Source organism: Anser brachyrhynchus, assembly GCF_964034855.1.
Source record: "Anser brachyrhynchus genome assembly, chromosome: 3".
In the NCBI taxonomy this organism is placed as follows: Eukaryota; Metazoa; Chordata; class Aves; order Anseriformes; family Anatidae; genus Anser; species Anser brachyrhynchus.
This window is the reverse complement of record NC_137696.1, coordinates 54,477,626-54,546,373: the sequence shown is the minus strand read 5'-3', so window position 1 is coordinate 54,546,373 and position 68,748 is coordinate 54,477,626. Positions and strand designations below refer to the sequence as shown.

Below are 68,748 nucleotides of genomic sequence, written 5' to 3'. Positions count from 1 at the left end.
GCCCTAGATTTGAGCAGTTCTGTGCCGTACCCTGCACTCACCCTGACATCAGACGGCGTTCGTTACATAGCGCGATGTGTAACTGCAGCATTCCCACACACATTTATACATTCAATAAACTTTTATACTGTTTACATACAGTTCCCTCATTCCTAGTTTGATGGTTTATATAAAGGAAGCATTACGAAGTTTGACTGCTGCTTTGCTTTTTTTAAGCTTTGCGTCAGGACCAGATTAAAGAAAACAAAAAAATCTGCTTGTAGGTGCTTTTTTGTGTGCAGTGTTTTAAAACCACTGTCAGTGCTGACACACTCTACTCCCTGTTACAGAGTTGTGTGTCAGAAATCACTTCCTAATCACTAAGTAACTTCAGATCGGCACAGGAGAGAAAGAGGGGAAAAAAACCACACATATATATACACATAAAACCCTTTCTCTTCTTCCTCAATCCTTTCATTCCGTATGATTTTCATAAACATGGAAGAAAGGGATCCTCATGGGACAAAGGCTTTTATAGCTTAGATTGTAAGATGAGTACAGTATTTTAGGAGAAGTCTGGCTAAGTTTATGGTAACTCAGAACTTTGTACAGGTGTAATTCAACTTGTTGTTTTTGGTTTTTTATGTTAAGTAACATCAAAACAACTACCTACCTTTGGGTAAAAATTTGTGCTACTGAATGTACGCAAGGCCCTAGGTCACTGAAAAGCAGCTCTGGTGGAGATGCAGTCAAATGACTGCCAACAGTCACGAAGCCACATTACTCAATAGTTTTTAGAAAACTGCTTTTGGCTCTAAATCCTTTATATCCAGCTAACAACCCCCAACCCTGCTGTTTTCCATCCCCTATCTGTGTCCTCACTACCTCCATATACTCAACTACTCCTTCTGCAAATAAGAACCTCACTGCTGTTTAAAATAAGAAAAAAAAAAACAGCTCTCAGTACAAATCCCACCACAGGACAGTTCATTCACTCTTAACTCCCACTTGCTCATCAGGTGCTGTTACACTCACAGCCTTGTACCTCCCTCTCAGCTAACTTCATCGCCCTTGCCTTGTTCTACTAGTGAGCTATACAGCTCTTCACTGGCCTACGTTCGAGAGGGTCCAAAATCAGCGAGGCAGCCAGCTCACCGCATCCCAGCACAGTCCCAGCGAGGTGTGCAAAACCCCTGTCAGCACTGGAAGTAAATACTGCACATCCCCTGGCTTTGTCCCTTACAGAGAAGACGATGCAGGCGAAGCAGCAGAGCACAGGACATGCCCTGGGCAGCACCAGGTGGGACCACTGAACCCCCCATCAGCGAGCAAAGCCAGCAGGCACACATGAGGGTGGGACGTTGTCACGATAAACCTGCCTTGCACATGTCCCCTGTGATGCCGTGTCAGCAGCCAGACAGACCAGGAGCCATAGGCATCCCCAGCACAAGGTTTCAGCTAAGCACGGCTCTGCTGCAGAGAGTTTTGCCCAGCACCCACGTCTAGGCCCATCAAAGAAAATGAGGGCAGAGAAGTGCCCTGGGCCTGTCCCAGCCCTTGCTGCCTTCCCTGGGAACTGGGTGGAATTACTCCAACGCTTTGCAAACCCTGTTTTTTTAATATTTAGTAGGGAGGGAGGTGGACAGTACAAGCGTATGTGTCCAGCTGCAGATAGCGAGAGGCTTGCAAATACTACGGGAACACCCAGAGCTCCTCTCAGTTACTATAAAGGCCATTCCAGTCTCCACGCCCTCAGCAACCAGCTCCAGCCGAAACCACTGAGGGCACTCTACGGATGCAGTCGGCTTGCCATTTGTTCCACTGCTTCAGCAACCAATCTCAGCAGCAGCCCTGCTTCCAAAAAGGCTGCGCAAGTTTAAAACCACTTGCTCCAACCAGGAAGCCTGCCTCAAAAGTCCTGCCAGAGCAGCGGTGACAACAGGAGGGGAAGTCCTAGCGTGCCACTCGTAAGCCACAGCAGCTGGCTGATCCCATGGTCCACTCACCCCACAAACCCCACGGACGGATCATAGACGCTCTGTGAGCAGATAACAGGGTTTATGCGTGTGTTTCCCCTCACCTGAATTCCATCTTCTGTCATGAGAGAAGAGCCAAAGGATCTGTTAAGATCTGGGAGGGATACAGGGCCTGGTCAGATTCAGGCTGTTTCTGCTGCTGCTGGAGCCGTGAGGAGGTTCAAGGTGCAGCAATCTCAAAGCCACGCAGGTTTTGGGAGGTGGAAATTGAGCAGTAAGCACTTCTAATCCAGCCTGCAGCCTACAAAAATGGTTACAGGGGAAACTGGAAGCTCCACTCCAGGCTTTTTTTCTGAAGATAAAAAGGTCAAACGTGGTAGTTAAGCTTCATGACTAAAGCCACAAAAAGAACAAGGAAGTTTCCATTTCATTTGCTTCGGCTTCTCTACCCTGGAAGCTCCCACTGCAGCGCACTGGCAGTGGCCTGTAATCACTGTAATTCCCACCCAGTGCTCCCATCTACCCTCCCAGCCACTCAGCTGCAGCAGGCATTCTTCAGTATCTGTAACAAACTTGATGGATATTAAATCCCATGCCAAAAAGCGCTCAACTGTCAGGAAACCTACAAGTCAGGATAATGTTAGAAAAGCTTTGTGAACATGACACGCACAAAGTAGTGATCCCATCCAGGGCAACTTCACACAAATGCAGCAGAAGTGCTCCAAGCAGCCAGCTTGAACAGATGTTCTCCAGAACGGCTTGGGGATAACCCAAGCGTCTTTTTGCATTGCGCAAGCTAGAAAATGTGCACTGCAGAGATCACCTTCACCAAGAGACCTTCTGGACGGCTGTCACTAGCGTCCAAGTGCCCTCCAGCTACGCAGTGCAGAATGCAGCCCTCTGAAGTCAGCTCTCCTCCCTTCCTGGCACTCAGCACAGCAACCAGCAGCAACTGATAGACAAGGAAGGAGGGAAAGGGGCGGATCACTGCATATATAAATCCCCTGTGTCTATATACAAAATCCATTATGAAAGCGTGAGCTAGGCAAACTAGAGCAACTGTATGCCTCATGTTTGCATTAACAAGTCGCTGTGAGACCTTTGGCTAGGATTTATGAAGAACGCATGCAGGAAATGGAAGAAAAGAAGTCATAAAGCAATTCTCTTGTTTAAAAAAGCTGAGCACACAGTAGAGTTGGTCAGCTTACAACACCATACAAACAGGAACCACAAGGAAACTCCACACATGATGCTTCAAAGGCTGAGTCAAGTTTTGATTTCAATGAAGCCAAGCTCACAGGAGCGAGCCTAGCACAGCCACCACAAGACTGTACAGGGACCCCCAGCGGCACAGGTACCTCTCGCTTAGAGTGAAGCCAAGATTTTCCAGCAAGTCCATGAAATCACCCCTCATCTCTGCTCAGTTGAGCAACTCAATCATAGCTTCCACACTCACAAACAAGAAAGTACACAGGCGAGGAAGGAGAAAGCAACATACAGAAGGACGGGAAAATATAGCTAGGAGTGCCCAAATTCTGACCCTGACCACCAAAAGAGATGTAGCATATCTTGGACCAAGCAGAAAAACAATTATCAGCTTGTCTCCAAGAGGATCGGAAAACAGCAGTGAATCATCTACCCATGTCTCCAGAGACTGGATGGTGCACATATAAGAGAGAAACCAATGGATGTCAGCCAATAAAGACGTCCACAATTAACCTTAAGAGCTGCTCTTACCAAGCGTGCAGAGCAGCTGAATCCAACACCCGTACAGAGAGCTGGGAGAAGTGATTGAGATTGCTCTTCACTTTAGGTATCTGAAATGGCCAGGAAAGGGTGAGGGTTGGGGGTGGAAGGGAAGCAGGAAAAGAGTAGCAATAAATACTAATCCATGGAGGCTGGATATCTGAATTCCCTCAACTGTTTGGCCAGGACACTCTTTCTTGTCTGTACCTACTACACCAAGTCTCGTGCAACGTGAAGATCTGATGCTGCATTCAGGTCAGCATCCAGCAGCTAGAACAACCCGTCTGCCACTTTTCTAAATTTCTCTCTCTTTATGAGGTTCTTTCCTGATGACTCAGAAGATTTAACTTTAAACAGAATTAAGGCATTTCTTTTTAAAGTAAGTGAATAAGAGAGAATACATACTCTCCATCTGGCATACTTTTGTTCTTGAGGAAAGAATTCCAGTCACGACCCTAGAAAGCTACCACTCAGGACCAACAGCACGTCACACAAAATTGAAAGAAAAAACCACACACTCCAGAACTGTGTATACTAGTTTTTATACCAAATTTCAGGTGATTTAAAAAAAGATTACACGTCACCAAGTTTATATGAATTGTTATCGTTTAAGGTTTTCAGCCCCATCCCCTATTTCCCCAGGAGCCCCCTGCATAACCTGGACATGGCAAGGAGGTAAATCCATCCCCTCGGGCTGGTCCAGCTGTGCCAGCAAGGCAGCACACGTACTCCTGAGCATGTGTGCATACTCCCATTGCTGAATGCCTCCAAGCCACCCTGGCTAGATGGGAACAACTTGGGCAGGAGGTCAAAAAAGCTGTCTCTGCCACCAGCTGTTGTGTCTCTGTGGGCACAGACAGGTCACAAGAACTCACACCTCAGTGAGAGATAGAGAAAGCACTGACGACAAATGCATTAGTACAAACAGAAGAGTTTATCACCTGGCCAAGCAAACCACTGGAAACACTCTGTTACAGGCAGACTTCTGACAAAAATCTCAGATCCGCACAGTGCTGTATGGTTATTCTTAACTTGAAAGGACCAAATAACTCCTCAGGAATTTCACCATTTCCAAATGGAAATCCCAGAAGGGAAACATCTAGGTGCATGCGTGTGTATATACACCAATGCACACCTCTTATCTTCAAGCACATTACAAAGATGACAGAAAAACCACCATTGCATCTTGCTCCATTACTTAAGAAATACCGTCTGATTCTGTGGTTGTGTTTTACACATCAGGAAGAAACCTCCAAACCAAAGGTATGTAAACACATTTTTGGTTACTTTACCATTCATTTTGATGCAAGGGAGGGGCAGGAACAGGAGCTTTTTTTAATGTGTCGCTCCCCTGAGGGCTAAAAATTCGTGAAACATGTTTTTCAGAAACAGCCTTTTCTTCCCTGAAGCTCTCATCTCCATTCCCCTATCCTTATGATAACCTCAGTGGGTACAACACAGCACATTACTTTGCTTATCCTGGCCTAACATACGTCATATTTTGAATTTTATTTGGGGGCCAGTTCCGCCACTTAAATTTTGTTGCCTTTCCCTGTAAGTTACCATCCTGGTGGACTCTTTTACACCCATGTACTGCTTATTTTAAAAAATAAGTTAGAGGATCATAATAATCTTTGAAACCTCTACCTTCTTTCCATTATGGAAGGCTTAATCCACATTTGCAGTGATGAAACAGACTGGAGCAGGAAGTCACGCTAAGCTTTTTCTGTTTGTTTTCTTTTATGATTTGTTTGTTTTCTTAAGGAAAAACTAGGCTGCAGTGCTAAAGATCAAGGCTGATCTTCCTGGATGTCCTTGATATCTCCCTCAACAAAGGCACAGATCTGAGTTACGAATAACCTGAACATCACATGCATCTGCCAAGCCCAAGGTCTGTGGACAACCAGAAGAGGCAAAGAGGAAACTGATTTTATAGTCTTCCCTTCTGATTAAGAGAGAAGAAAACGCTATTCTGCAGTGCAGGCAGGCCTCATCTGCACAGAAGCCAGTTCCTTGACAGTCAACAGCTGCCACTGTGAGACAGTGCCCCAAAATTATAATTTTATCATAAAAAGAGGTCTTTAGGACTTCAAATTTCAGCTGCACAGACATCCTCAAGAACACCCTTTCTTATCAGGACAAAAAGATCAGTTAGATAAGATGGCTCTGACGTTAGGAGCTGCATAGGTTGAAGAACACAGTCAAGAAAAGATTCAGCCTTTAAAGTATACTGGGTCACTCACCCAAGGAACCAAAGACCTGCGCTCAGACTGAAAAAAGATGAATTATTGATATATTAGGTGTAGAAAGTGCATTGTATTCAGCATTGTTCTTCTTGTATTAAGTTGGAAGAGTTTTCCAAAGCTTTCCAAGCATAAAAATGGGGAGCAGGTGGAAATGTATCAGCACTGACCGTTGCAGACTAGAAAGCCTGCAGAGAATCATCACTTGGGGTTAAATTTTAAACAGGCCAGGTTTCATTTGCATAGGCCTGGTTAATGAAGAAGTGACTGGCAGCGGGTACAACATCCCAGCCTTCTGTCACGCATTTACTTGCCGGCAGATGGCCGAGCTCAGCCCTCCCTTCCCACCTGAGAAGGCCCACATGGGTCACTCCTCCCTCAACCTCGCATGGCGCCGGGCCCTCACGTTCGCACCTCGCTGGGTGAAGCGGGGCCATATGCCCGGTGTGATTCGTGCGCTGAAATGGAGGCATTCCCCCACCTCTGAACCCAGGAATTCTACCCAGCAACACCACACTGTAAATCATGCCTTTTTTATTCTTATTTTATTTACAGCCAGCCCTCTTCTCCTGACTTTTACGATTTCCACCACGCTGCTATGTTTGCCAAGCTTTACTCTTGGAAGTGAGATCTCCCCCAGCCCTCGCGCAGGCCCCCCTCGGTCTGGGCAGGGTGCCACAGAAGAACAAGGCCATTCGAAGAAGAAAGTCAGCTTGAAAAAATTAGGGGAAGGAAGCGAGCGCTCCTCAAACCTCTCCACAAAATGAAGAATTTCACTTTAACTGGAAAGAGCGAGCCTCTCCTTCTCCAGCACATTAATATCACCAGCAAGTCAGAACAGAACAAAGGACATTTATCACAGCTGAGACCAACTTGCAATTTATGAAAAGCCTTTAATAAATGCTTTTATTTTAAACAGTCTAATATGACTACTTGAATTTCAGTGAAACGTAGATATCCACTGGAGGAGGTACAAGGCTTTTCCCCTGCGTAAGCAGTTTAGAAACTGAAGATCTGACAGAATAAATGACAATCCATAACACAAGATGCCTTTGCAGGATCAAACATTGCCAGATTCGACTCTAGACATCCTTATTCAGCATATTTAAAAAAAAAGTGCACATATAAAATATGTACTTTTGCAAAGAAACCACTAACTTTGCATGGAGCAGCCTGCCTGCAAGATCCTAAAAAGATTTCTGCCAAACCTCCTCTACGCCATGGTGTTAATTCTCCACATAAATATTCAAAGATATTCTTGAATGACTGCCGTAAGGCAATACTCTATTCTGTAGCCACAAGACCACAGCCACGCTTAGCTCACTGCACTAACTCTGCTCCCTGCAAGATCAGGTTGTACACGTTTGTCTGAGAATTCAGCAACGTCCCACTGTGATGGGGGGGGGGGGGGGGGGGGGGGGGGGGGGGGGGCAGGGAATAAAATAAAGAGCAAGTGACACTGGCCAGCCCAGGGCACTTTTATGCCAAGTTTTTTAGCTACCTAGAGTGAAGTAGGAATGTGACATTTTTCCTTGGAGATGGAGCATACATAAAAGTCCACTTGGCACAGTGTAGTAGCTACTGCTTCCACACTTTTACCATCAATGAATCAAAAGGAGACCTGAAACATGTGTCAGAATGAGCTTCCATATGAATATCTGCAAAGGGACAGAGGGAAAAGTGACCACCCTGTACATCAAGAATCCCTCAAGTACTAACAAAACCACCAGAAGACCATCATGAGAGCTTAGAGTATAACATCACAACTAAACATGGAAGCTCAACAGCTAAAGATAGCCATCTACATCCTCCACAGCTGATCACCAGGTCAAGAACTACACATGCTTCAAAGCTAAAATAAGTTTGGGAACGGACGGGTTTGTTTTATACCAAGACAGACTCTGGGAAAGTGGAGTAATCATAAAGGAAAAATGTAAGATCAGATGCCATTTTCTTCACATTTTTTGTCCATGGTCAAGAGGAAAATATCATTTTAGAGATAAAAAAGCAAAAGAACTCAATGCCAGATTGGTGTTTTCCACTATTATTTCACCTAGATTTACATTAGATAAGTATATTTTTTCTTGAGGTTGTCATTTTAAAAGTAGTCACTCTTGCATACATACATTTTCTTACTTACACAGGAATTTAAAATAAATTATCTTTTTCAAAATTAAATGCGGTTGTTCATATTGAATTTTGTTGTTTATTCTACAGAAGGAAATTTGAAATAGGGTTTTAAGAAGCTATTTAAAGCTGAGAGGACTTGTTTAACTACTTCTGCTTATTATGAAAATGACAAATTATAATCACTAGATGAGCTCTTGTTAAGTTTTTAGCAAAGAAAAAATCACTCACCTTGTATGAATGCATAACCCTTTATTACAGAGATGCAATTAAAGCTGCTTCCTCTTACTTTGCAAAAAGTACAGAGGACTTTTTTGCACAGAAATTGTATAGCAGTAGGTTGCCTATTTAAATAAACAGTGGATGATTATTGTAATGAGCTGGATGACTTTGGAAGACGTGACCTGGCTGACCCACCCAGGTTCTCAGCTCTACTCCTGTCCTGCAAGAGCGGGTGAAAAAGATGTCTGAAGACTAGTAGGGAAGGAAGTTTGCACGTAAGAAAAACCTATCCCTTGCTTAAGATAGCCAAAGGCTGCATTATTTAAAATAGTAGTTTCACTGAAAAATCCTTATTGTTCCTGTTTTGTGCATTAATTGAAAAGTTGTGCATGAAAACAGTCTGACAAAAGAGGTTTAACTCTTGAACTACATCCACCTCATTTAGCAGGGGAAAACTGTATATCATATATTAATTCTCACTGAAATTGGATTTTAAGACTTGACAGACTTTGAAAAAGGCTCACAAGATACCTTGAAGACTCCAAAAAGTAGCAGAGTTCTATTTATTCATCCAAAGAGAAGCAGATGAAAAAGAAATGGAAAAAGAATATATTCTCTACTAGGTATGCCACAATACTGGCACAAAGCAGATAAAGAGAAGAGTCCTATAGAATTCATACACATCATTTTTCCCTACTTATAACACTGCATTCTAGATAATAGACGCAGATTAAAATCCACCTCAACGGCCACAGATTCTCACCGAGATCAAACATAATTAATTCAATTGCTTTTTAAAAGACTTCCAGTAACATAAGTTGTGATAATCACAACTCATCTACTCTGCCAGCTGATAACCTTTTGGCTCTGCTAAATTCAGGACAGCCAAGAATGCATTATTTCCTTCTCTTCATTGTACTGTAGATGAGAGTTGAGCCCCAAATGTCTACAGCCTCTTTACATTTTCTCTGGCAGCACAAGAGGTTCTTAATAGGATAGCGAGTGAAGGTCCTTTCAGAGCGCTGGAGCAGCATGAAAGGAGCCTTATTGCAAGTGGGAATACTAGGCAGACATAATATCTTGTGAGGAACAAAACCCCTTTTTCTGCCCTCCAGTCAGTAGGAGGAGAAAAATAATTGTGTGCATTTTGGTATAAAGGAGAAAAAAAAAAAGTGTCAGTTTAGAGGACATAAGGAACTAAGAAAAAAGAATTAACTAAGAACTAAGAAAAAAAAAAGCAACTTAAGCTGTAAGAAACAAGTACAAAGGGTTAACATTTCATAATTTCTCTCCTCCTTCCCATTTCCCATATCCACACAAATTATGCAAAATACTTTCTGCATCAGGTTGCACCAGTCCCAGTCCACGAGTTTGTTTCAGATGACCACTACAGCAGCCTAGCATCTTCCAATTGTGCATTACATCACAAAAAAAAAAAAAAATTATCCCTTTCCTTCTTCCCCCAGGCAAGAAAATTGAGTTCAACTGAGGATTACAATTTCAAGTATTTTTATTATATGGGTATGTGAGTATAAGTTAAAGCCAGAGACAACAGGGCCAATAATAAGATCCTGTAACAAAAGGTGGCAAAAAACAGTGTGGAAAACAAAACACCAACACATTTCTCAGCAGTTAGTCATTTTATTTGAGCATTATAGAGACTCTGCTTTCAGCACCTGGCTAATGGTATCTGCTCCCTTCCAGCTCCCCTTCCCTGACAGCAGCAGGGGCAGTGCTACGGAGGAAAGGACACATCAGCATTTCCAAGGCAGAATATTCCAAGACCTCTTTTTTTTTTTTTTTCCAGCCTAAATCAGACTGAAACCAAAGCCTCCATGCAAATACACCGCCCAGTGTGAACTACTTTTTCCTAATCAGCTCCAGTGGCTAGATTTGCAATGGCTCCTGTCTCCACCAGGGACCTGCTCAATAGATTTGGACTAGTTCAGAGAGGGCTTCACTGTCAACCACAGGCTTCATCCTCAAAATGAGTTTAATCATCTAAACTAAGGCCACTGAACCCTTTAAGGATGAATGTAACAGCCCAGGACTTCTGCAACCTTATACTGGAAGGAGACGGAGAACAAAAGCAAGTCTGATATATTTACAATAGATCAAGGTTTGTAGGACCCTTCACTGATTTTGCGCTAGCTTCTGCAGTGCTAACAGCACCATGTGCAGTCAAACAAACAAACAAACCACTACATCCCATGTGATATTTTGCCTGGAAGAAAGCAGATGCATTGGGGTTGAATTACTTCTTGTCAAGTCAGAAACTATGCAATCCGCTCGGTATTACACGTGCCTCTACCACCCCAGCTCCTGCTGAAAGTTTATTCTGCCTCAGAAGTGGGGATTACACGCTAGAGTTATCCCTGACCTAACCCAGTAACCCCTCATTTCAGGTGTGCCATCAAGTGAACAAGCAAAAGGCAGGTTCGAGAGAAATGCTGGAGTATCTGCAAGAGCCAGGAGCTGCAGTGGCAGAGCGCCCTGGAGCAGGTGCTCCACTGGCATGTTGGCACCTCCTGCAGCCACCCTGACTGACACGGCACGTGCGAGTGCATGAGTCTGGGGGGAATTCAGGAGCCCCAGATGACAGCAACCTCCCCCAGCAAGTCACCAAGCTCAGTGATGGATGCGAGAGCACCACAGGGCGCGAGCTACCGAGCTCTGCACTACGCACATCCTGTGCCAGGGCTCAGCGCTCACTGACCAGCACCAGGCCAGCCTGGGAACAGCTCTCCAAACACATCCCCCTCATCTCCTCGTATCAAACGTGTGCTCTGTTTTCTTGCCAAAAGGATCCATAGTTATCTACTTGGTGACATAATGCTCCTCTATGTACAACCCCAAGGCCCTCTTCTGAGACGCCTCAGTCATTTGGAGTCTGACACTGGTATGAAGTTCAGGATCATTATCGCATCCGGGACAAACGACTTCAACAACGAAATCCCTCTTCCCCGCACTGGGTTTCTGTTCAGAAATGTATCAGAGCTGTTCCTGCACGCAGGCCAGCCAGCCCTGCAGCACAAGGGCTGTTTATCATGGCAATGCTAAGTGCTTGCAGCCACCAACCGCGGCAGTGGCCAGATGACTGCTAATGCCAGCAACACAGGGGTTTGGTTTAGTTGTCTTATTTTTGGCAGGGAAAGGGAGACCAATGCTCCTTTTCTCTAGCTCTTGATTAATGACCCTGCAATGTCTTTCTCCTGGGAAAAATACCAAGGCTTGCTGCAAGTCTGCTCTTCAACTTAGACCAGCATCTTTCAGCCCCAAATTTTGGTACTGATGTCCCAATGCAAGCTTCAGCAGATGGGCAAGGTTCAAAACTCCTCTTTCGGCCTTAAGTCTTAGACACATTCATTAAGCAGTTCATCTCTAGTGCAGAAATACATACAAACGCTTTTCCCCCAGAGCGTGTTGAGATTTGGTGCCTGACTTACTACGAAACGCCCTGAATGCTCTCCAGTCCCTTACATTCTTCCTGGCCCATCCCCTCACTGTGCAATACGCGAGGAATTGGCCACGGCTCACCCTATGCTCCTGCCTGGTGCTTAGGGCAATGGTCAGTGGTTCAAAACCATTTGAAGATTCGGACTGGCATTTCAAGAGGGACGAGTCAGCACGAAGGCTCTAACTAAGAGGAAATTACAGGAAAGATGGGCACCACCCCAAATTCCCCCCACCCGCCCCAGACTGTTTTGGAAGAAGTGACACCTGCACATCGGTCAGTGTGCCTGACAGCCAGGATGACGCAGGAGCAGGAACGCTGCGCAGGCTGCGGGCAGGACAAGGCTCCTCCAGCTGCTCAGCATGTCTGTACCAACACCGTAACGACCTGGCAGTATGCTTTAACAGCAACCTGTAGCTATTCAATTAAGTTCTGAGGATGATGCCTTAAGATACTTAGGTCCTTCGTGGACAGCTTAGGACTCTTTCCCTACCAACTGGCTCTGGAAGCACCAGGTCCTTGAATTCTCATTGGGTACCTGAAATATTTTCTGGTCTAGACCACATGGTCACTGTCCTCAGCTCATTTTGCACGAAGCCTTCTCTACGCAGACATTCATACCGGATTCTTGGCAAACAACTCGGTCTTCACTGGCATTATCCCCTGCAAAGACAACTGGAGCAGCAGCCAAATCCTCGAGGGAGGCTTTTTCCCCCTCCCTGCAGATGCCTGCCAGGTCAGGGAGATGAAGAGGGAGAGACAGCAGAGTGCAGTGTGAAAAGAGTATTACGACTTTTTCCACCCCGTCGCTAGATTTTTAAACCATCCCATTAAATTGCTTTCTGTCTACAGTGCAGAGGAGACGCCACCTGAAAAGCAGGAGCAGGGAAATCCCTTTTTGGGATAAAACATTTCAACTCCAGAACAATTTTGCATCTTCTTCTGACTCCAGATTCTGCCAGCCCAACCAGGTGCACACAGCAAGGCAGGTTTAGACACTCTAGCAGATACCAAACTATCATACCTTATGGCTGTAACGTGGGGAATAAAACTGAGAAGTATAAATATCCCAGCTTCACCACTTGTAGTTAACCAGCACTAGTGCTGGTGGGAGATGGATGAGAAAAGAGCTTGCTTCTGCATCGTTCATGTTCTTTTAATTCAGCCCGTCTCTTCTGGAGGCTGCTTGTCCTGCAGTGTGTGACACCTGAGGACAGCACACACTGCCACCAAGACCGTCCTACTACATGACTCAGGCAGGCCAGACCACAGGACCACACTTTTCCCACTGCATTTCTGGGGCAAGGTTCAGTTTACCTGAGAGGGAATACATCTCCCACGTCAGGTGTAAGTGCCAAAATGAACTCTGACTGCAGGCAATCTGGGGGTGATCATCCACCAAAACCCACCCACCTCATGAGACCAACAGGTAACTGCTATCTCCTCACTTAAGGGAAGCTAAGGTGTGTAAAAATTAATCCAGCTTCCTTTCTTCTCAATTATGGTACCTTATGGTATGCAAGGAGCTCTGTCACACCCCACGTTGTTCGCATCGCTCAAAATCAAGTGGTATTTTAAACCAAAGAGAATTTTCAGACTTTCAGTTAGGAAGATAAACATAAATACATTTAATCAAAAGGGGTTGGTTATGACTTTTCTTTGTGGAGATGAACACACCCAACACTGTTAGTCACTACGCAAGCACAGTAACTACTATCCTTAAACGACGATTAAATATTTAACGCTGCCTGCTGAAAGGAGGTTATTACCACACAGTGACAGGAAACCCTCTCCAACATTTTACAGGTAGAGGAGAAGGCCTCCAAGAACAGTCAGGTTTCTTTTTTATTGTTTTTATTTTTTTGCTTGTAAGGATTAGGGAAGCCAAATAGCCTTCATGACCTACTATGGAAGTTATTTCCCCCCTTAAAGCAAGCGCGAACAACAACGCACAACTCACATGGAATTCATTAACTTCAAGTTTCCTAAGTTTTAGGACCACTTACTTCCCTACAGGCTAAATGAAAACATTTTGGAAGAGCTGCTTTAGAACAAAAAAATGAAATTTGGTTCTTCTCGGGTCCCTGCCTCACTTCTCTAGAGAAGGGTCTACACAAAGACCCCAGGAAGACAGTCCTGAGGCCTCGTGGCAGGAGCTCACGCTCTGTCTCCTGCCACGCACGCCTGAATGTGGAAGAAAGATGCAGATAGTGCACTAATCCTTTTGGCGTAAAAAAGGCGTTTTGTCCAACTCTGAAGAGGTGTCATCATAGAGAGGTTCTGCTGTGGGACTGAATAACACCACCACAACTGATGCAGCAGTTGCTCATCCCCTGCACCTCACCAGCTCTGTACATCTCCACAGATTTAGCTTTCTTGGGATCAGAAAGGACTTAGAAAAGCATCCACGTGGAAACCTGCTGCAGATGGACACCATCAATTAAGCAACACCCACAAACTGAGGAAAAAGCAGCATGAGACACCTGGGCATTTGAAGCAGTCTAACCAGAGCTGGAGTATATTTGGTAAAAATGCATCCCTGCTCAACATTTTTCATGAGTCGCTCTTGACTGTGCTGAAAGGATCAGGGAAGGAAGGGCTTGGCAGGGCAGCAGCACACGAGGAGCCCAGCATCGACAGGTCTGCAAAGCACCTCAGTAAAGGTAACGATAGCAAGGAAACTCCATTCCTTTAATGCTCATATTCCAGCAATCAGGAATGAACCTGCTGCTAACATTCAGAAGGCACGGCGAAAAATGAACTCCAGTTAGGTTTCAGTGGCCTTTAACAAAAACCCCTTACGACATGGTATGACTATATGACAGGGGAGCAACCCCATCTGAGCTCTTCCTTCCTCTTTCCCCTGTTCCACCGTGGAAGTGCTGATTGTGCGGTTCAGTATAAAGCTCACTTCCACACTGATTCGACCGTCAACACTTGGTTTCTCTCATCGAGACAGCAACATAACCTTCCAGAAGCTGTGGTATGCTTCGTGGCTTTAAGCTCACAAATGCCCAGCGAACCAATACAGTATTTGTCTGGGGTCGTTTCGGTTGTTTCTTCCTGAAGGGTCCCTTGGTTCTGAATTACCTTGATATTCAAACAATACTCAAATTGCCAAAATAAATAAAAGACGACAGCAGAGGCAAAACCACAGAGGAGCTCCCTGAAATGCAGCTTCTCCTCAGGCTTGGTGCCCAAGCCCAGGGGCACCCGCAGCAGCCTAGTGCATTTGTGGGGTCCTTGACCACCAGGAGCTGGGCACCACGCCCCTCTGACAGCCCACCAGACAGATGGCTCTGCACAGACCATAAGGTGTGCAAATGCTTTTTAGTAGAAAGGCCAGAGTGAACACTGCACTTCTGTACTGTGACCTGTAAAAACTCTCGGATTAAGTTGAATAAACTCTACTCCTAGTGATCAGTGCATTAAGTTAGCTAAAAATAGACTAAAATTATGTTTCTAAAAAGCTGTGGTTTTGTTTTTTAAAATCAAACCAGCAAGCTCCAAATTGGGGACTACAGCCAGGTCCAAGAGAAAAATTCCTGAGCACAGAGGAAAAGCATTCAAAGCAGAAGGATTACACACCACCGCCCAAACAGCAAAACTATATTCAGAAGAAAGCTACCAGACTTTCGGCTTGCAGAAAGTCTTCTCTCAAGAAAGAGGCACCACATGAACAAAATGTGTTCCCTTGAAGCTCCACAAGAAGCTGCATCCAGGAACAAGATGTACGTGCAGAAACCAAAAGAGAGAGAGCACTGAACTCTTTGGAAGTGATTTGTGCTGACCATAGCTGTTGTTCATTATTAAGCCGTAACAGAAGTAAAAGCCTAGAAAGAAGAAATAGAAAGGTCTTGGTCTATTGGCGTGTAAATACTACTTTACTTATTCTCTTCTTTTAACATAATCACATTTTATACTGTAACTATTAAAGCAATATGGAAACCGAAAGGCTTTGACCTATACAAAGCCTGATCTCAAAGTGTTCAAATAAATCTCCTCCATTCGTTATTCACGCACAGGGTGCTGCTCCTTGTTCATCCAGGACAGTGTGGCAATTCAGTAGCAATTAAAAAAAGAAAATCTAGCAAAGCACTTCAGAACTTACACATCACGCCACTTTCTCCAATCAATAATTGGTAACATTATATGTTAGGAGCACATTCCACCTTTGGTCCTCTGCCACAGTCTAAACTGGGAAAGGAGCAAAACCCACATTTAATGCTAGGCAGTAAAAGCAGAGTACGAATGAATTAACTGAAAATACTTGAAGTGTATTACACAGACCCATCAAAGTATGTTGTTTCATGGCTTAAGTGCACGTTTCTTCACAGTTAAATGCATGAGCCAGTGACTGTCCATATACATGCTGAATTCCTCTACAAAGCCAATAGGAAACACAGTTTTGGGATGGTGGGTCCTATTTCTCTTTTCCACAAGGCAAGGGGAAGAAGGTGTCAAAGTCCCAAAGGGACCTCTGTTACCAGTAAAAAAAGTATTGCTGCCCATTCCCTACACCGATCAGCAAAACAACATTAAGAGAGCACATCAATCTCTGTCATTTAGCCACACAGCCTCCTACTAACGTGCATCCAGTATTTCTGATGGAAGTTACTCCTCTGTTACCCCAACACGCAGCCTCCGCAACTCCTACCAGCTGACGACTCGGCAGTGCTTCACCACATGCAATGGGAGACTCCCACCCCTGAAAAACAGCCCAACAAACAGAGAATGCTGCTTTTTCACAGCAGCAGCATATTTACAGTTTTAAGAGAAATTTCCCAACAAGTCCAGACGATGTTCAAGTTATCTTCTCAAGCAACTCAGCACAGTTAATGCATCTCTCCCACACATTCAACAGGTTAATTCATATATAAACACGTAAATTACTAAAGATTGGTCACAGCCCTTCCAAGCATAAGGAAACCTTCAGAGAAGGCCACTATGGTAGATGCAGCCCTGTTGATAAGCAGGGAGTCAATGCTTGCTTCACTCCCAAAACTATGGTTTGCAAGAGAACAATATCATTGTTTTCTGTCAAATCCACAGATGCCAGAGGGCCCTTCTATTTACTTAGCCTGTTATTTTTGTCACTACCTTTAAAACTCCCAGCTTTCTTCTGAGGATATACAGTCACTTTCTGAAATTACAGCTCAGCTTGCTTCCTCATTTAATTCCAGAGACACAACGGGGGAAGGGAAGAAGACATAAAGCAGACTTCTGACAAACTAGGGAGCACTAAAACTTATTTTTTCATCAACACAATAAACAGTCAGAGAATGAAACTCCTCCCTCCCACCTCACAATGTTTAAACCCTATTATTCACTCTTCAGGCTGTTATTAAGCCATCCAAACTAAATGCAGTTCTCCCCGGCTTTGGGCTATGAGCATCTCTGCTCCCAAGGTTGGTGCTGCAACCAAGTCGGGTGCTTTTCTTCAAAAGAGTGACATGGCACATCACGAGAGGAGCTGATCATGCAGGCTCTGAGTGGGCAAATCCACACAGCTACCTGCAGCAGAGCACCTGCACTGTCCCAAAACGAAGCAGGCTCCGTTGGGGTTTATTCCACGTGCTTTTCCCTTTGCAACTCTACACGTACACTGAATTACACGTATCAGTCTCTCTCCCCATTTCTTCATATGCAGAAGTTGTTAATACAAACACTGCCCTACTCGTCCCAGCTGCCTAGAGTCGCACCACAGACAGGAGGAACATCCAAGGAGAGGCAGGGAGACGATGAGCCATTGCAGAGACACGGCTAAATCTTTGCCAAGCTGCCCAGTGCTGTGAACACTGCGAATATCTTTGTGCATTAAACTATTTTCCTCGGACCGCATGAGCTTCTCCCATCTTCTCCAGCTCCCTGGGCGGGGGGGGTGTCAGAGGAGGTGGCCATGGTTATTAATTGACCTGTGTCTGCTGGTCTTCACGGGCACCCCCTCCCAAAGGGATCCGCAGCACCAGGGGGGCCCACACCAGCAGCAGCCGCCTCTCCCTGCTGTAGCATCCCACTTAAACCACTACAGGCGGCGCCTCACGTAGCAGCTCCTGCCCAGGGTTATTTCTTCATTTCCTGGCAGAGCACACGCAAATCAATGGGTTGCTTTTATGGTTTGGGGTTGGTTTCTTTTCTCCCCCGAGGAGCCTTGCTTTCTATTCCAAGGCAAAGTCGTGCTTCAAGCACATGGAACGGCATATGTTATTTCTTTCCCCACCAATCAAGAGACTAGAAGAAACCAGCCCGGTACGTATATACTTGCATTTCATAAAAGCTAGCATCACCCCAGAACTGTCTTCATCGCAGCACCCAATCTGTCCACTCGGGACAAGGCGGCGACAGCTGACAGGAAGGAGCCAGCCTGAGGCAACCTAAAGGTTTGTTTCCAAAAACGCTCATTTTCGCAGCTAGGGATGAGGAGCAGCAGGCTTGCCATTTGCCTCCATCACCTCACCTGCACACGCTCTGCACAAACACCCACGAAGAGTTCACCTTGCAGCAAACCGGCTGCGCCCAGCCTGCGTCCGTGGGACGGATCCTAAACAGCCACCGTTGTTCCCGGCCATTTCTTGCTGACGGAGCCCAAGTGACAACCGCGAGGTAGCACACAGGGCCATAGCACTTGGGGGACAGCAGGCCAGGGCCGAAGGAACCAGCCCCAGAGGCAGCACAGGGAGCCCACAGACCTAGAGGTCCCAGGGCCTGGCAGCTGACGGCCAGGTCGGCACTGCTTCGTGCAGACAGACAGATAGACAGCAGCGCTACCCAGAAGCCTTGCCCGAGAACTACAAAAGTAAGTTAGTTTCTGAAAGCAGCCTCTGAGCCAAACGTATTTATTGTAATTAAAAACATAAGGTAGATGAGGAGAATTAAGCTCCCCTCAATTTAGACAGGAACTCATATCTTAAAATGCACCAGAGGCATACGGTAATCTTCCAGAAATGTTTTTCCTGTCATGTCTTACTGTTTAATTATATATTGCCATTCCAAACTACCACGGCAGATTTTAAGCGACTTCTTCTTTTCTCCGTAATTAATCATAGCAAAGATTCATCTGCTCTTCGAGCGCGGTGCTGACAGCACTGCTTTCACCGCTGCAAGGCCATCAGCCCCCAGCAATCCTTCCCGAAAGCTGCTGCAGAGAGGGACGACCCCCTGCTCGCAGGGGATGTCCTTCAAAAGGCCCCGTAAGTGGCAGAGGCACACGGGGGCGAGCAGCAGCCACAGCGAGCCACCAGGCTGTAGCAGGATGGGTGGCTGAGCAACGCCGCGGCCATCTTAGGGGCAGCTCTGGTCGCCCCGGGGCCTGGTGGAAGCGCAGAAGACACGCCATCAAAACCGCTTGCCTCTACGCATAGATCAGCCTTAACACTATGTAGTGAGAGGAGAGCCACATCATAAGCAGGGAATAATAAAAAGGCTAACTGGGCGACAGAAGGAAGCCCTGCTCTCACTCTGTGGCACTGCACATCACAAACGTGAGCTCACTGAGTAAAGCCAACCCTCTTGCTTTCCGAAATCAAGCATTTATCGCTTACAACAGCTACAGCACGTGGCACTTTAAGTTTTGCTGACCACTGTAGAAGAAAGTATTTTCAACATAATCACTAACATACAAGATCTCTGCTCAGAAGCACTTTATCCTTCATCCTCTCTGCTCAAGGATGAATTAGATACTTGCAAAAGTACTTTCCCACCCATGAAACCCTGTGACATAGGCTCTCTTTGTACAAGCAACATACATAAAAACCCAACCCATTGTTAATTTATTTTGATTGCTCTATAGAAAAATGAAGACTTGCTGCAATGCTGCTATATCCCTCTCCTGGTATGCTGGCAGCTTTCCAGTAACAAGTCATTAAGAAAAAAGTTACACAGCCAGTTCCGCTCATGAGATCAGGCATGGATGGGCACAGTCCTGAGCAGCAGCGAAACTCCACGCATCTTTTTACGCTCTCCAAAGAGTAACTTTGGATCAAAGCTCAAGTTTTCAGTAACCAACCGTCATATTAATTCTGCCATCCTCAGGACTTTTTAGCTGCTTTCCAGTTCTCCAAAGCAAGATAGCTAAAGCAACAATAACTACAAAAGGGACAGTATTTTCACTTTGACTGGTTGCTAAAGTTTACATTTGTATCCAAATACTTAAAAACATTTTTACTAGAACCACTCTTTGTTAAGGGTTACCTTTGAAAGACTTTTGAGCTCCAAATCATTTTTTCCCAAAAAAAAAACTATAACGAAATAATTTAAATGTATATGTGCATGCTCTCCTGAATCATTGCTAGAGACATCCCACATCAGCTGGTGACAAGCTTACAGAGTGACAAGAAACAGAAGGACAACTCCAACACCTCATTTTCTTTTACAAAAGAAAGTAAAGTAGAGAACATAAACTTAGTCTGGCTCTGCCCTCTGTGCCCTCAGAAACAAGACTGCCCCCAAGATACCCCAAGTATCAGCAAGTGCAAAGGTAGCACTCCTACTGTACTCGTGTCATGCTGCAAATAGCATCCCATGCCAGACAAGCCGTCACAGCAATAAAGAACTCTGCTCATTTTGACACTTAAAAGGGAAAACTTTCTCTCTTCCAGATACCTATGGAAAGTGGAAACAGCTTATAATATTTTCCCCGGTCCCAACAGCTATCCTTTAATTTACTGCTATGGGTACTTCAGCCCTTTCATTAGGAAATCCCTCCCACGGGTTTACTTGTAGGGAAAGGTTCAGATCTGAGCTATGTAGCACAGTAATTAGCTTCAAGAAATCACACAACCAGATCCAAGCCAGTGTATCATTTTTAAAAGATCAATTATTTAAGATCAATCTCTGCTCACAGTTTTTAGTCTAATGCACAAGTCTTTCAGCCTTCCCAGCCTCAGAACATACACAATTCTCTCATTAAGAGAGAAGACGAAAGTTAAAGTGGTTGTAACGGGAGAGCTGCAATCATCTGCCCTAGCCCAAACAACACAAGTTGCTGTACAATCTGTTCATCCAAGGAAAACCTCAAATACAGCCATGTTTCCTCAGACGGGCTACGAAAGCGTAGTACTCGCGTACACATCGGCACACCATCCATCCACAGGCTACCCCCAAACTCAAAGCCCTTAGAGGTTTCTGAATGCATGCTTATTATCAAATAAAGTCACATCCAGAGGTTTCAAAGTAACAGAAGAAAAAGTACACAAGCACTACAGAACTCAAGGTTCAAAGCCACAAAGCATTTCTGTTTCCTAAATTGCATTTCTGGAACAGTAGGACTCCATCCACCACAGGTTTCATCCCTCACAAAGGCGATGTCTAAGAATGAACTATGCAAACACTAGTGTGATTTGGACTCAAACCCGCATCCTGCTTCATCTGACATATCAAATGACCATCAATGGAAAACTTACTTTTTTTTTAATGCATGGGATTTATTTTTTTAAAGAAAACGTGTTACTGGTTTTCAGATATCAAAGAAAAACCTTTTTTTGACAACAGGAGCATTTCGCATTTAAGACAGAATGGTCGGTCTTTGAAACTAAAGATGTGAGCATCCAGACTCTGGATGTACCACAAATTTCTGCTGAGGTTTACGTGACTCACTTCTGCGCCCTCCACCTTCCCACTGCCAAGATGCGGACGGCTCCTCGCCCCTCCAGCATCCGTCAGCGCCTCAGCGAGACTCCAACGTACCACAAAATAAAAGCACGCTTTTACATTTTTCCAATAACCTTCAGATCCGTTCCATGAAGAGGAAACGCCTGAGCTGGTAGCCGTAGACCCCCCGCGCTACACGAAGGAGGGGAGGCACCAGCTCGCGTCGGGGCGCCTGGTCAGCAGGGAGGGCGGCGTGGCAGCCACCGCCGCTGCCAGTCCCAGCGCTGGGGAAGGCAGAGGGCAGCTGCCAACGCCAGGTTGCATAAGAGCACTCCGAGCGCGTGGTTATTTACAAAAGCAGGGGTAATTACAACGCAGGAGGTGGGTCCCAAACACACGCACTTGACTAACTAACACCGGGTTGGAAGGAGAGAGAGGAGCGGGAGAGCGCGCTCAGCCGCCACCACCACCACACCACCACACCACCACCACCACCACAACCACCACAACCACCACCATACCACCATCACCACACCACCACCATACCACCATCACCACCACCACCACGACCATCACACCACGGGCTCGCAGCACAGGGCACACCGGGTCGGGAGCCCCGCGTGGGGCGCCCCGGGGGCCAGCTTACCCGAGCGGCACTTGATGATGTCGCTGAACTCTCCGGGCGCGCCGCCGGCTCCTTCCTCCGGCCGGGCGAGGCGGGCCATGCCGGGCTCCTACGCCCTCGGGCGGGGGGCTCCCATGGGTCCCGCTCAGCACCTGCCGGGGGAGCACAGAGGCACCGTGACCCCGCCGTCCCGCCGCGGGTGTCCCCGGCACCGGGCCGCCGAGCTCCCGCCCCCCGGCGGGGACCGGAGCCGCGGAGGCGCCGCCCGCCCTCGGGCACCCCGGCGGCGGCGCAGGCAGCCCGGCGGCCCCGCCCGGCCCGGCCCCGCTCCCGCAGACCGGCCCGCCCCGCAGGTGCCCCGAGCCGCGGGCACCGCCGCTCCCCCCCGCCACGTCGGGGAACAAACTTTGTCCGTCCCGTCCCGTCCCGAGCCGAGCCGAGCCGAGCCGCCACTCACCCCTCGGACACGGCGGCGGGAGGCGGCCCCGCTCCCCGCGGCAGCTCCTCCCCCCCACAACTTTTTGTGCGAGCCGCCGCTGCCTCTCCTCCTCCTCCTCCTCCTCCGCCTCCTTCGCCTCCTCCTCCTCCGCCGCCCGGCCCCGCCCCGGCCCCGCAGCCCCTTTGTTAGCCGGGGCCGGCGCCGAGCTGCGGAGCCCCGCGGCCGCTCCTCCGAGGGGGCGGGCGGGGAGCGGGAGGCGCGGCGCGGCACGGCTGGGGCGGGGCGGGGCGGCCCCGCTCTGCTCCGCTCCGCTCCGCTCCGCCTCTCGGCACCGCCGGGGCCGCCCCGTCCCGCCCCGTCCCGCCCCGTCCCGTCCCGTCCCGTCCCGCCGCCGCCTCCGGGCGCCGAGCGCCGCCGTGCCCGGGTGAGGCGGGTGCTGGCACCGCCGTTCGCCCGGCCGGGCTGTGGCTGGCCGCAGGGCCGGCAGCAGGGCCGCGTTCCCCCGCCGCTCCTGCTGGCGGTGCGCTGCCTTCCCGGGCGGTGCGGGAACGGCAGTAAGCCATCGGCGGGTGTGTTGTAGCCTGAGCTGGCTGCGATACTCGCCCACACTTCCCCGTGTCTCCCAAGGAAAAAAAAAAATACCTCGCACAAGCAAGTAAAGCTGTCTGTAAATTCATATTTAACCTTTTTTTCCTCAGCCTTTGGTCATTTTGCCTGTGCAGCACGTGAGTGACTGACTGGGACGTACTGCTCTGTGTCCCAGAGGGCGTCTCCTGGACAATCTGGCAGGTTTTTGCCCTTTGGATGAGCCCAGGAGATGGAGGCAGCCAGTCGTGCTTATCCAGTGGTCTCTGGAGTGACATGGTACCGGCCAGCCACTGCACCATGGCCACGCTGCCCAGCCACGCTCTGCGCTCCCTCCTGCTCCTCAGGCGCACAGCCACCACGGCGGTGCCAGCCTTGGTGCCAAACCCGCTGTGGCTGCAGGTCAGGGGTGGCGAACAGCACAAACCCGCCCACGAGAACTGGTGCCTAACCAAGGCAGTGCCCCATGTTCAATTCCCAGTGGTGAAAAATACCCGAACGCTGGGGCTCCGGGATCCAGACACAACCCGGCTGCTCCTGAGGGAGGTCACCCCTGAAGGCAAGGACAAATGGACCCCTCTGTGTAACCCAGCACCGCCCAAGAGCCAGCACCGGTGAGAAGCACCACTTCTGGTGCCTTTCGCCAGACCACCTGCTGACCTTGGGCGATCCCAAGGCTCCGCACCGCCTCGGCCATTGCAAGGAACAGCGAGAGGGAGGAAGGCCCTCCTGCGGGGCAGGCAGGGGTCAGGCGGTTCGCAGAGGTGACCGCGGGTGCTGCCACGAAGCCCGGTGCTAAAAGCTGCCGGCACGCTGCTCAGCGGCAGGAGGAAGCGGCTGTGTCCCGTTTCACATCTCTGCTTGTACGCCCAAGGTCCTGAGTTTTATATGCTCACCCCGAAAGCACCTACAAATTATTTCAATAAAAGAAACACATTTTAGTTTAACCCGATAGCATTTCCTTTTTTTTTATTTTTTTCCCTGTTCTGGTTCAGAGTGAAGTAGCATCATTTTCTGCTTTGAACTGGAGTGCCAGCAGAAAGGCAATGGAGTAACAAGACTGAACGCTACCTCGGGGCAGCAGCGGAGTGTTTTTTTCTTGGTGTGTTTCAGACATGCCTCTTTCCCCAGCAGTGCTCACTCTGCTGCTGATCAAAGTCTGAATTTTCTGAGCTAGTTACTTAGACTGCAGGCTTCCCAATGCAAAGGCTATAATTTTTATATCTGGGTTTTAAGGCACAAGTCCATCAAGAGAAAAAAAAAAACCCACAACCTAGTCTTTAATACTCTGTACATGTGCATGCTTTAGGTCTCTCTAATTTTGTATTCCAGTGGTTGGGGGAATTAGAAAATAATGACTGGCACACTGTTAATGTCAAAAAACAAAGTCTCCACTGGGTCATATTTCTCAAACCTACATTTATCTACAGATGTCTTGGTTGCTGCAGACCATTAATATCGTGTGGATTGTGCAGCACAGTTTACCTTTCTGTATAACGCAGAATAAATTAGGAAAATACAGGAAAAATCCCTGAAGCCCTTAGACAACGTTGAGAAGGGAGAGACAAGGGAATACAGAAACAGAAACTGTGAAGAAACAGGCTGAGAAGATGTGGAGCCCTTGAACTTTGACCAAAGTAAATAAACACCTTATTCCTTAATGCATGGAAACAACGGAGTCGTGAGGCTCTGAGCTCATCTTACCTTGGCTCCTTGTCTTTGCTGTCGGTGTTTCTATTTTTAGAAAGCACCCGTAATTGATAGGATTTCTATAACCAAGAATTTCATGTATCTCATTACCTTGAGATTGACTGCTGTAATAATGCATGTACTCATACATCAGTGTTTTGTCATGATTTCAGAAAACCCTTCTATATTCAGGAAGGCACGAGATACCAAATGGATTGCTCTGTCAGGAGACCGTCCCTTTGTCGTCCGTTTCTGCGTATCCCGGCGTGTCCTCACTCCCAGTTAGCAGACCTGGCACGCAGTCACCAGCAGACATTTTCCTGCAGAACTCGCATCTGAGGCGAAGTAACAGCTCTTCGGTGCCTCGGCACTGACGCATCGCGCTAACCAGTTCGTGCAAGTCCCTTACTATTTTCATTACCTCTCATCTGAGGGGGAAAAAACTATAGAAGGACATATTCAATAAAAAATAAAATTCTCTCTGTATGTTCCTCTTGTGAGGAAAATGATCATTTTTTTTTTAATAAAAGCTTGGGTTGGTTTTATCTCTGACTCCTCTAGCAGTATCTTTCAAAGAACTCAGCCATGCTTAGCTTGTTCCTTTTCCTCCCTTTTGCTGTAATCCAAATGCTTGAGAATTCTCTTTATTGTTCAACTAATTATCTGAAACTGAAATACTGAAAATCAGCCCTAGCACGATTTTTAAAGGTAGTCAAAGCATATTTTTCCCTCACTTCCTTAGTTGGAGATTTTCATTTTAACATTACATTGCATGCTTTTAGTTGAACCTCGTCCGCTTTTGTGTATAAGTTCCCTCAGAGCTCCTCCATATCACCCATCTTGTTAATATTTAATGTATTCTTGTTCTGTCACTTTTTCCACTGCTCTTGCTCACCGTTATTACCAGGGCCTGCCTGAGATGTGGATGTGGAGCAGCCCTGGGCATCCACCCCGACCCTGGGCCCCACGCCCCTGCTCCCGGCAAACCTAGAGGCTCCTCTGCCAGCGGAGGGGCTGCAGTGAGGAAGGCAGCACACTCCTCCTCTCTTTGCCCAGTAGGTAATGAAGACGTGGCACAACCTCACTTCTTCACAGCTGCCCTACGGCGGGGTCCAGATGCATTTCTTGATGAAATTTGGGATGGTTCAGCCACAGATAGCCAACTGCCCATCAGGAAGCACCCGGGATGGAAAGGAAAGGGGTGGGCAGGGGGAGCAGGCAGCAGGCAACCCCAAAAATGGAGCAGGCCTGGCTGTAGGATGTCCACCAAGCAGAATGCCTGTCACCTGTACCACCGTACCTCCCTCTGGCTGCCTGGACCATTCGCATGGGGGTATTTCCATTTCCTTGAGTCGGGACGTGCATCTTCAGAAGATTCTCTCCGCTCTATTTTTATCTCATTAGATTCGATATATCTATTGATTAGATCAGATTTGGGGGAATATTGTGTGCGTAAAGTACTCTGGAACGCAGTACCTTAAGTTTCAGCAATTTTTTATACCTTCATTATAAAACCCCAGAAAATTACACTGTCTTAATAGAAACGCTGACATCCCTTTAACTGCATGACATTAATTGAAGCTACCATAATTTATCATCATTCCAAAGACTATAACCCCTAGAAGTACATTAAACAAGAGTGCATTAATGAACAATTATAGTAATCAATTTACCCTCCCAACATAACTCTCTAAACCGCAGCAGAAAACCACCATCATCAAAAATGCCTGTGCAGGACCGGAACCTTTGGTCAACATCGCGCTGCCACAGTCTGCAAGGGCAGGTGAAAGTTGTTAGTCAAAGTCACTCTTCGTACAAATCGTTTTCTGATTATTTATTTAGTCTTTTGCTCCTGGCTATTTTTCCAGTGCTGCTCCATCCTCACTTGAATAGCCTGCGCTATGTATCAGCACAGGTTTGTTTAGTGGCCAGACAAGTAAATGCACGATGCTTTTACAATTCCAGAATAAGTACGGTTTTTAAACTAGTTTATCAGTGGTTAAAATAGGAAGCAGGGCTCCTGTGTTAACGCAACATAGGAACTTGGGGAACTTGCTTCATTTTTGCAGTAACTTGGTTCACTCTTGGCTCACAAATAACATGTTCCACCATTTACTCAATGAAAAAATACAATGGTTGGACAAAGACGATTTGGAAATGTTTTCAAAAGGAAAGCACTCACCACTCTGCAAAAATAGTTATCGGTGGAAAATGTGGACAGGGTGTTTCTCTGTAAATGTGTTTTGTTTGTTTGTTTTTTTGTCTGTTTGGTTTTGTTTGTTTGTTTTTCCAAGGGTAGGCAGTGAGAGAAGATGAAGTATATTCAAAAGAAAACTTAAAAAGTAACTCAACTACTCTATGAATCCTCCCAACATGGAATGAAAACAAACCAACTTTATAAAGTCAAATGCAGCAAACACATTTTTTCACACATGATCATCGTTTTTTCCTTGTTTGCCTCACTTTAGACCAAACAATCAGGTATATGTCACTATTTCTTTGTTGTATCCTGTTAAACGATCAAAGTGAATGTTTTGTACTTGACCCCTTAAGAAGTTCCCTGATCAGATAAAGAATTTGTGATATTACATACAAGATTGCTTAAGTGTTAATAAAATCTCTCCCTGCTGAAAAATACTGTTCATTAACTTCCGTACCGGGATTGTGGCACGGTGCAACCACCAAAAGCACCATCAAGAAGGCAGTGCTGGCGATGGCACGTCCCACCTCCCCACCTACTCAGCGCTTCCCACCAACTCCTAACCCTGCCCCGGCTGCACTCAGCAGTCCGTGGCTCCTGCCCCTCAGCCACAGGAGGACACAGGTGGTCACCAAGAGTGAGCCAAAAGCCAGGCTGGGAATTCTTGGGCGCTCATCTCTCCAGCTGCAGGGTGGCTGCAGGCCAGAAGCTACAAAGCTGTGCCCTCGCAGCCCCGAAGAAATGGTCACAGATGTGGCCGCCAGACCGCGGATGGACAGCACAGAGCCAGGGGAAGGTGTGACTGGGTTTTGCCATGTCTGCCACTGCAGGCATGCCCGCTGACCCTTCAGAGAGCCTCGCTCTTCACTGACTCTCTATGGGTTCACACAACTATGATTAGCCTTATACTTTCAAAACAGGTAGTTTTGTTAATGTACTGAAAGTCCAAATAACTTTTAATTATTACAACTGATATCATAGAATGGCTTGGGCTGGAAGGGACCTTAAAGATCATCTAATTCCAATCCCCCCTGCCATAGGCAGGGATGCCACCCACTAGATCAGGTTTGCCAGGGCCCCATCCAGCCTGGCTTTGAACTTTGTTCAGCCTGGCCTTGAAATTTGTTTTGTTTTCATTGAAATGACAAGGATTTGGGCTTTTAACTAAAATACAGTGACCACGATAACATTAGAACTGGACATTACGAATGCCTATATAAATTTTTAATTCTGAGCAAACGAATGCCCCTCTTCAGTCGATGGAATAAATCAATTGTCACTTTATAGTCACAAACTAATTTAGCTAGGAGTTTATTTCGCAGCACCTCGTGTCCCTGTGGCTACACCTGCAGGCCGCCCGCTCCCTCAGGGCCGCTTCGTGCCTGTGGTGCGAGGCCAGGCCCGAGGCTGAGGGATGAAGCAGTGAGCGCTGCGGGCTCCACAGAGGAACGAGCGGGCCGATTTGTGTCCTTGGGAGAGTTCGGAAGGGTCTGCTCTGCAGGAGCCGTGCCACCCAGCTCTCCGGACAAGCCGGGTGGGCGCGAGGTTCACACCTGGGCCGAGCAGGCCTGCGAGGGCCGCGCTTGCTCTTCCCCCACTGGGCACATTGGCCCCCCTGCACCGGGAGCTGTGTGCCCAGCTCAAGTGACGGGTCTGGCTCAGTCTGTAGCTCTTCAGGGAATTAGGGTTTTTCTAAGAGACGTTTGTCGGTTCCTTAAATTATTTTGCAGCTACTTAAATAACTGCTGTGCTAGAATCTCTGCGGGCAGTAATTATTGTTCCATTTTCTCCTATTAGGCAGTCCCGAACTGAGCTATGAAAATTGCTTTGAAATCACAGCAGACAAAGAGGAAACTTTTGGACGTCATTTATTTTGGGATGTTCCAAACCATAGCTATCTTCCAAACCAAAAAAGAAGGCCAGCCCTGCCAAGTCCTTAATCACTGAAATGAAGAAAGAGACCACAAAACTGAATGAAAAGATGATTTAAACAATTTTCCTACTCTGAAAAAGGCCTTTTTTGGGGTTTTTGTCAAAAGAAAATGAGGGAAGCACAAAAAAAAAAAACTTAATGTATCACTGCTGTATCTAACTGGAGGTGACACGCAGAGGCCAACTGTTTGAAAAGGGAACAATGCTAGCGTTTGTCCTTGCCAGGAGAGAACTCGCACTTTGCATCTGAGGAAATAAAGTCTCACCGGCACATGCAAAGAACTTTCCAAGCACTTAAGATCCAGATTCTTCTTACAGCGTCCACTATGCTATGCCATTAAAACATAATTGTAACGTAATATCCAAGCACTTACGCTTGAAGCACTTAGAGAGTAAGCTCAAAAACATTTGCCAGGTACGCGAGGGCTGTGTTATTTATAGCACAGTAGTACCAACGGGCTCAGCCGGGACCAGTGCCATTGCGCTAGACAGTAGGTAAACATGGAGCAGCCAAGCCCTCACCCCGAGAGCGAGTGTCTGGGCCGGGGCAGAAGGGATGTTTTAGACCTCTCTGAATGTCATCTAGCAAATGCAACCACTGTCAGGACGAATGTATGCTTAAAATGCAAACGTATCCGAGCCTGGCATATTCAGAGTTTAAATCTAGTCTGAAATACGATGCTGCAGACATGGAAAAAAAGACATCAGTAAAGCAATTGTACAATTAGGAAAACTAGCTGGGAACAAAACTTAATTTTAGCAAATCTTGTGAAATATTTGTTATGAAATATAAAATCATCCGTCCTTGCCCTGAAGTAGCAATCGCCAGCTGGCAACGTTTTGCCAGCATCAGAACAGAAATGGCCCTGAGAAGGGATGTGAAGTAGGGGGTGCAGAAAAAAAAAAAAAGGTTTAAGTGAGTCTACAGTGGGCTATGGGTGCAGATGCTCACGGGAGAGTGTCACTGAAGTTACTGACCGCAGCAGCCCAGTTCTCAGCGAGGAGCCCTGCAGGTTCACCCCCCCCCCCCCCCCCCCCCTTCATCACTGTGCTTGTTTAAAACATCTGCATGCATTAAATCCCCTGAGTCCCTGGGTGGGACTCAAAGAGCATGCAGACCTCTCATTTGAGCCAGGGGCCCTACAGCCCCAGGCACCCCTATGTCCCACACCCATGTGTGCTTCTGCCTTCCCAGCGCAGCCGATCCTGCCTCTCAACCCACCTTCAGCCAACACGGTGGTGCTGGCAGCAGTTTGAAGAAAAGGCACTAGTAGGTCAACAGCAGGCACAGAAAAGGGTAAAGAGCAGCACTGGATTGTGTTGCCCTCAAAACGAGGGGTTGGAGCAGGACTGAGCTGTTTTTACAGTGAGAGAGAGGGAGGGAGGCAGGGGAAATGAGAAAGCATCAAACGTATCTTTTTTCTTATTAACTGGATGCTTTCACTCCTGTTTAATCTATCACATTCATTGACTTTTTCTTAAGCAACCTTTAAATTCATCCTTTTGTACCTTGAAGCTTGTCCTCGCAATTGTATGCATGGTACTGAAGTCCACGCAGTACTATTTAGTAGTCGTTCTTCCCTCAGGAATTGGGGGAGTTTACTTTTCCACGGAAAAAGCTTTGCTATTTTGAGTGTGGAATGAGGTGCCTGACTGCTCCTGTATGTCCCGCTCTAAAAAGAGAGAGGCAAAAACCTTGGTTGCCTTTTCAGTGCACTGCTGAGCCCAAAGGAGTCTCTGTGCCAAAAAGAACCAGTGAAGCCCCAGTTATGTGTTCTTAATGCAACACACAGAGAACAAATAAAATATTCCGGTTAGGAATGAGACAGTAGGCCCCAAAATGGATGTAACACAGTGGCCAGAGCCTGCCGTGGTGACAAATACTGAGGGAGAGGTGCTGCAAGTGAGAGAGCCTCCAGGTGTGCCTGCAGCAAGGTTCACCAGGAGCAGGAGCAGCCTCACAGGACCAGCTGACACACCTGGAAAACCAGACAGATGAGCAGTTCTTCACCTCCTTGCGCTCCACTACCTACCTCCATTTGTTACTTCTTGTCAGATAAAAGCTTTGGGCAGTTTCAGTGCTGTGTTTAAGCAGGACTAGCACCTCTGCTGCCAAAGAATGTGACTCCTCCGTGCTACAGTTACACCAAGAGCCATGAATAATACCAGTAAGGATGCAATTGTCTTGGTTATAATTGCAGGTCAGCCAGGCTTTATGTCGTATTTCTTCTTTGTACCTCCTCGGACATAAATTGTAGCTACAGCAGGTCAAAATACAAACCTAATGCTTAAAGAACATGGTTCTGAATTTATATGCCATTAAAACTTTCTGCCCACCTCAAACAATAGATGATTCATTCGTGAAAGTAATGATTTATTTATAAATATCCAAAGTGCAAAGCTGCACTGACATCTCAGAGCAATAGAGTGAAATAAACAGGGCATTACAAAAACCTCCACTGACACCAGCCGAAGATAAAGCACACAGCAGGCGGATAAATACGACCAGCAGAACATCCTGAGCCTTAGAACAAAGCGGGCACGAGTTTCATTGGCCTCCTCCATTTTTGACATAAATAAACCAGTTGAATAGCTCTTTTTAAAACAGCTGTTGGCCTCATTCGTAACATCATCAAACGCTGCAAATCTTCCAAAGGGCCTTCCTCCTTCTCCCTATTCCACATCTTTTTCCCACGGAAGTCTAAGCCCGGATTTGTTTTTAGGAACAGCGACCAACAAACAGAGGCCTGGTAGCACTAGCAACGGGAAAGAAACGTTACCAAATTAGAATGTGAAAAATGAAGGAAAACAAAACCTTTTCAACAATGACTGAGGAAGCCTACAAGTCCTAGAGAGGATTCAGAAATCCTGTAAATCCAAGGGTTGCTTTTCACCTTTAGGATACGCTTTCAAATTCAGCCAAAGCTGTCACTAATACCTACGGTGATGATTTGGAGCGCTCTCCCCTATATACATTCAGGATTACATCATTCCAGCATGCGATCTATAATTAAACAACACAACTTTATTTGTAGAGTATTTCAGTGGGTGGCGAAGTGATTCAGTCACGCTGCATTCTCCTTATGGGGCCTCCCCTCCAAACGCTCCATGCTCAGCTCGCTTTCGGTGGTGAGCTCTGATTTCCTTCTGATCTTCACTTGGAGCAATGAGAAAGGCACACCCAGGGGAGCAGTGAGGATCCCCAAATCACCACCCGGCAGCCTGACTGCAGCAGAAGCACCCCTGCATCTCTCACGGGGCACAGGCGCAGTGGGGGCACCACCCCGTGTGCCAGCCTTATGGGGTTTGACTCCAGCCCACTGTTACAGAAGAGTAAGCCTCTATTTTTTCTTCCTTAGTGGGAATTTTCCATCAGCTGTTTCAGCTGGAAACCATCCACCTTCCTGCACCAGCACAGGCAGAAAGTGACCGGGGAGAGAGCACCAAACACTTTGTAAGGCTCTGTATTTGCCACACGCCCTAGTAGCTTTGCTGGTTCCCCTCAGCTGTGGGGTACAGGGTCTCCAGCAGGGCCAGTCACCAGCTCTGCCACCAGGAAGCCAAAGCAGCGGGTGGTGGTGTTCCTGCAGCCATCTGTAGTTCCAGCACCGGCATGAAGAGGCTTTTCAGAGGTCTAGACTGCCGTCAGAGCCCTTTATTTACAGGAAGACTCTCAGGTTTAGTGTGGGGAGGTCTAGCCAGGGGGCTCCAGGGGAACGGTTTCTTCAAAGACCGTATGTTGCAATGCATCCTCAAAGGGGCTGCTTTCTGAATCATTTAATCTTCGCTACAAACTTCACAGCCCCGATTCTCTTGACTGTGCGTGCTTTATCTTCAGACGATATTTGTCTTTTACGGCCTTTGTGATCCGCATTGTTCCTCAACAGCTCAATTACTTTGGATTTGTAGAGCAAAAGAGTAGATAACTTGCAAGGCCAGGCAGGTGCCTATAAAGGCAGTAGTGCTATGGTATGGCTGAGCCAGAGGGCAGCTGCCAGCTAACAGACACTTCCCTTTCTCACGTGCGTGTCCCCACGGGGTCTGTTTCTCCAGCACTGCTGTTTGGCTGACTCCAAAGCAGCAAAGTGCCTCAGCACAAAGAGCAGCAGTGGAAGAGCGATGTCAAGGGCAAAGAAGGAAAAAGCAAAGAAGGAAAAAGCATTACCCCTTTGGCCACTGTTAAACCCACTCAAGCATAAAACTGCACCATGGAAGAAGTACAAGAGAGAGGAGAGCCCAAAGCAGACAGCTAAACGGGTCCAAGCAACAAAACCAGTGGAGGTGACCTCAAACTGTTCCTGTCTTCACACACTGTTTTCAGACAAAGGAAAAGGATTTAGTAACCTACACATTGGTACCACGACCTATTTAGCCACATGAGAGCAGCTGATTTATGGGGCCGATGAGACACCCAAAGGCAGCTGAGGCATCTCAGATGGCACCGTATGGCTACATTTAGGCAGCAGAAGCCCACCTGAAGCTCTAGATACCAACCTGGAGCTGTCAAACAGCTGGGCTGCCCAGGACAGAGCAAGTTTTCCTGCAAACAAGGGAAGGGCCACTGCCTCCATCCACCCAGTTGCTGCTGTAGGTGAAGGGAAAGAAAGTGCAACATTATCAGCTGATAATAAACTCATTTTTCTGTCACAGACCATGGAATGTTTTCTAATTCGACGGAGGAGGCAGATACCTATTATTTCCCTGAACTGGAACAGGCCTTTTCACTCTCTCTCTGCTTATTTACCTGTAGGCAACGAGTCCAGCTACACTCTCTGGTATTATCATGCCCTACCTGTACCATTTTTAGTAGGAATATAATCAGGCTTCCCTGGAGGTGGAGATATCAAATAAAAAGGACAGCACTGAATCCATGTCACCCACCTCTTAACCACCACATTTGGCACACTTAAGGACAGAAGCATACTTAAGCAAAAACGATAATGGATTATTTGGGGTGCAGAGCACAGAAAGGTGTCTGTAAAACTAATGTTGTCACTGGGATGTCACTCTAATGATAGAAGAGGTTAGCAAGATTTGAAGAGAGGGGCAATAGGTTTCTTCAGACCAACTAATACACTCAGAAAAGGTGGGCAAGGCACAAGAAAGTCAAGAAGCAGTTGCTTTCATAACAGAACAGCATCGGGTACAAAATGCTAGCAGCAGCGGTATGGAAATGAGGGGGAAAAGCATTATGGAAGAAATCATCTAAAGATTCTCGTCAAATAAAAAATCTTGCATTATTACGGTGGGATAACCTAACACTTCCGAATTTTGCAGTCCATGCACATGTATGATGAAATTGATACTCTTTTAAAATAGTCCTTCTATCATGCTAGGATGAATTGCTAGAATGGCTCCTAGTTTTAAATTACAGTGTAGATAAAACTGCAGCATTAAGATTTCATTTCAGTGAAATTGCCATTAATGCTTTACCTAATGTAAGCCGATTTTCTATCTCACTTAGGAAAGAAAAGTATCCTGTCATACTCCATATTTTATTTGATTGAACTAGCAGAAATCTCTATCACCCTTTCAGAGCAAATCAGCGGTGCATTTCTTTAGTACAACAGGCTGAACATCTGTCTTTTTTTTATAATTATATGATTGCATGTTTGCTAAGAATAAAATCTAGGAAGCTAAATACTAATGTGGTTGGAAGAAAAACCTTTAAATCAGAGGGACGGTGACATATAGCTCCATTGCTTACTTAGTTCACGGATTAGGAGTCATTTCAAGCTGAGGTTAGACTGGGTGGGACAGCACTACAAGTGTTTAAACCATGAGAACAGCCTTCTTCTTAGAGCTGTTTGCAGCTAACACAGTGGGTGGGATTCCCAGAGGAAACTATCAAATACCGTTGCCATATGCTAAAATAACTTCAGTTTCAAGCCCCAAAAGCTATAATCACGGATAGGACTCTGCTTGAAGAACTGAAACGTTCAGGAAGCAATTGTTTTAATGACAAGATCTTCAAAGCAGCAGGCATCAAATGCTCATATAATCAATACAAATAATAAGCGCAAAAGGCTTTATTACAAGCAGAAAACAAAAACAAAGGTAAGCTGAGGAATGCAAACGACTACCATGCACGGTACTTATGCAAATTACATCCTGACTGTCCTTTCCACAGAGATATCAGGGTTTTACCCTATTCCTCCCTCCTTATCTTTAGGGACTGGACGTGCATGGAATGCACCCTGTTTTATCTAAAAGTGCCAAATCCCTTAAAATACCAACCTTTGATCTCTCTGACCTGAGTGAGAATAACACAACTTAGGAGACAACAGCTAAATGTCGTTAGCCATGAAATACTCGCACTAACAAACGTCTAAGTGTATTGCAGCTCTGAATAATTCAAAAAGTTATGCAAGTGTGAGGCTTGGTTTGAGTACTCAATCACATGGAATCAAGTTTTTCCAATGATAGCAAATTTCTATAAAGGAAAACATGCAAGAAAGGTGTTTCTTATAGTACCTCTACCACTTTCTAATTATGAAGTTAAAGTGCTGTACATCTATGTTTAAGATGCCATTCAGATGTTACTTAGTCTAGAGTCTTGAAAAAATTTCCCTTCAAGTACAACATTTGCCTAAGTTGCAGAGCATATACAAAACAGCACTTGATCTTGACAGCTTTGGCACATGCGCTTAGACATTGTCCTCGACAATTAGGCATAGGAAAATTGGGCCCACGTAGGCGTCACGTGCCACGACAACACCCTTCCTGCATGCACTCGCTTCTGCGATCCCTGCTACCACCCGCCTGGGACTGCTCGGAAGGCAAACCGCCTCCATCCCTCTGCACTCGGCAGGACACTTCAGGAGTGGGGCAAGGGCTGGGAGGAAGAAACTAGGAGGCACAGGGCATTGGAAAGTGTAGGATCAACTGAACCACGAAGCCCTCGGTCAGATGGCAGAAAGGAGGGGTCTGGTGGCTGGCAATCTTTAAGCTGCTGGTCATCTACCAGAAAGAGGCCACCAACACTCAGTGAGCGAGATCGGTTTTGGTGTGATAGAGAAAGAGGGCTACATGCCAGGAACAGACATTCGTCTGGGAAAACAGCTGATCTGAAAACCTGGGAAAGCTATATTTAACTGCAAAGTGACGGGGCTCCGAGCCTGGTGAACAAGAGACAACATCCTCGAGTCACAAGAGAAAACAGACAACCTTCCATAAATAGTTCCACTTCTAGCTGAGCCTGACTGGTTTGCTGTAGCCCCGGGGCTGCTCTCTGGTTCTGTGCAACGCAGGACACGCCTGAAGCTCTGCGCGCTTCCCAGACGTCGTGCCAGTACTTCTAATGCACAAGCAGCCTTCAGACCCCCCGACGTGTGGCCATACAACCCCACATCATGGGCAATTATGGCAGCATCAGCTTCCCACTTTAAACCACACTGCGCTCCTTTACTCCACACTCTTTTGTATTTGTTAGAAATACACTTCTGACACCTAACAGCGAAATGGAGGCATGATTCGGTAATCACACCACAGACCCGTAGCTCCTGAAGCGAGGAGTCACATCTCCCAGCCTGCTGGCCCCTGCTCAGCTCCGTTCTCGTTTCTGTGTCAGGAAGGGCTGTGTACGTGACGGGGGCAGCACTGCTGACTGTAAGCCGCTCCACTGCTTCCACAAGTTCTCTCTGCACCTATGAACTGAATCTGGGGTTTAGTACAAGGTATCAGGAAGGGTAAATCAAACATTCAACAGAAAGAAACGGGGAAGAGAAGGATCCCCTCTCACGGGTGACACGGTACATGGATTCGTTTGCACGTTCAGAGCCTGGCCCTCCCTGCTCTCAGCCAGCTGGCGCTGACCTTCATTTACGGCGGGGCCGAGTACCGCAGGCCGGGCCCTGCAGCACGGGCAGTCCTTTCAGCAGGCTGTCACATCGCAGCGGGTACTTTAGGGCTTCTACCCCTGCACAGCATGACACGGTCTTGCCACAATAAACCCGTTTTCCCACACCTGCTCTTGTTCCTTCTCCTCCCCTCCCCTCGTGCCCAAGGAACCAAACTCCGCGGGCAGTGTCAGGGTGCCCACGGCACAGGCCAGGAGGAACGTGCTGCGATGCCCCTTTGAACGGTCCAGCCCTGGGTCGGCGACTTGCAGAGGAGCCCCCAACCCCAAAACACGGTTCTTTCAAATTCATTTAATAATGTTTGTCCTGGAAATAAACAAGGTATTCCCCAAATATTTGTACCGGGATGTGTTATCTTTGATTTTTTATTTTTTTTTAAAGAAGAGCTCAAATATTGAACGCAGCAAACAGTCACCTGAAACATACCAAGGGTGGGTTTTTTTTGTAAAACACAGAGGAAAGAATCCAAGTGTTTTCCAAAAACATCATCCAGCTCAACCTCGTCAATGCAAACCGGGCCTCTATTTTTCAAACAAATGTTAGTAGTTGTATTTAATTTATCCATAGCATAAAGTTATGGCCAGGCTAGTCTTTGGAGCTCTACAGAGTTCCCAAAAGAATACTCCGTTATTTAAATAATCTGGTGGTATTGCAGAAGGGCTTTCCAAAGACTTTACAACCTATGGCTCTTTTTTTCTGCAGAGGCTAACCGCTTACACTTATTTTTATTTTATCCATATAGATAATGTCTCTTTGGATCACATTATAATTATGTATTATTATAAGATGCCTCTTAAACATTCGTGAGAGAGAGGAAAGATATTGTAGTCCTGCTTTTCCACTAGAAGCCCCGCTGAATCCTATCCTCCTTAAGGGCCAGAGTGGAATTTTGCTCGAGCTGCTTACATTTTCAATCTCATTTTGTGCTGGTCTGAAGATCAATAGAGGGAGGTGATGCTGAGGCACAGCAATTTCAGGTGTATAACTGTTGTGCAGATGCTGTAACTTTCATTATACAAGCAAGCTTCTGTGCCTGTCCAAAACTTCAGTGATAAACAATCTACTTACATAGTCTGTCACAGGATCAGGAGCCATGAATTTATATCCATAAACATGGGCTGCAGCAGCTCAGCTAATTAGGTGTATCCTCAGAAGTGCCTTCCATGTGAGTATCTTTCCATGAGAAGCCAGCTATCTTGTTAAGAGTTAACGGAGTTATTTTTTAACACAGATATTCACACAGATGAATTAAAAGTCTTCTAATTGCTTTCTCAAGCTACGCTTTTTTTAGCTGAACATATATAATGGCTAGAAAAATGAGCTGAAAAAATCATTTTTTATAACTCAATTTTTACAATTGGCAAAATAAAGAACTATGTATATGGACCAGAGCAGGTAACTGTAAATGTTAACACAGTGGTGCTCAGGGATGCTGACTCACAAAGACGCTGCCAGAAGTACTGGTTTACAGATGAACAGCAGTCAGTAACTCCTTGGTCAGTTCCCAGTGTCCCCCTCCAGAAATACCGTACGTGTATTTTGTTTGCAAAGTAAGTTGAATGCTTTAATCATACCAAAATATACTTTCTACCTGGGAACCAGTAATGCCAACACTGCTGATGACAAACAGTACATAAAAGGAAACAATGTACACTGCAAAATATACACATCCCAGTCTGACGGTTAAGATCTTGGTATAATATTTCTGGTTAAAAAAATAAAACAACATTCTGAGATAGTTAACGTTATAATCCAGGCTCATTTGTGGTTACAAAGACAAGTTTGTTATGGACTTCCAGATGAACGTGAGGCATTGTCTCTAACTCTGGCTCAACAGGACCCATACAGGATCCTTTCGGGTGATCCTTTCGGCTTACCCCCATGAACCTTAAGATCTCTTAAACATTCTATGCAGAGCCCAACCTAAAATAGGAGTGCTCGTAACTCTGCTTAAATCCCTCATTGAGACAATTTACCAAGAAAAATAACTGAAACTGGCATAGGAGGAGATTTTCTAACCACAATAAAATGCTCTAGAAGCAAAAGTTGATTACAAGTCTGAGATGCTCAATTCCATCCCATTCTTCTCTCATATTTCCCAACACTCTTAGGTTTGCTAGTATTTCAGCCAGATACCGTACCTTCTTTGTCATGCAGATCCTTATTCGTGTGTCAATGGCTGAGCTCTCTCCCTGTTAATTTCATACAGAGCAACAGCTTCATCTCATGCACGGTGTTTCTCTGTATTATATTTTGGAAGGCATGAACTGCTTTTTCTTCTTAAAGAATTCTGGCTCGTGCATTCATACCACAAACTTCTTATTCTACCCACTCATTCCTTTCTGTAGAAAAATATTTTGTTCAAGGGTGGGGGTGGGGAGGTGGACAGGCAGAGACATCACAAGCACTGAATTCAGTTGTTTTCAGTATCTCTTCTTTACCGATGTGTCAGGTATGTTTTGGGGCAGGTCACCAGAATGAATGCAGTACAACAGGTTGGGCATGTCTCAGTTCGTTTGCAGTTGCAGAACACTATAGGATTTGTTAACTGCCATAGATACATCCTGCACTGTCACAGTGCTGTCAACATACACGTTGTGGAAGCCACGGCTATCAAGCTAGCTAAATAAAAAATAAAGCTATGTTTGGTCAAGAAATCAGCTGTTCTCAGAGCAAAGCAACCTGCGAAACCATCCAAAGTAATCCAACATACTATGATAAAAGATAGAAGTCACAGTACTTAAATCAATCATTTGTGTTCTGAATATAGTAACAAAAAACAGCATGTGATGAAGGTGAGAGCCATCAGTCGCATCACCTTCCCTCAGCTCAGTGGACAGCCATCATTTGTTAATGCCACAGCTGCCAGATCACTTTAAAGGAGAACTCGGACCAAATTACAGTACTCTAACCTTGCAGAGGATGAACTTGAATCGTGATAAGGAATGGTCTTCTGATAAGTAATGCTCTAGCAGGCCTCTGGCTTCCAATAAGGTAAAGCCAGACAAGAGTGCTCATTTCTCATAGGAAACTAACTGTACATATTTATCAACAAAATAATGCACTTCCTTGGTCTTGATGTGGACAAAATAACGCAAAGAATGGCTTTCAGTATCTAAAACTAAGCACCTACTTAGATCGTCGCAGGGGTTTTGTTTTTCACTCAACAGAGCCGTCAGTAAAATTCACGTGGTGGCAAACCGATGCACCCAGTGGGAGTCCCAGCACATGCAGTGGCATGTGTAGCTCCTTCATTTTATCTTGGGACGATTAGGAACAGGTATCTAAGCACTGAGAAAACATGAACACTTGAAGTTTAGTAGCAGACAGATCAAGGATATGTAAGCTTATTATAAGCTTCAACACAGGAAAATGCTTTAAACACAATGCTTTTTTATTATTATTATGTAAGAAAATACTTTTTTTTTAATCTGAGGGTGGTCAAACACTAGCACAGGTTGCCCAGAAAGTTTCCATGCTTGGAGATACTCAAAACCCAAGTGGGCATGACCCTGACCCTGCTCCGAGCCGGGTATTGGACCAGACGAACTCCAGGGTGGCCAAAAAGCCACTGCCATTCTGTGATGAACGAAGCCAGCTAGCCGGTCTGCATTGTCTGTGCTAAGGAATCCAAAACCTGTCAGAAATCTTTTCATTATAAGAATTTTTCTGTGGAGAAATGAGGAATTGGAGGCAATCTCAGCAATTAATTTTACACTGAAGCAACGGGAAATGAATTGGTTTGTTTGTTACCTGTCTCCTGGCAGTGGAAGACCAAAGGAAACAGTGTGAAGGCACAGCACTGCCAGGGCATTGGAGAGACAGCATCTTGGCCTCTTTCCACTGCAGCTAGCTGCTAGACCAGCTGATCTGTTTTGTGATAAGCATATAAAAAGTTAAAGGTGGGAGTGTGACAGAAAATAGTAGCAGATATAAAATAGGACGTGTGAAACTAAAATGCATACACACACCGATCATTAAACATGGATTTAGCTAGAAAACAAGAGCCACTAATGCAATCCATGCTTCCCATCACTCCTATTAAAAAGTTTGCAACAAATAATGAAATAGCAAGAGACAGGTGTTAGAAACCCACCGAGTCACACACTCAGGGAGTACTCTCCTGCCAAGAACTGCACGAACCACTTTAGCCAGCACTCAAAAAAATGAGGCAGATGAGGTTTGAAGGAAAGAGTCTATAGCACTTCCAACCCAGGAAGAGGGTCATGGGCAGGCAGATGGTGAAGAAGAAGAAGCAATCAAGGAAAATGAAGAAACCTGTAAAGCGAATTCCCTTCCTCAAATTATTAGAGAAATTAGAAAAATTACATTTTTATAATTGCGCGTGTAAGGCCATCTCCACTAGTGCACAAATTTTCCGTGGTTTTCAGACAAAAGCTCCTCCTTGACAGGGAAAAAGAACAAATTCATTCAGATTATTTTAATGCAACCAAAAAATCCCAGAGAAAGGCACATTAGTATGCTTTAAGCCAAGGCCCTAGGATCCCAATGATCTTAGCCATAGTATTGCACATTATGCTTCCTTCCCTTTAGGGCATTTAGGGCCCCTCATTTAGGAGGTGCTCTGGTCAGCTTTGCTGCTGTGATATAAATGATCACTTGACTGCTCTACCCTTTTCCCAGAGGCTACTGCCAACACAGCAAGCCGGCACAAGGGAAAATGTTCCCAAACTGGAGGTAATCTAGTGCACAGACCTGTCTTTTAACACGTTCAGAAATATCCCTTGGTAATAAGGCTGTGCTGATGCGAAGTGTTACCACCTGCACATATTCCTCCTAATGAGAACTGGCAAAAGGGAAAGCATGCCCACACCCCCCTACCGCAGTGCAAAGCTACTGCCCTCTGCTCTGCCCGTGAAGGTGGCTGCGAGCCAAGGCACCAGGCACTACGGGTGGGCACCCGCTCTCCTCTGCTGGCAGCGTTAGACAGGCAGTCACTGCAGGAGAGCAACACAAAACGCTGGGGGTAATGATGTTTTAAGTGACCATGACAAGACCTGCCTGGGCTCACCTGTCAGAGTCATGTGAGCAAACCGACCTCCATCAGCACTTTAAAAAGTCGCTGGGCTTTGCACGGCAGTAACACGCAGACCCTTGTTTCTGTTCCAACAATGCTGTGGTCACGGTGGCTGAGCTCCCCAGCCACCGCAGTGGGATGCCCCACAGCTTGCTGCTTGAATCGAACTGGCCTAACAGAACATGTCTTCTTTTTGCTCATCAAACCCGAGAAGAATAGTTAATAACATGTTGCAAGATCTGTTTGAGAGTATGTGTTGTAACGCCTTGCAGAAGGAGACAGAATTAGCTAACATTGCTAACGACACTTGGTTGCTGTGGCTATCAAGGCCAACAGAAATGTTTTTAAGAAACTGCAGATAAATCGGAGGCAGTCCACAGGTGAGCAGCAATGGCAGCTGTTGAAAATAAACCTGTGTGAAGACACACATAAACATTGACACAATCGATCTTTGGACCAGTGTTACGGGAACAACAAGAATCCAGGAAACAGAGTCTACTGGAGATGCTGCCCTTCTGTAACGGCAAGAAAAATGAAAATAGGAAGCAATACAAGAGTAAAACAAATTAAGGTGGGAGGTGCACTGACAGCCTTATATCATAGTATGACTTTAACTAAGCGTACAGCCATACGTAAAGTACGTGAAGTTCTTAGCCAACAAGACTATCCAGACAAGGGCAGTGATAGTGGTTAGGGTTAAAGCAAGCCAGAAGATTTTGATGGAATCTGCTAAGCAGAAGGGCATTTTGAACATCCGTAAAAAAAGATGTATCCCCCCATTTACTTATTTATTACCATGCAGGCCCAAAACTAGAACAATTCCAGAATTACCAAGTACTTTACATGCAGTTACTCCTGCTAACATCAGAGGCTGATCTGACTTTACAGACTTTCAGTTAGTCTGGCATAAAAATCAGAATTGATCATCCTAAATACAGCATTATGCAGCAGACCAAGAACTTCGTAGCCTTTTTACACTCTTTTCCTCATCTCGAGGTACTCGTCACTGGGAATGATGGAAACAGAAGTAACAAAGGACACACTTTCACAACACTCTAAAATGTAGCTGAAAAAAAAGTGACAGCTGCTCAAAAAATTTTAAAACGATCAAACTATACTGAAATATTGTCTCAATACTACCTCACCAACAGGTTGCCATCTTATTCATTTGGTCCCCTTCTGTTTATGAAGTGAGACACAATTTTCAACTAAATTATGGCTTGCAGTTTTCCTATAAGGCCCCCACCTTGCTCGGCACACGTCATGTCGTGCTTGCTGGTTAACCAGTTGTTCCATACTCCACCAGATTTTCACAGCCCAAGGTGTGGCTCCTAAGCTTGTTTATTTCACGTTATTTTCTGAATACATTCATATTCCATTCATGTGCTTGTCTAACATGACTAGATTACTTAAGTGCCTACCAGAACTCTTCACAAAAAAAAAAAAACTTACTTCATAGCAACCCATTTTGCAAATGGTGCATTTCTATTATCTCTATTTTATGAAATGGGAAATTGAGGTATGGGAAGATTAGTGTCAAATATCCCCAGTAACTTTAACTGCTCATCCAGAGACATATAACATGAAATTTTTAAGAGAATGCTTAAAATACAAGTGATATATTAATTTCACCTGTATTCACAAAAGTTCTGCATTTCTGCAAATCAAGACTGAGGTTCTCAAGATGGATACGATGAAATGAGGAACATGAAAATGAGTGATTGCTTCTGAAAAATCTATTTTTATTTCCTGGCTCCTCATCAGACAGCAAACATGTGGTAGCAAAATATCTGGCTGGTCCTGCAGAGTAGCATCAAACTGTCTTCATAAGCTCTCCTCTTATTCTGGTTTCTAGCATTAGTCACTATATATATTGTCCAATTTCTTCATAAAAAAAAGGCAAGGATCCTATAGATAAGTACCTTTCTAGAAAAACACATCTGCAAAATAGAATACAACGGGAAGCGCTACTATTCTGACTAAAGGCCAGAGCATAATGCGTGACATAAGACTGTCAAATTGCAAATGCAACAACCAATAATTCATAATTCATTCACTAATAAAGAACAAAGAAAACTACCTGCTTGATAAAATAAAAATCTTAAATGAAAATCACAGTCAACTCCAGAGCTCAAAGGCATATTCACATTACACTATTCCGTCACTTCACTTTAAACCAATAACCAATAGCCAAAACCAAAAGAAACCAATAACCCCAGCAGATTATCCTCTTCTTTATGGAGAAATGAAGGAAGGGGTTGGGACATAGTTGTTGCCATTAGATATTTACAGATATTTCATAAGAGTAGGAAAGGTTCAAGAGTCTTGTGTTCCATTCCAGATCTGCATGTGTTCTAGACAGTCATTACAGAAAGCAGGGAACACTCTTTCACCAAAGGACTGAGAGAAGCTCCCTGCAAAAGACATTTCTTATGGGAAGGGCTGGGCCTGTATCAGAAAAATTTCTAACCCAGAACTCCGTGTCTTCTACACAGCTTTAATAGAAAGGCTGCTTTTTTGTCAGTAATTAGTGTTCTTGAAAAACATGTGATTATTTTTACTTTTTTTTTTCTTCCTTACAATGCTGAATAACTGCCAGCAATTCATCCCATAACTGACGTAGCTGGGACCAACTTTTCAAGATCAGCAATGCATCCACAAAATCTACATGAATGTTTTTTGTCTGTAGAAACGGGCTTTTAAGAAAGCACACAGGCATATTACCCAATTTGTATGCAAAGATGTGGGTTTCCAAGGGCAGCTTTTTTCTATTACAATATTACAGGTAAAATGTACAATCAAATATGCACCCGTTTTTACTAATTTGTAGCTTAATGAATAATAGGAATGAATGTTTACTTAATAAAACACTTGAACCTGTCAGCACTGCTTTTTAATGAAAGTGCAGTTTTGCATTTACAATTTAACTGTGGGAATAGTCAAAAAACAGTATGTGCACCTAGAAATTCTCCTAGAAATTCACCACCAGATTACACTTCTCTCCATAATTTCCTCTTGACTTTCGTATTTCCGTGTTTATGCCTCGTCCACATTTGTGACACCAAATCATCACATGTACCATGTAATGAAATAGCCCGTCTGAAGTATTTTGTGTTGCATTCCGTGTTGCACTGAAGGCAGTTTAGAATCATTTTTTCCACTCAAATTATAGAGAACAGTGGCTGAGAACAGCAATATTTACCTGTATTAATTTGAGGAGGGCACTCTGACAAACACTAGTATTTTACAGTGTGGCAGTCTAGGCTTAATTTGTACATCTCGCACTTCCGATAGGCTGGAATACGATGGCACTACCCTGTCAAAACAAACAGATTTAGAATTATGCTACTGCAAATGAACCACAGTGACACGTGCAACAACCGCTAAACAAAACGAAGGCAGGAGGCTGGTCTGCGAGCTCTGCTTAACTTTTTGGGGAACGCCTGGCACAGTTTGGGGTACCAGCCATGCCTGCACACCTCGGTGACCACCAGGGACACCTCGACACCCCCATGCCCTGCTGGAGGCAACAATTACCTCAGCTTCACGCTGCAAAACCCACGGGCAGGTTGTGATACGGCCTTCACGTCAGCCGAAGTGCTCTGAACGGCACAAAAACGACACAGAAATATGCAGGGAAATACGTAGCGTTCAGAGCCGCCAGGTCAACCGGTGGGGCACACGGAGGCCGAGGGCTGTCCCCCGGCAGCGCGCCACAAGCCCCGAGAACCGTCCCGGGAGCAGGAAATAAAGGAGGAAGTTGGAGGAAACTAAAAAACTGAGAGAAATTAAGCTGTGAGACCAACTTTACGCGGAAGTTCTGGCGTTAAAAAAAAAAAAAAAAAAAAAAAAAAACGAAAAAATAAACACAAGGGCGGCCCAGCCGCTGATAGCGCACGGAGCCCGGCCCAGCCCAGCCGGAGCCGTCCCTGCCCGCCCTCCGGTCGCCGCCCGCCCCGCCGCCGCTCCCCGGCCCCCCGCGGCCGCCCCGCACCGGGCGCCGTCCCCGCCTGGCCCCCGCTCCTTCCCCGGCCATTTCGCGTGGCTCCGGAAAAAAAACGTCACTTACCAGGAGTGGGGTTCGAACCCACGCGGACATACGTCCATTGGATCTTAAGTCCAACGCCTTAACCACTCGGCCATCCTGGTGCAGATACAGGAACCGCACGCAGCCGCTCCTACATACGGGGCCGCGCCGCGCCCCGATACCGCAGCACCGCGCCCCCCGCCCGGGCGCCCAGCGCCCCCCGACCCCGGGCCCCCCCTCCCGCCGCGCCCTCCCGCCCTCGGCTGCGGTGCGGGCGGGCGCAGAGCGCAGCGGGTGCGCGCGCGGGCGGCCCCCTTCGGCTGCAGCGGGAGAGGCGGGCGGGCGGGCGGCATGTCCCCTCCCCCGGCCCGCGGCCCCGGCCGCTGTGCAGCCAGAGACAGCGCTGCTCCTTCTCCCATTTTTTATTTATTTTTTTTATTATTATTATTTTTAATTTCCTAAATGGCAATGTCAGCTGGAGACGGCTGGTGTTACCTGCTGGCGTTGTTGGTGTTCGACCCAGGTGCTTCCTGGGAAAGAGCTTCCCTCGCTGAGGGAAGGAAACAACAAAGTCCAAAGCGATGAATTACGCGTAATTAGGAGGAAGACGTTGCGGAGGAAGAATTTCTTGCCAGCCTGCACTGCGTGCCAAGTCTACAAAGTGCAATTACAGCGTCCTGGTTACTGGCCGGGCTGGGACCTGCCCCCTCTGCCCAGCTTGGGCAGGGGCTGGAAGCACACCCCATCTCCGGCCTTCCCCACACCGTCTCCTACTCTGGCCACGCTTGCTTTTCCTCTGGGGAATGGACACCCTCCACCCCACCGAGCTTGGTCGCCTTGGAGGCTGCCCCCGGGGCTGAGGGATGGCTGCTGTCCCTCATTGTTAGCTATGGATGGCGAGCAATCATAGACTCACAGAGTCATTAAGGTTGGAAGAGACCTCCAAGATCCTCTGGTCCAACCGTCCCCCTACCACCAATGTCACCCACTAAACCATGTCCCTGAGCACCACGTCCAACCCTTCCTTAAACACCCCCAGGGACGGTGACTCCACCACCTCCCTGGGCAACCCGTCCCAATGCCTGACTGCTCTTTCTGAGAAGAAATGTCTCCTCATTTCCAACCCAAACCTCCCCTGGCACAACTTGAGGCCATTCCCTCTGGTCCTATCACTAGTTTCCTGTGAGAAGAGGCCGATCCCCAGCTCCCCACACCTTCCTTTCAGGTACCTGTAGAGAGCAATAAGGTCTGCCCTGAGCCTCCTCTTCTCCAGACCAAACAACCCCAGCTCCCTCAGCCGCTCCTCACAGGACTTGTGAGCCAGGCAAACCTGTGTTTCAGGCAAACAATGGCAAACTCCTTCTCCATAGGGACCACATATCTGTACGTGGTCCCTGTACGGGATAGGGGTCATGAGCCAAACGTGACCACGTATCTCTATCTTCCGTGGTAGTTTTGCACCCACTTGTAGGCGGCCTCTTTAGGGGGTCTGGGCCCTGAATTTGCAGAACACAGGTGGTGCCCAGCGGCTTCAGCTGGTGGTGTTCAGAGACCACCAGTGAAGCAGGTACACTTGTGAACAAAAATAAAGTCGCTTGTTCAATCATAAAGTAACAATAAAAGTAGTTTAATACATAAAATGGATTAAACACAGGTTAAAACAAAAAGTAGATGGTTAACATTTTACATACACGAAGAACAAATGTGAAACACATACCCCTTTTCCTTAATTTTATTCACAATTAATTTTATTCATCAATGAAGGAACAACTCCTTGACTGGCATTTACCATGCTGTATTATTTGCTTGAAATGGGCATCATACCATAGTGTTGTTCTGCATTCAGTATGGTTGTGCATTTCAGGAAACACATTCAGCAAATGTCACCAGTTAGGTTATCTCATTCTCTGCTTTTGTTTTAAATTATTTCTGAGGGGCAAAGTAAAATATTATTTTTTTTCCTATGAAGGCTTTGTGAGTGCTCCTCTTTCTTGGTTAACAGGAAAAGGAACTTGATTCTTTTAAAGTGATGTGTCAGGCCACGTTTTGATGACCAGTTATGCTAATGCACACCAAGAAACATCCTCTGCCAGAACAGATTTCTGCCTTGGAGATCAGATGCTCTTCAGAAAGCAGCTGCATTGAAAAGAGTAACTTCTGGACCAGGCCAAGGTCATTTCTTAGCCTCCTGTCAAGGCCATGGCATCTTTGAGCTAACTGTGTAAAACGTGGAGGACTGTGTTGGTGAAGGAAAGTTTCTACTAAGAGAAAGATAGACCAGAGTGTATCCTGTTTCACTTAAGAGAGACTTCAGTCAGAGTTAAGAAAAGCTTTCTAACAACAACAAAAAACGTGATCTAAAATGTGTTATCCAAGGAGGTTGTAGGTTCCAGATCATTAGGAATTTGCAGGAAGAAGTCATTGGACAAACATTGGTAGGGTGCTCCCGTCATTCAGGTCCTGCCACAGTATTGACCAAGTGGCAAAAAAAACCAACACCCTCGTAACGTATGCACTGTAGTGTAGGGTATGACAGCAGAACAGTATCCGCTGGCTGTTACTGGCTTCAACTCAGCTATTAGGAAAACAGGAAAACAGTATATAATATGATAGAAGCATGGAATATAATACATCTGTTACCATCTTCTTACATATTAGAGAAATAAATACAGTGGCTTTGTGTGAAAATCACGTTACTTCTTAAATAGATTAACCGTAATCACCGCATACAATATCTACCAAAAGACACCGTTTCCTGCTTTCATCGTATGTGTGATATTTTCATAGAGATACAAACACAACCGTATGTAGCTCTTTCCTTTTTCAAATCAATTCCAAGTATCTACAATGATTCAAAATCTAGAGAACCTATTTTGTTTTCAGGAAATTGTAAAATACAACTGAGGGCGTGCTTTCATAACTTCTTGATGTAGTTTGGCCTCCTTAGATTACAAAAACAGCAGTTTGGCTTAGCTACTCAGTTCAGCCCCAGGTTTTCTCCTCTAAAGAAAGACACCTGTATCTTAAACTAAGAGCTATACCTTTATTTCCAGAAGTTTCTCCCAAGACACACGCCAGAGAGATGCCTACTCAAGTATGCAGGTATGTCCACAGACCCTCCCATTGAGGTAACAAGGGTTCCACTTCCATTTGTCTAAAAATAAGCCATTTCAAAAGAAAAAGAAAAAAAAAAAGATAAAAAATCCCATGAGATGAAATGGACACTCATACACATACAAAGGAAGTTCAGTGTTGTATACCATAGATTATACTTTGTAATCGGGTATTTTTTCTATTTATGCAATTCTCTCTTACATTTTAAGGAAGATCAAGGGGAACCTGGCTGTCAGTTCTCCTTTCTCCTCAGAAAGATATGAGATTCACGTTAACTTCTTTTTTCATGAAGCTTCTGCTGGTTTAAGTAGGAAACAAAAACAAAATACCAGCAACCTGAAAAACTAAAGGAGCCCATCTCACCTTTTAACTGTATCCCCATTGAACCCAGCTATAGGGTTTGCCACATCTTGGGAAGGAAAAAAAATATCCATAGAATACACTTGCATCTCCACAGGAGTTGTGGAGATGAGAATGAGAAGACAGCTTTCCTTAGCAAGCATGAAGTTGTCCATTCCGGGGCTTCTTTTAGTAGCACGTTAGCATAGCATCAGGCTACTTTTATCATCTTCTTCCACTCATCCTGTGTGGCATTATTCTTTGCAACTGTTGTGTAATCTGCGAGTTTTTTTTCACAAGTCTGTTTAACTGTGACTGGGCAAGTTTCACAGACTGGTAAAATTTGCGTTCTTACACAACGATAGAAAAACCCCCATAGTATTAAGCAGTGAACACATGTTTGAAAGGAAGAGAGTAATTTCTTTAGTTACTGGAAGTAGCTTCTTAAGTGCCTGTAACTCACAATGCAACTGAAAAATAGTTTTATGGGTTCCAAGCTAGTACTTCAGTGATTCTCTGTTTCTTCCCCACAGCAATAGCCTGAAGTCACGTCAAGGTCTCTCATTACCTTTTTCCTCATACTTTCACTCTCTTTCCCTGTGCCTCAAATCAGACTAAAGATTTGAAAAGCAACTTTGCATTTCTAATAATGAAACCGTCAAGAGCTCTGCCAGAATATTTTTTTTTTCTTGCAGTAGAGAATCACCTTAGAATGTATAAAACTCATTTATCATGGTTTTTTATAGAAAAAAATATTACAAGTCTCAAGACTCAATACGCAACATATTACTGTGGCAACGAATATTCAGAGGACATTCTTTTAGGCAACGATCTCCTTTCACCAACTTAAGAGTTTAGTCCGGTAGCTTTTAAAGTGAACTTTGACAACGTAAGAAACTATTTAGAACCGCTGATTCAATGCACAAACTGCATTTTCAATTTTTATTATTAAATATTTTATTGCCTTTGCAGACACACGTGCAAAAAAGAAAACAAAAAACGGGGTACACATTTTTATCAAAAGCATTGGTAAGTGCTAAGAATATGCAGACAAAATGAAATACATATCTCATTTCTCACGGATTTATATCGACATTCTGACCATGGGAGGTTTCGTATTTCTCTGCTAATACACATACACTCTACTAACACTAATACACTGCCACTGACTTGAATGGCAGTACGTACAGAGTAAATGACTTTTGTCTTCTTACTAGCACCAAAGCAGTAATAATGGTGCCAGCTCAACTTCAACCCTCCTTTCTCCCACTTCCAAGTTTGAATGTTGGGTTCTCTGAGAGGTTCTCAGGCAAGTGTAATACTGATATCATCAGGACATCATTGAATATCAAAATATCTTCTAGTTTAGAAGACAAGTGTTCCTCACGCTTCCATGTTACCACAGACAGGTGCTTCAGCTAAAGATACATTCAGTTTCCGAAAACTGCTACCTATTTATCTTGTATTTGTGTGAAAAAGCCTATCTGGGAAAGAAGCACTTCCCACTAGGATATGAAAACTTGGAAGCTGAATTTATTTTGCTGTTTTGCTTTTTTTTTATATCAATATAAATAGTACGAAATGTTTGGGTGTTGTTTTTTTTTCACATATAAAATTAGTGTGCAAAAGATCAGAAGGAAGAAGTTTTGTTGTGATTGGTGCGGGAAGGTGGCTATGCACATCTTCCAAGTAAAAATCCCAAATACAAAATACTTGAAATGTTTAAATACGTTTGTTAAAATAGGTATAAATACGATCAGAGTAAAAAAAAAAAAGTCACTAACTTCTGAAAAAATGTCCTGCATTAATTCAAAGGATAGCAATAAATCACAGTGTATCAGGAAGCCACTTAGAAATATCATAGTTGGAAAACTTCCAGAAGTAGGAGCTATAATCGCTCCCCAGACCTTATGAATACATACTTCACTGACAATGCTCAGTGGTTTCCAGGGCGGCAAATTTTCTATTCCCTCCTCGTATGCCAAACCAACTGCAGGCAGACTCTCCTTACACAAAAGGAGAGATTATTTTTAAGCTTGAAAAGAGTACTGAAATGACATTAAAATGTTGTTTCCTTTGAATACACTGAAGAATACACCCAAATTCTATTTTCTTTCCCAGGTGGAGATTTCTAGTAACGGGAGAAGAGCCTTAGTTTTTGTATAACAGTCAAAGTGGATGTTAATAAATTTAATACTTCATGTTATATAAAATATATACAAAATGTCCATATTAAAATCAATGCTTATTAAAAGTCTATTGACAGGATAATCCTTCCACTAAAACTGCTTGTGTGTACGTGCAAGCACAGGAGACTCCTTAGACGCTTTCTCTAACCCCAGCTGTTGTTTCCTTGTGGGTGCATTTAAAGAGGGCCACCACATGTATCTCTTCTACTGACTGACCTGTTAATTGGCAGAAAAATGTATTTAAAGACTAAGAGCACAGAAGGTTTGAAATTTAGTTTATCAGTAGCTTAATTCATAAGAGTCAGTGAGATGCATCAGTGTTACAGTGTGGGTGCTCAAAATGGACAAAAGCAATCATTTGCACACAAACTGAGCAAAATACACCTATTACGTTTTAAGGTGCAGCCTTCTTCTGTTAAGCCCAGTAACAGAGGGAAATCACAGAATGGTTTGGGTTGGGAGGGACCTTAAAGACCATCTAATTCCAACCCCCTGCCATGGGCAGGGACATCTCCCACTAGGCCAGGTTGCTCAAAGCCCTATCCAGCCTGGCCTTGAACACTTCCAGGGACAGAAACGAGTTCTGTGTCCTGCTCCTAACACGCTCAGTATTTTGTCACATGAGCAGAGCACAAATCTGTTCAAGTATTTGCAACAAGCAGGCTCCAAACTAGTTAAAATTCAAACCTCCTGATTCTGTGGTGTATTCTGTCACCACAGGCATTAAGTATGCACTGCCTGCAGACCACTTTGAATAATAAGGTTGCTTCTTCAAATTTCTCATCTTCCCCAGGCTAAGTTATTAGCCCATCCTTCATTCCTCTTTCTTGCCTGAAACAAGTATCATTGCACTGAGATCTTCTAAATAGTTGCACCTCTAGTTACAGCAAGAGAATGCATTTCAATTAAAAATAATTAAAAATAGCTTTACCGACATTTCTAGTAGCCCATAAATAGAACTACCTTTAAGCACATTTAGGAACAAGTTACAAAACAAAACAAAACAACTGCACAATAGCCCCCGTGCTTCTACGGGTTGTCATTAAAGAAAAATCATTGTAAAGAATATCTGATTTTGAAGACATTCAGGTTGGTCCGTGATAGCTTCAGTAGGATAGTCACCTTCGGCAACACGATATGCAGCAGCAGAGGATTGTTCGTAGAGGGTGTTTTCTTCTGTATTCTAAAGCTTTTTTTACTTGTTCTTTGGCATCTCCTACATAGTCCTCAACATTTTGCATATTTATCTCAATGACGTCAAAGGTGTCTGCCTGTTCTTCTACCAGCAGGGCCACCTGCAGAAAGAGCTCGTGAACCTCCTTAATGCGACTTTCTAACTTCACCAGCTCCTTATGACGTGTCTCTATCTCATTCAAGGCTGAGCGAGCCCCCTTAACATCAGACAAGAGGTTCTCAGAGAAGACATCCCACTTGCCTTGCTCAATCATCTCCTCAATCTGGTTGCCAGAAACGTCTTTGCCCATGATCTCTAGCTGCCGCTGAATTCGAATCTTGCAGTTCTCCCGTTGGTTCATCTCTGTTGCGTTGTATTCAAACATAGCTTCCTGAAAGGCGTGCATGAGGTCCACATAGTGGTTCTTTGCTACCCTGGCAATGACAGACATAATCCCATATTTTGTTATTGCATCTTCGCTGAAATCTCTCATTATTTGGAGTTTCCTGTGGATGCTTTCTCCACGGGCCTTGATGTCTCTGGCAATACCATTAGTATCTCGTTTGATGCTACTGAGACGCCGCATGGAAGTAAGGAAGCGGCTGTTTTGCTTTTTGAGCCGCTTGACATCCTCTTTTAGGAGGTCATTTTCTGTCCGGATGGTCTGTATATCCTTATGAAGAGTTTCCAAGGCATAATCAGTCTCATAAAAGAGAATGTCGCGGGGTGAATTTTCATCCTCCTCACTATCAGAAAACTCGGGGTTGTGTAACCTGGCAAATTCACGCAGCTCGTTTAGCCGGTCTTTCATCCTGCCTGGAAAACAGGAAAAGTAGGAAACAATTTTATAGTAAATAAAAATATTGGTTTGCAAGTTCATAACTAATCATACATTATAGATAACCCAAAATATCAGATTTAAATTTGCTCACAGCATTTTAGGAGTTGATGGATCTCAAACCCAAAACTTTGGTGCTAGAGTACTCTGCTTAGAAACTAAAAAAGTGCAGATCTGAAGACAAATCCAAAAGAATAGTAAGATAGCTCCTAGGCCCTCAAAACAGCAGTCTTTCACCTGGAGAAAAAAAGAAAAAAAAAAAACAACTAACTCAAGTAAATGATAGGAAAGCCTTCAGCTACCAGATGGTGTAGAAGCACCAACAACTGAATGCTTCCCCTATCCTTTGCTCGCTAGAGAAATCTCCTCTAGATCTTGACCCTTCATTGCATCAACTACCCCAAATAATCACAGGTCCTCTATCATTCTAAGTTTGCCTTTCCTGGAAGGAGAGCAGAAGCCTCTCAGAAACAGAAACCGTTCGTTTTTGTATGATGGAAACATCTTACAGAAAGAATAAAGGAACATGGTACACATCAGGATCTGTTTTCCATTTTTGTCTCAGACTTAACTGCAACTTCACTAAGACAACTACAGAATTAGTACTCTGTACAGACCAGGTGAGTAACAAGACATAAATCTCCTTTAGGTATGTTGTTTACCTGAAACTTTAGACCTAAAACCTTTGCAGAAAGTAAGATCTGAAAGCTTCAGCAAGAACCCTTTACTAAGCACTACAGCAAGCAGGAAGCTGAAAATTTCCCATCACAAAAGCTGTACAACCTATGACATCATTTAAATGAATAGGAAAGAGAACCAAATTAAAAAGTAACACCAAGCATAACATTTCCAGATCTCTGTTATGTACAAGAATCTTTTTTCTTTTTTTTTTTTTTTTTTAATTTCCTCAGGAATTAAAGTACCTTCACAAGCATGTTATCAGCTGTGAACACATCCCTTCTTAGGATCATCAGTTATTCCCAGGTTAAGGGAAGTCCCATGTGAACGTACTCAGGACAATAGGCCTAAATCCAGTGTGAATTAAGATTGCAAGTTTATAACCTATTTCATGGGATTGTTAGATGTGTTAAAGATGTTGGGGAGGAGACTGAGAAAAGATTTCATCACAGACACAACCTCTTTGGCTCATGTTCAGTGGGGGTATGTACTGGTCTTGAGAAGCGTCCTGATTAGCATCATATTTACACTGGTGCAAAGAAGGAGTTTCAACTTAAATCAATTCTTTTCCAAGCAATATAAACCAAGAAAGTCCACCGATATCCTGAGAAATGAGCTTTCATTCAGGAATCCACGCATGTAAGAATTGTTTGAATTTAAAGCATAAATTACATAGATGCAACTCAATCATACACAGAAAGCTGTAAGGTTTCAGTGAAAGGTTTTCCACCTCCTCCCTTAGCAATAATAAAATCAAGAATTACACCTCATGCCACAAGACCAAGGTGAAAAATCCCCACCTAAAACGAAAACAAAATTGTGTCGGGCAGCTTTAAAGTCTGGTTTACTTGACTTTAAAATTGTATGGCCAAGTTTACCTACAGGCACTGCAACAAGAATATCTACCCTTCATGTTTGGAAATTTGTTAGCGGACCATATTCTAGCGGAACATATTCATATGATGGAAAGGGAACAAATAAAGAAACATCTCACAGCCTCAGGATTATTTAGATCTCTTCTAATCACTAACCATTTCTGAGATATTTTTCACCTGAAATGTAGATGTGGTTCTGAAAACGAGCCACGTTGCTAGTCTGACTGCATTCCTGACTCTCACTGGCTTCCCTAGCGTTTACGATCCTCCCTGTTTTAGTCTGATCCTTGAACATGCGTTGTGTTCAGCAGTTTATTCTTTTATGTTTAACATCTTCATCTGGAAACAGCAAACAATAGTTTTTATGATCAAACCTTAAAATGATCATCCACAGAAGCAAGATGCCATCGGTGTAATCTAAATCATGTGTGTGCAGGCTTATGTTACCTCTGTGCTTACCATTTCTTGAACTTGAGGAAAACTGAATTTCAAAGAAATTTGATGAAACTTCCTAAAGAAAACTGCACAGAGAGCACTATGACAACTGGCTCAACAATAATTACAAATTATTTTATGTGCTTAACAAAGGCGGTGCACTTCTCTGGAAAAATACCCTAAGAATGGTTAAATCTACAAGGTACTATATTGCATTCTTCCACACTTCAGGCACCCCTGACTTCCAACAATTTTAATTCAGAGATGCTCTCAAGTATGCATACACTTACATCAGGAATTTGGTACAATATAATAACTTTTTTTTCTACTCAAAACTGAAGCAAGAGTTCTAGGCCAAGACTGGGGAAAGTTTACATTTAAACACAAAACCACACTGAGTAAGAACTCTTGCATAATAAGCTCATAACTTTATAGGAAAAGGTCTACCCTTCCTTCCCCTACCCTCAAAAGTGCATCTTGTAGTTTGTCTTTCTCACCCACAACTAATATAAAGTATTAGATAAAATAATGTAGGAAGAAAGGGAGAAGCAGAAACATAGTAATTTTCACGCTGTATATTACCAATGTTGTAATAAGTTCATGTGTATACTAATTCTACAACATCTCTGTAAAAAATTTGCCTTTTTTTATATAACATGGAAGAATAAAAAGTCAAACATTAAAATAAGAGTAAGGAGCTGTCAAATGTAGACTCAGATTGCACAGTAATGTCTCCTACGCACAGGAGGATCATGCAATTAAACACTGTCGTGCATCCCATCACTTCCACCAAGTCTCTGCTTACAATCTATATGTGCTGAAAAAAAAAGTTGTACAACATAAAATTTAGTATCATTCAGTTCACGGTTAGATATCTCATTTACTGTGTTACTACTTTTCATTTCCTCAGTGTTTTCTCCTGTGATATCCCTGGAACGCTCCATAAACTCCTTGGAGTCCTCTGGGGAAGGCAGTCCTAACAGCCCAATCTGCAGACACAGATTTCAGCACAGAGTGATCAAGGACAACACCATCACACTTGATGAGTTATGATGCCAACTTAAGACACTTGAAGCACAGTTCTCCGTACCTTGTAAATTCAGAAGTCAGCTCCTTCTGACTTCAGTCACTGCTGCAAAGTCTCAGGCACTTCGCCGAGTGAGCTCCTGATGTAACCAGCTGGACATCAGCGAACGAACGCATGGATCTAGGCCACTTGTGAGAAGTTCATCTCCAAAGATACATGCAGCACCACCCACGATCTCTATGATCTGGTAGAATCCAATTCTAAATATGAACAGAGGGATCAAATTAAAGTTTCACAAACAATCTTTAGCCTGGGTTTTCCCAGTTTCTCAGTGCTTAGCACTAAAAGCCTATGTTATTTTTGAAACTACATACCAAAACATACGTTACTGGTGGTCAATATTACGATCCTTTAACTCTGCACGGAGGACCTGTACCAGCCAGGGTAATGACTCTACTGATAAAGTGACCACACTTCTGTCCTAATAAATGGATGCCCCCTCTTCAAGCCTCACTTCAGAGTTCTATACACAGTCGGGGACTTTTTGATGTCTTCTTTCATTCTCCATGAGTCCTGTCCCTTTTTCTCTGTTTCTAAAGTCCATCACCTAGCCTGCCTCCCACTTAGCCTTCACATTTTCAGGATGCTTTTATCTACATACAGTGCCTGGACAGGTGGAGAACAGGAAGAGGATGACTATATGCATTTTGACATCACACTAGGCCACAAACTCCACAAATGTAAGAGAAGACGTAATCAGTGTATGCCATTATGCCCAATTACTCTTTAGGTTAGCATTTGCAATATTTGGCCAAAGAGATCTGTAAGAGGCAAGAAAATATTTAGGCTTCAGCCTTCTGACAACAGTAAACTCATGTGGGGCATTTGCAAACTGCTGTTTTGAGGGACTCAATTTGGAAAAATTTTAAGAGATTTTCATAAGGAAAAGAGCCAGCTCGAATACAATGGCACCACGGAAGTCTTTCCCAATTTCAAGTTCCCATTTCAAAAAAAGGGGAACCAGCTCTTCCCGAGAGAGGCCAATAACTTCCAAACATTCCTTTGATAGAGTCAGTGACAGAACTGACATGAAATTGCTGAAACGAACAGAAAACAATAGGAAAGCAGGGGGAACCAGCCATCTGAAAAGCTGCAGCTTAACCCATCAGCATTTAGAAATGCTGACCTCCTTTATCAGATGCCGCTGTTACTCAGTAAAGTTTAATTACATTTACTTACATGTTAATATCACTGTTGTAACTAAAACAGCCATATATTAATACTTAGTACACTGCTATTTGTTAGTGATAGGCTCAGCTCTCTCTCCCGTAATACAGGGCGCTATGCAGCAGTAGAAGCTGAGCCCCCTGCCTAGAGAGTTGCTGTGCAACGAAGGGCCTTGGGTCCTGGTGGCCATCCAGTTGAACATGGGTCAGTGATGCGCCCTTGTGGCAAAGGAGGCCAACAGCATGCTGGGCCGGAGTGGCAGAAGTGGTCAAGGGAAGTGGTCCCCCCCACCTGACACCTGTATCTGGAGTGCTGTGTCCACGCTGGGCCTCCCCAGCATAAGAGATTTGGGCACAACGGAGTGAGTCCCAAGGAGGCTGCCAAGACGGTCAGAGGTGCCATGTGAGGAGAGGCCAAGAGAGCTGGGGCTGTTCAGCTTGGAAAACAGAAAGCTCAAGGGAGCTTGGGAAAAAAAAAAAAAAAAGAGAGAACAAACTGAGAAGGTTACAACTTCAAAGCCAGGTACCCACCAAGTACAGTCACCTGGGGCTATGTTCAGTATTCGTATCTTCACGTTAGCGTGCTGCTTCTTGGTATGAATCACCACTATGACTAGCTTTCCCATGATGCACGAGAAAGATGCAAGCTATCCTATTAAAGTCAGACAGCAGGACACGAGATTTCAGACAGAAAAGGAAACCCACTCTGAAAGTCAAAAACTGCAACAAGCCCCATTCCACTAGCCCCAGGTACAGACAAAGAGGAGTCCTTAGCTGCTGTAGCACAACATGCCTGACAAAACAAGCTATTTGCAGTAACAGAAATTAGCTGTAAGAGCGTGTTATGCATAGCACTACAAGCACGTATTTCCACTACTGTGCTAATGTTCTGCATCCTGTTATCTAAGTAGAAATAACTAAAGAAAGAATGGAAAGTTATTTCTCTAAAAGCAAATGAGTTGCACACCTATATTTGGCTCAGCTTTAACATTTGTGTATCTGCACCACTGAGTTTGCAGATGAACCGTGAAATAAACCAGCAGGTTCAGCACAGCATCCATATTTGAATCACGAGCAGCTGGGAAGGAAGCCAATGTGGGTTTTTTCTTTCTACAGCATTCATAAAAGGCAGCAACTAGTTACTAGCAGTTTGTGGGTCAACAAAAGTCTAGTCAGTAATCTTTTCATCCTTGAGTAGGACCTTACAAGATGAAGGTTTTACTTCAGTTGAAGTGGCCTTTTTGAGGAAGAACAGATACTTCAAAACAAGTCATTTAAGAACTATTTCTATTTGCAGTTCTTCTCTCCCTTGGAAGGTAAAAGTCACCATGTGCTCCCCTATAAACCCACGTGGTTCACCTGGTCTGGTGTCCTGCCTCTGAATAACACAGGCTATTGCTTGCATGACACATGACAGACGTGACCCAAGAAACAAGTGGTGAACAATTAGGAAATAATCTGCTTCTAGGCAGAATTACTTCATAGCCAGCTGTGTATCAGCACATTCCAGTGACTTCCCATACATACTGTTTGTGGACTATGCAGTATTGATGGAAATTGGTGGAGTCAAACATACTCAATTACAAGGCAAATAATACACTGCTGCTACGCAGAAATCTGAGTCATTTATAGCAACAAGCGTTAAATGCAGATGAAGCTTTTCTCTTAAGAGCTGCAGTCTCAGATTTAATCGTTTTCTAGTATCTTTCTCTTTTAGAGCAGATTCAACCTTTTTGCCTGGTATTTGTTTTCCTATAATAGATTAGAAGATATTAACTTGGAAGATGAACTATTGTTTACAATAGGATTTCCTCTTTACCAAAGAGCTTCTAATTGACTCAGAGCAGAATGCTAATCATCCTTCCAGACCAAATTCCCCACCCCCTCAATCACCTCCACCACTGGTAAAAGAGCAGGCTTGAATTTGTCAAATCTCTTCTATTCTTCTTGCTTCTCATCTATAAAAACTTGAGGGAACACCAAAAAAATTGTAATATTGTGATTAGGACACTGTCCTCTGGAGCTGTTTTAAGACCACATCTGTATAGTCTGCTCTGACATTGACGACTATGATAGAGATCAGCATGTCAAAATCTTTTTGTAGCCTCACTGAAAGGAAGTTATCATTTTCTCTGGATTTTATCGTATTTTGCAACGTCTAAAAGCACACAAAATGCATTCAGGATTGCAAATACATCAGTTAACACAGAACACCAGTTATAGAGCTACAGAGATCCAGCAAGAAGTCACAACTGTATCCGAAGAATATTGGACACAACCACTTCATTGCGTAGTCAAAGTCTGTTTACAGCAGGATATCCCCTCACACTTTCAGTCACACTGTCGAGAAGTGTATGCAATTGCTAATGTCTCAGGGCAGGTTTTTTCCAAAAGCCTGCATGAACCGTCAACTTCTCAGTTTGCACCAGAGCTAGTTATTTCTTACAAGCTGGTACGTTCAAAGAAACAGGCAGAGCTCCATCTTCTGCAGACCATGCAGTGTCTGAAGCTCCATGTCTCCCTTGTTTCCTTTCATACCATAAAGGCTAGTTAGAAAGGCTTAGGGGAATAAAAAAATAGCATTCAAATAGTTTGTTGCCTCTAACTCAAAGTAATGAGGCAATAGTAGCTTGACTGATAGCTTTAGAGGTTCTTTGACTTAGCCAGGTTTCTTCAACAGTATTCAATCTCTTCAATGTAAAGTAACTCTCAATTTTTGCACCAGAGCATATTACAAATTCAAGGATCAAGCATGCATCCCATATTTCCCAGACATATTCAGCAATATTAACTATCTTGTTATTTTCCATAGACTGGTTATCAGGTTTTCCAGACACCAGCAACAAAAGTAGGAGAAGCAGCTGGCATACATTAAATGCACACATAATATGGATATAATTTTTCAGATATTTATGAAGAGACTGGCAAAAAAAAAATGAAGTTTTGCCTAGTTACTACACAGTTTACATGCTAAATAAATGTTATTCTTGCACTAGAGAGGACGGTCTGTTGTATACATGTCGGCTGCTACTATCTATTGGGCTGTCTACATTTTCACTGGGGAGCTGTGGATCACCACTGACAAATTTTCCATCCTGGACAGACATAAGATGGATTCTCAGTAGCTTCTCTGGACACGTTTCTGGCAAGTGCCACTGCTGAGCAATTATAACTAGATTTATTTTTGTCTCTGCAGACCTGTACCAGGGCTATAGACAAAAAAGTGTCTTGATCTTCACTACATGGCCCATTAAAAAATGGCTAGTCTTCACATGCCTCGTTTGAAAACCAAAATTGCTAGCTCCCTCTAACAATCATCATGCTTCTACATACAAATGGAGTAAGGATAGGGAATTCTAATGTGCACCCCAAATTTAGCCACTTCTTTTTCCTAAGGAAGCTAGAAACCACAACTTCAGGTTTTGAAAAGCTGATAAATTGCTGGAAACTTGGAGTCCTGTGAGCTGACTCTGATGGACCTGAATGTGCCCAGCTTTCTGAAAACGGAGTGCCATTAAAAAGAGCAGATACACGTCATGGGAATGCATTTTATCACAGGAGGAGAAAAATAAAAATAAAATAAAAAAAAACATTACTACTCTCCTTCAAATACTTCTCACACAGTGTATTGCAGGTTAACTACTGCAGCATGTCCTTTCCTCCCGAGACAGGCAAAGCTGAAGTCTTCAGTCAAAATGGACCTGGACAGAGATGGGGGAGCTTGAACTGTACCACCTCAGGCCTTGCAAATAGTAACACAGAAACGTGCCACCGACGTAAGCTGTGAGCCAGCCATCCATGCGTTTCTTGGCGATTACTGCAGCTCAGCGCCAGGTGAGTCACGGCGCGAGGACACCGGGCGCGGTGCTGTCACGGCGGCGCTGTCACGGCGGCGCTGTGAGTGGGCTGGGGCTCTGACGAGTCACCTCAGCTCTGACACAGGTTGGCTCAGCGAACAGACAGGTACCGACCACGGTTATGTAACTGCCCTCTTGCTACTACCAAACGGCATTTAGAGGCCATTAAGGCATTATGTTGGCATCTGCGTAGATGTATGAGGTTGCATGTGATCATCAGTCAGAGGCAAAATGTTCTACAGGCATTTTTAAATTAGCACAACAACATTATTATTTTTTTGAATACGCATATGTTTACCACTTACAGTACAGTGTTACAATCTGGGATCAAGTATTCTTCTCTAAAAAAAATCCCTTTACAGTTAAGCATAGGGTGCTTTATTGGTATTAGTTCACGTGGGCCTGTACATGAGGCTCAGTTCTGCGTCCTACTGCTAAATGTACCCAACCGTAACTGGAGCAATAGAGGTTCGGTCCAGAAGTGTCCCTCACAGACACGGGTACACACGCAGAGCCTTAGCCCCAGGACACGCTGGGCGCTGGCAGGCATTACAGCAATTACTCCACACTCCGTAGCAGCCCACGGGTGTTCACAGGCCTGCTCAAAGTAGCAGTGCCACTGAGATGAGATACGGATGTAATTAGCCATGTATTGCCAGCAGTTCTTGGGTGATCGATCCCTGACTGGGCATACCCAAAGCTCAAGCAGGCTTTAATCTTGTATTCAAAAATAAGTGGTTTGTCACTAACACAAATATGGCACAAATGAAAGATCGAGCAGAAAAAGTGGAAGCAGTCTCTACTTTCTCGGCTTTTGTCAACATGTATTTGTCCAGAACCATCTTAAACCACATCAGTTAGACTTGCTTCTCTGTTGGGTTAACTGGCTTAGCAGATAGAGCGAGAGCACATGATAAGCCTTACAAAGTCAAGAAACGTGACACCACCCCTCCGTGATAAACTGCAGAAATACGGTCTAGAGGAGAAGCACACCACACTGCATGTGGTAGGCTAGATGAGATAGCGAGCCACTTGACACAATCAGCAAAAGCTATCAAAACAGATGAAGAAGCTGAACTGCGCTGCTGGCTTCACGTGGAGCCCCCCTGTGCCACGGGGGGGTCCCAGAGGGGGCAGGAGCAGCACAGCTGCCCCTCAGCAATGCTCCTGCTGGCCAGGGACAGTTCATGGAGGGGGACACGGCCTGGGGGGCAGCCCCAGGTGCACACATCACCAGAAGTGGCCCTTCCACAAAACCATGTAGCAGTGGTGATCCAGCATTTGGTGCTGAGTTGGGTTTATTGGATTAAATTGACGTTGCCTCAGTAATTTCTGCACCGTGTTCTGTCATCCCCACACTACATGGATGACTGAGGAGTCAAAGAAATTGATGGGCCAGATAGAAGATAACAGAGGGTGTATCTGAACATCTGGACAAGCACCTTCATATTTGATACAGCATATATCTTCTGTCATAACTGGTTTTGAATATGCCAACACTATGATGGCTTTCTGTCAGGCTAGCAGGTTATCCATATTCTCAATTAGCAGTTTGGATAATAGAACTTAACGTGAGCCTTTACAGTCTCCAGATGACCCTGAACCAAGGCCAGGCTGGATGGGGCTTTGAGCAACCTGATCTAGTGGGTTGCATCCCTGCCCATGGCAGAGGGTGGAACTGGGTGGTCCTCAAGGTCCCTTCCAGCCCAACCAATCTACGATTCTGTGAGCTGGGAGAAAGTGGAAGCAAGTGTTTGGTGGTGGAGGGAAGGAGACATAACTGGGACTTAAGATCATCATGTCAAGTAAGAGAAGCACTACCATAACTAAAAGGAAATTCAAGGTGTAGCACATTTAGAAGTAATCATTTGCATTGATACAAAGCAGGGAATACCCATGTTGGTAGCAGGAAAGCATCAGTGGCGTCATAGCAGATTGCAAGCTAAGAAGCAAGTTCACGATATAATGCCTTCGTAAAAAAAAAAATAAAAAAATACATCGCTTATGTGAGAGATGGCATGGGAAGCACTCATTTAACCCTGCTTAGCATAGATAAGGCCTCAGTTGGAATACCACATCCAGCACTCGTTACCAGACTAGGAAAACTACAGAATACAGGATAGTGACTCCAAAAGGTTTAGAAAATCTAGCTCCGGAGGAAGAGGAGAAGGATGTAAGCTTGTTCCTTGCAGAATACAAGGGAGAGAGACTCTGCACTCTAATGTATAAAAGGAGTTTATGAAAAGAAATCATTATTTGTGTTTCCGATGTCAACAAAGGAAACGATGTCAACAAAAGTCATCCGTTTGATTCACACATGAGATTTACATTGAACTAGCTAAGACTGCCTGAAAATTGGATCAGTTCTCCACAGGAACACCATGGAGCCCTCTTCCTCAGAGGACACCAACGGGCTACAGAAACCTTTTGCAGGTCTGGCTCATATGCACTGCTCCAGTGCCCCAGAATGGGTTAGGTCATGTCTTAAAATCGCTCCATGGCCTTACATTTCCACGATCTGTCCAGCTCCCTCTCACCCCCAGTCCTGCTGTGTGCCCATGCCAGGGAACAGTCCTGGTGAAACCTTTCTCCCAGCAGATCTCTCCTCTCTCCATTATTGCAACAAGCATTTCTCCTTTTGGAGCAGGTTACGGTAAGTGCTAAATTAGCATGGCTTTTTTTCTCACAGAAGGCTCTCTCCCACTTCTCTCTCCAAAAATAGCGTGTGTAATGCAATGCAGGTGACACGAGCCAAACCCCACGCCACCCAAAATCTTCAAGACCGCAATACACTATGCAGTGGGGCTCCACAACACCCTGGTTATCTGCAGTGCCCAGATCACATCATCCCCATCTTAATGTGTCAAGAGATCTTCTGTATCATGCTTATTTTCCCGATAAGGATCTCTTAGGACAACAGAGGTTAACTCCTAGTTTTAGCCCCAGCCAAAACACCGGGCGCGTTTGTCATATGAGTTAGCATGCAATTTCGGTTTCAGAGCAGTGGTCATACAGCGCAGTCAGCGAGGTGAGAAAAAAGTCTTCAGAAGTGTTGGGCATCTGAAGCGTGCTTTCTTACGGAAGAGCTTTACCCCGTTTGTCTGCTTGGCCTGTTAGACTTTTTGTCTGTTATTTGACTAGAGAAGAGTTACGGTCATCTCATAGCCTCACCACTTCTACAGGAAACTATTTAAATAGCAAGTAACACTACTGACAGGAAGGCAGCATCCTTCAAATTCTCATCGTAAAGACCCATATATTTCCATTTTCATCCCTGACAGCTTAGAAGGAGTCGGCTCCAAAAATACCCCCTCCAGAACAGGAACCAGAAATGTCCGTTTCAGGCCAGCGTTACCCTGCTAGTCATTTCCTCTGCTGGCACCACGCAGCCACACACGCAGCCACCTCAACCGTGCCCTCTACGGCAGGCAAGGAAATGGGTGCTAATTAATAGGAAGCAATCAAGGCACGCTAACTGCGGCACCTGCTCACCAATCCCTTGGCCCTTTGCCCCCCTGTGGGACACCCCAGCTCCCCCAAACCGTCCAGAGCACACCCCCAGACCTCGCCATGCCCTGTGCCCGGGGTCCCACCTCCCCTCCGCCCGAAGGCAGCGAGGAAGGCTCCCCTCGCCCTCCCTCCCGCCCGCCCCCCGGCACTCACCGCCCGCCGCGCTCCCCGAGCTCCCCGCGCCGTCGGAGCGGCCGCGCCGTCGGGCCGAGCGCTAGTCCCGGCGGGGCGCCCCGCCCCCGCGGCTCGCCTCGCCCGCCCATTGGCTGCGGGAGGGGGTGATTTGCATAGCCCCGCCCCTCCCCTGCCGTCGAGGGGCGGCTGGACGGGAGGGGCCCCCTTCCTCCTCCTCCTCCTCCTCCTCCTCCTGCTCCTGCTCCTGCCCCCCGGCCCCACGCCGCCCCTCGGGGCGGTGCTGGGCTCGCAGCGCTTGCTGAGGCGGGGGAAAGCCCGCCCCGCCGGTGCTGGGAAGTGTGGGTGGGCTGAGGTTGCCCTTTCCCTGCCGCCCGCCCCGCGGACGCCGCCTGCCCTTTCCTGCCCGACGGGGCGCCCGGGTCCCTTTTTAGCCCGTTTTTGGGGTGGTGACTTGATCTCTGATGACTTTGGCCGTTCCTGAAAGCACACAGCAGAAACAAACAAAAAAATACCCCTTGTCGTCCTTCTAATTAAAGCAAACATAAAAAAAACCTCTAGCAACACAATTATCCAAACACACTAATAACAGAATGATAAGCTACGCAATTAGTTATAAGGGTGGTTCACATCTTGCTGTGACCTAAGTCTGAAGTTCGTGTTTTGAAAATACATGTGAAAGACCCATTTATTTCTGTGCATTTTTTTCTACCTTTCACCACAAAACCTGGAGTAATTTATAACTGGAAATTCTAAAACACAGAAACTCCTTTTTTGCTGCGGCCCAGTGTAAGATACCAAAAGGCTAAAAGAGCATCATGTCTCAAAGACTTGGCAGAGAAAGGGTACTACAGCAATAACAAGATGACAAGGTCAAAAAAGGGGGTCCTGTGGAGGTGACAGCACTTTTTGGGGCCTCCTCCCTTATTTTGGATAACCCTCGGACATCGTGGCGTAAGTGGTTCTGGCAGCAGGGGGAGGAGAGGCATTACAAACCCACACAAACACTCCTCTAAAGAAGATTGGGGGACACAGGCTCGAAGTAATCAGCACAGGAAGCGAGAGCTGGAGGTGGGGACCAGCAGTAATTAGTACACTAGCAAGAGCTGGAGACTAACACATAAATAGTGAAACTCAGAGGGGCCATGTGAGCACCCACCACCGCTGCAGACACACCAAGAACCAGACCAGAGATGTCGCTGGAGCCCAGGGTGGTGATCCAGGTCTTTCCTCTGCTTCTACCTTTCTATCTTACCCTCTGCCTTCATGGTACGCTACAGGCCGTTCAACCCTCTGTAACAAGGTTCACCTGGCTCCTGTTACAAACAACAAGGTTTGATCAGTTTCTGCCAGAATAGCTTCTGCCATCAATAGAACTTTAAAATCAGTCATTTGGTGTTATGTCACCTTAATTTAGCCCAAGGGTACTTTGAACACCAGTGCCTCCGGGTGGGTGGTCCAGGATGGCCTTCTCTGGACCCCACACCCAGTAGTAACTGGAAGAGCATCTGTGCTTTCCAGAGCAATCCTGGTTAAAATAAGGCTCCAAAACTTGTCTTACACTCCATCAGTAAAGTCCTGGCATGCCAAGAGAAAGTTCGGTCATGACACAGCCTGTTGCAAGGACACGTAAAGCTTCCTCACTCCTTATCCTCCATGCCACTATTATTTCATGAAAAAAAAAAAAACCACTTCAGTAGAAGGTATATACTTGAGGTTTTATGTTTAACAGTCAGTTAAAAAATGTATCTGACAGAGTGGCTTCTTCTACTTGAGGGAACAGGCAAAAAATCCAAGACCATACTCCATGGTTGTTTCCTCGTGGAGTCTTTGCTGGAATTTTTCTCCTAGGCCTCGGTCCTGGAGCTGCATGGAGGCAGGTGGGTCCCATCAGCCCTCTGAAGCTAAAGGCATTGAGTTGTTAGTGGTTTTTCTCTTCTTTTCCCAGCTGCTGCTTTGAGGGATCAGAGGCAGCCTTCCAGCCGCATAGGCCGGGTTCCTCCTCTTTGCCACTGGACCGCAGAAAGCAGATGGGACTTTTAACGTTGTGGAGCTGAAAAGAAAGCTGCCTGTCCCTGTAGCTGCATGGGTGATCAAGGATAGAGTCTGCTTTGCATGTCGCAGAACAGCCATGACAAATCAGGCTGCTGGTGTTCCAGGAAAAGCAAAGCGATCGGTGCAGTGACTGTTAGGCCTCCGATCTGATCAGGAACAAACTGCTCATACAGAAACAGCTGGTATCTGCCATGCCATTTGTGAGGAGGGTACGGAAGACCAAATAGATGGGCGGCAAGTCTCCTCTGCTTTGGGAGAGGCTTTAGTTACGTTTTCAGCAGCTGAGTAGCGGCAAGGTAGCATTATGTTAAATTATTAGCCGTCTGAGGAGGGAAATGGAGAGTGAGAGGACTTTATTGCTTCTGTGAATTCTGTCACTTCACTTAGTCAAGGTTAAGGAAGGTTATAAAACTTCAGAGATAGCTAGCTAATTAAGCTATGTGGATAAGTAGCTAAGAAATCACCATTGACAAACATACAAACCTACAAAGGTAACAAAGCAATTTTTTCCACTTGAAAAATTGTCATTTACCAGTGAAAGGAAACACCTTGTTTACACAGATAATGACAGAATTAATAAATATAGGGATCACTGATACCCATCAGTTCTTAAAGAGGGAGGTGGGGCAACACGATAGACTGTATATCTGGAGACAAGAAGCCTCCCTTTTAATGTTTCTTTCTCTGAAGAGCTTTTTTGCCTTAAAGACTTCTAATGCTGGCCTAGGTCTTGAGCGATGGCCTCCAGATCCCAAGATATTAGGATTTAGTTTAAGTAGATGCAGGTTGCTCACCGTTACCACTTCCCGCCGTCTCAGGGCATCTGGGAGTTCTAGGGATCTCAGTTTTGAGGAAGAGCAGTTTTGCCAGACAAGTTATATTTCCACGTCCAATTCCACTTACTAATCTACTATTATAGAAATACCCATATGTTTGTCTTGAGTTTACCCGGGCATAGTTTCCACCCATAACACCTGTTCTCATTTTCTACAGTGTTGTCAATTAATAATGGATACTTGTGAAACTCTTTTAGCAGAAAATAGAGCAAATTGGTGCCAGTCCAGTTCTGCAACACAGAGCCAGTTCTCAGATACCTAAAATTTATGTATGCTTTCCTGGATGAGCCAAATAAGCCTCTTTTAAGCTAGAATCCGGTCTCATGTAATCTAGCACACATTAATTCAATTACTGTTTCACGGTTCATGGACAAATAGCTTGATAATAATATCATTTTTTTTTTTTTAACCTCATGGATCACTAAGCAGTCCTGAGATTAAATGAGTTATCAGTTTCCAGGATGAGTGGAGGAAGACTGAAAGAATGATGCAAGGAAATCCCTTCATTGTATTCGTTTACTAGGGAGTCTTCAGCTGCAGCACTTCCACTTTGTGTAAGGCCCCTCAATCTGTCCTCCACTGAGCCTTTCGCATTTCCTCGTAGCCTCTGGTAAAAGCTAATGACATTACAGAAGAGCTTCTTCACTAAGTGTCAATAATGTAAAGAGATCCTGCTTGCTTGCATGAGGAATAGGCTGCTGACAAGAATTCAGAAGCTCAGGGTTTCCACTGCT

General features: G+C 45.1%; 2 protein-coding genes and 1 long non-coding RNA gene across 11 annotated transcripts in view; all 3 read right to left on the bottom strand.

The window, feature by feature from the left end:
* The window catches only part of UTRN (utrophin), a gene marked incomplete at its 3' end in the record, with an annotated part of 370,441 nt that extends 347,877 nt beyond the window's left edge, over positions 1–22,564 (bottom strand). Inside the window, exons 1-2 of the mRNA XM_080586229.1 lie at positions 22,418–22,564; positions 21,982–22,112 (exon numbers count right to left, since the gene is read on the bottom strand). Of these exons, the coding sequence (XP_080442355.1) occupies positions 21,982–22,060 (79 nt within the window). The 5' untranslated portion in view covers positions 22,061–22,112; positions 22,418–22,564. The remainder of the gene's footprint in view (positions 1–21,981; positions 22,113–22,417) is intronic.
* Positions 22,565–31,165: 8,601 nt separating this feature from the next.
* On the bottom strand, positions 31,166–45,990 carry LOC308192550. Of its 4 annotated transcripts, none has more exons than XR_013948879.1 (7): positions 45,772–45,990; positions 44,905–45,018; positions 40,994–41,068; positions 40,418–40,534; positions 36,299–39,955; positions 33,300–33,390; positions 31,166–33,116 (listed from the first exon to the last, which is right to left on the bottom strand). It is a non-coding gene; the product is annotated as an uncharacterized lncRNA (long non-coding RNA). The 4 variants fall into 4 exon arrangements; XR_013948880.1 differs by having other exon boundaries at positions 31,166–32,894; XR_013948881.1 differs by having other exon boundaries at positions 31,166–31,561.
* A 1,375-nt stretch (positions 45,991–47,365) lies between these two features.
* Positions 47,366–66,774, bottom strand: STX11 (syntaxin 11). Of its 6 annotated transcripts, none has more exons than XM_080586220.1 (3): positions 66,283–66,774; positions 56,462–56,658; positions 47,366–53,361 (listed from the first exon to the last, which is right to left on the bottom strand). In XM_080586220.1, exon 3 carries the CDS (start codon positions 53,354–53,356, stop codon positions 52,490–52,492), a length of 867 nt encoding a protein of 288 aa, XP_080442346.1. In that variant the 5' UTR covers positions 53,357–53,361; positions 56,462–56,658; positions 66,283–66,774; the 3' UTR covers positions 47,366–52,489. The 6 variants fall into 6 exon arrangements, with proteins under 6 accessions (XP_080442346.1, XP_080442344.1, XP_080442347.1 ...); XM_080586218.1 differs by lacking the exon at positions 66,283–66,774 and adding an exon at positions 65,145–66,067; XM_080586221.1 differs by lacking the exon at positions 66,283–66,774 and adding an exon at positions 57,917–58,528.
* Between the last annotated feature and the right edge of the window lie 1,974 nt (positions 66,775–68,748).

What these genes read in the sequence shown, in the direction of transcription:
- STX11 (XM_080586220.1), bottom strand. Translation starts at nt 53,356, where the DNA reads ATGAAAGACCGGCTAAACGAGCTGCGTGAATTTGCCAGGTTACACAAC.